Raw genomic sequence first — 72,089 nt, 5'->3', positions numbered from 1 at the left:
TTTGGGGGGGGGGGGGTCAGGAGGGTGGAGGAAGCAAAGGGATTAGTTTTAAAGGGTCGGGTGGGTTTTTTGTTTATCGGCTCGGGCGCAGCCAATAAACAAAACCACAATCGGGCCCGATGAAAAACCTCCCACATGTGAATCGGAACCGGAATCCAAACCGATTCCGGTTCCGATTCACATCTCTAGCAAGCATATGTCCACATTTGTTATTTTCCGCATAATATAATGCTTTGGAATGATGAAGGCCAAGATGAACCTGAGCGCTCAGGTGTTGATTATATTGGTATCGTGCCTTTAAGAGCGACGTGAGAGATGCAGGAGTGGGAGACGCAATATGCTGTTGTTCTAATATCTCTTTCGTCCGCTGTAAACAAGAAAGAGTAGCTGCCTGGATCTTCTTGGATTTGATAGTGAAACTGATGATTTCTCCCCGGATTGTGGCTTTGAAGGCATTCTATAGGGTGGAGGAAGAAACCTCTGGCGAGGAATTGAACTTAAAGAATTCCAATATCTTGGGTTGGATGGTTTCAGTAAAGGAGGGATCAGATAATAATGAAGAAATAAAACGCCAATTATGATCAATCTGGAGGGGAGAGAGCAGGCGAATAGACAGTTCCACTGCAGCATGATCTGATATCAGGATAGGAAGGATAGACGCTGACTTGATGGACGATACCAGGGAACTGGAGATAAGAAAAAAGTCAATACGTGAGTAGGAGGAGTGTGGGAACGAGTAAAAAGTGTAGTCCTTGGTGGTGGGATGAAGTAATCTCCACGGATCAGCAAGACCAAAGGATTTCTTGAGATGTTGAATAGCTTTACATGCCTTGGATATATGAGGGCATAAGGTAATTGTTTTATCTAGAAAAGGATCCAGGGGCTGATTGAAATCTCCACCTGCAATAATGGGATGGTCTTCCAAAGTCAGTAGATTAGCAAACACAGAGTGAAAAAATTCAGGAGTGTCCATATTGGGAGCATATATGTTAAGAAGGGAATAGGAGTGGTTAGCAATTCGGATTTGAGCCAATATCCACCTACTGTCAGTATCCGCTGCTTGATGAAGAATTTCGGCATCCAGTCTTTTATGAAGAAGAATTGCTACCCCTCTTTTTTTTATGAACCGCTGGGCTAAAGAGGACTGAGCCAACGCATTGTTGCTTCAGCTTAAGGGACTCAGTTGGAGAGAGATGAGTCTCTTGAAGGAATGCAATGTCCGTATGTAGAGATTGTAAATAGGTCAAAATCTTCCTTCGTTTGATCTGGTGTGAAAAACCATTGACGTTTAGAGAAATAAAGGTAATATGAGTAATTGCAGTCGCCATGAGACGTGGAGATATAGTCGTAATGGGTGATATGGCTTGTAGGTATTGCTAATAACAGCTGCAGCAAGGTAAGGTTCAATAAAGAAATAAATCCAAAACATATGCATGTCACAGTCCAGATAAGAAAAAAAAGAAAAAGCAAAGAGGAAAAAACAGCGAAAAAATAGCATCGTGAAAAAGATCAAAAAAGCCATTAGGCTATGCTTAACAAAATGAGCCTCTTGACAAGCCAGAGGTCACAACTAACCTAGCACTCCAGCCAGGTCGCTTATAATATAAAATCTATAGCCAGACATAATGAACTGGGAACCATTGCAGAATGAAGGGGCATTCCCCAAAAACAGATTTGACATCAAAAGAGAAAAAGAGAGAGGTGCAAACCTCCATTTAACGTATCTAAGAAGAGTAGCAAATCTCAGTGAGATCTATATTTAAAATTTCAAGTAATCAGTTCTGAGGTAGACTGGGACTGTAGGAATTCTTCCAGGGCCGCTGGCTGTTGAAAAATCTGTGTGCGATTATGAAGGTGACCTTCACCTGTGCTGGATATAGGAGGCCGTATTGGGCCCCGAGAGAGCGCAGCTGCGGGCGCAAGGCAAGAAATTGTTTACGCCTTGTCGCTGTAGCTTTGGCAAAATCTGGGACCAAAATAAGATTGTTTCCTTGATATTGAGAGGGAGCCTGATTCTTGGCAGCCGCCAAAATGAGAAGGACTTGGGGGTAGCGTAACACTTTGAAAATAATGGGTCGCGGGTGTTGGGCATCTCGTAGCGGTCTAGCAGGGATCCTGTGGGCCCGCTCAACTTCAAAAGGCTGGTCAAATTTAATTTTAAAGAAGGATGGGATGAAATTGGAAATAAAGGCAACAGCGTCCGTACCTTCTGCGCCCTCAGGAACTCCCAGCAATCGGATATTATTCCGGCGGTTCCTATTAGACAAATCTTCAATATCCTGGTGCAACTATTCCATCTCGGTGGATATACGAGGTATGGTCGCTGTAGAAATCAATAAGGAAGAAGCCTGTGCTTCAACATCATCCAAACATACCTGAAACACAGCCAACTGCTGTGTCACCGTGTGTAATTTGCCCCGGATTGCCGTGGGTGCGTCAATATTAAGTTGCAGCATGTCCTTAAGTTGCTTGAGTTCTAGCAGAACTAAATCTGCTGACGCAATGTTTTTTGGTGTTGCAGCTTTGTCTGAAGAAGGCGGATCTTGCTTCACTCATTTTGAGCCGGTTGCCAACGCAAAAGCTGCCTCAATTTTTCCCGATTTGGTAGAAGACATCTTTAAGAATGCCAAAAAGTTATAACCAAGTGAATCTGCTGGTTCCAACTTCCCAGTAATAATGAGCGACGTTGGCAGAGCTCTTAAGTTAGGCGGCCATCTTGGTTGCTGCTCAAGAGCGCCCCCCTCCCCCATTGAAACATCTTGATTCTTTCCCAGAAAAACAAAAAAGGAACATTTTAAAAAAGGAACTTTTTACCACAGTGTGGTGGCTCGAGTGGTAAACAGCTTGAGGAAACAAGAGGTAGACTCTGGCTGTTGCTCAAGTGCACTTTATTTACAATGAAAACTACTTCAACACAAAATGTGGCAGCACATCTTCACTTCCGGAGTATTATAAACAATACATCTCACCTTACTTCAGGTATGGCACAGTTCTTTGATATGGGAGGTCTTTACAGACGGTAGCTCTGTCTCTCTGCTTACCCAGACCTCTCTATGCTCCCTAGGCCCTGCCAACTTAATCCAGGCCAAAGAAAACTCCCTGGACCAGAATCCCTTGCGGTGCTTATCCTTAAGGAGGACCAAGCCAGATACCTGTGGCCAGACCTTTAAGGTGGCTTGGAGTTTCTTATGGACTCCCTCACACACAGGATGAAACTCATGATTTCTCCAACACAACAAAAATTCAGTCTTCCATTTTATGTAACACCTCAATTCAACGCACCACTCGAAATGCACAGTTCCACCACCGGGCATCCAATTTAAATGTTCTTAAATCCAAGTCCTGATCCTCATGAGCCTTTCCTGGTTTAATAGAGCTTTAACTGATCAGCAGTTGTATAAAGACAAAAAAATACCTTCCAAATTACACATTAATTATTCAATACCTCAAGAAAACACAGACACCTCAAACCTCATGGTGCCATGGTATTCCATTTAAAAATATTTTTTTGTTCTTTCTGAAAAAGCAAAAGTGACATTTTTGGAACAAAACTGCAGCCTGGAACCTTGGCAGTTTCTTCTCCCACATGGCACAGTATTCAAAATCTGGGAGAACAGGATGCTGTGCAAGATGGCCGAGGTATGGAGCTTCTTTTGTTTTATCCTGCACTTCATAGACCTTCAGTTATTACTATGGATTCACTTTGGTCTGCTCTCATGGTCCTGGAGAAACCTATTACTTCTACTTTTGCTGGCCGAGTTCAAGTTCTTGAAGCTGAATCTGTTTCTCATTCTCAGAAAATTTCTACTTTGGAACAGCAAGTTTCTTTTCTACAGCAAGTTCAAGATATGCTGGTTAAATCAGATTTCTCTAATTCCAGGAAATTGGAAAATATTGAAAATTCTATCCGCTATTTAATTTTGCAGATTTTGAATTTTCTTCAGTCTAATCTAATTTCACCTACCGATATGTTAAAATTTTTTATTTATTTATTTATTTATTTATTTACCTCTTTTATATACCAACATTCATGAAACATATCATATCATATCGGTTTACAAGGAACAGGGGTATTATAACATTAACAATAATGAGAAGAAAAAGTTACAAAAAACAAGGTGTTATGGGAAACTGAGAGAGCAGATGACAGAGGTTTAACACTATAAGCTTAACAAGTAAAGTACTGGAGGTGCCATGGATCACATATAGCGCACTCTATAAAATAATTATAGAATAATATATTACTGAGGTTCTTAAAATTCCCATTGATGTAATGCCTACTTTTGCCAAGGTTTATATGACAAAATCTTTGGATTCAAATGCATCTGAGTCTATTCGTGAGCCAGACCTGGATTTGTCCCAATTCCTGAAATCTTCCATGGACTGTTATGAACTGAGTCAATAAGTGGACCCTTGGGCCGGCTGATTGGGGGCAGGCCCCAGTAGATGGTAATGAGCTGGGAGGTGGAGTTAAGCTGGAGCGAACTGGCGAAGACTTCACCCTGGAAACCCGAGACCCCCCAGGAGAAGCCCGTAGGGGTCCGGGTCGCTGGGACTTAGGAGATCCGGTGAAGTCTGAGGGTCGTGGCTGGCTGAAGACAGGAGAAGCGTGAAGAAGTCCGAAGGTCGTGGCTGGCTGAAGACAGGAGAATCGTGAAGAAGTCCGAAGGTCGTGGCTGGCTGAAGGCAGGAGAATCGTGAAGAAGACCAAGGGTCGTGGCTGGCTTCAGGTGTGCTTGCCGGAACCGAAGCTGGAGGCGGAGCACGGCTGGGCCAAGCTGGAACCTGAGCTGGAAGCAAGGCACAGCTGGAGCAAGCGGGAACCGGAGCTGGTAGCAAGGCACGGCTGGAACAAGCAGGAACCAGAGCTGGAAGCAAGGCACGGCTGGAACAAGCAGGAACCAGAGCTGGAAGCAAGGCACGGCTGGAACAAGCAGGAACCAGGGCTGGAAGCAAGGCACGGCTGGAACAAGCAGGAACCAGAGCTGGAAGCAAGGCACGGCTGGAACAAGCAGGAACCAGAGCTGGAAGCAACTAAGTACTCGGAGAGCGACCTCGTTGCAAAGGCAAAGTAAGCATGACAGACGCTGGTTTAAATAGGGAGCCGGCATCTGACGTCAGAAACGGGGCAGTTCAGCACTTCTGGGTGTTGGACCTTCAAATAGCGCCTCCTCGCGCGTGCGCGTTCCCCGGCGAGGGGAGGAGTCAGGCACGGGTCTCAGCGGCGTCTCCACGTGGAGAGAGCCGCTGCCACGCGGTCGGGAAGGACCCTGGAGCGACGAATCGCGGCGGGCATGGGGGCACCGGAGGCAAGGTAAGGACCCGGTCGCTAGCCCAGCGACCGGGACCGCAACATGGACGTCGAGATTTCTAGACATGGAACTCTTTTTCTTTCTTTTGCCTTTTACAAGATCGTGATTTGGTTTTAAGATTTTTCTTCCGATATCGTCAGTCCCCTTTTTTGGACAACGATTATGGGTTTTTCCTGATATTACTAGATCTATTCAGGTGTTATGAAGGGCGAAATCCGGAAGTGGATCCTTAGGCCGACTGACCCGAGGGGACAGTCGGGAGGCAGAACTCCCACTGGGCAAATGGAGCTTCACCTGGAAACCCGTGGCTCCTCCAGAGGAGCTGTGGGAGCCCGGGTCGCTAGGACTTAGGAGTCTTCGCCCTGGAAGCCCGAGGTCCCCCCGGGAGGAGCCCGTAGGGACCCGGACCCTGGGACTTAGGCGAGGACGGAGAAACCCAGGAGTGGAATACGAACCGGAGTCTAGGCAGGCTGAAGACAAGCAGGAATCGGAGTCACGGACCGGAGTCAAGGCAGGCTGGAGACAAGCAGGAATCGGAGTCACGGACCGGAGTCAAGGCAGGCTGAAGACAAGCAGGAATCGAAGTCACAGACCGGAGTCAAGGCAGGCTGAAGTCAAGCAGGAATCGGAGTCACGGACCGGAGTCAAGGCAGGCTGAAGACAAGCAGGAATCGAAGTCACAGACCGGAGTCAAGGCAGGCTGAAGTCAAGCAGGAATTGGAGTCACGGACCGGAGTCAAGCAGGCTGAAGACAAGCAGGAATCCAGGAATCAGGCAGGCAAACAGTGGGGAACAGGAACCACGGCAACTAGCACTTCAGAAGAAGGAACCTCATTGCAAGGCACTTTGGCGAAGAAAGAGCCTGGTTTAAATCCCCCGGTCGGCGTCTGACGTCAAGGGGGGCGTGTCAGCACATCCGGGTGCTGACAGTACAAAACGCTGCCCTTCGCGCGCGCGCGTTCCCTTGCCGAGGGGAGGAGTCTCCGGCGACGTCTCCCTCGTGGAGACGCCGCTGCCAAGCCGCGTGGAGGGCCCCGAACCCGGCGGTTTGCAGCGCGGGTTGAGAGGTAGGCTCCCGGTCACTAGCCTAGTGACCGGGATCGTAACATCAGGAACGTCGGAAAAAAACTTCTTCTTATGCGATCTGAAGTTTTGGCTCTAGGTGCTAAATTTAATTTACCTTACGATTTCCTTGTCAATGTCTTATTATTCACTTGGGAGCCAAACATATTTTTTTTGATCCTGTGCACCTATGTTCGTATTTAGATGCTCATCCCTCAGCTACCTCTGCTTGACGTCTGATTAATGGCTGACTTTGTTCCATTAAACCATGTCTTTCTAGGCGTCATAGTGGATAACACATTGAAATCGTCAGTTCAGTGTGCTGTGGCAGTCAAAAAAGCAAACAGAATGTTGGGAATTATTAGAAAGGGAATGGTGAATAAAACGGAAAATGTCATAATGCTTCTATATCGCTCCATAGTGAGACCTCACCTTGAATACTGTGTACAATTCTGGTCGCCGCATCTCAAAAAAGATATAATTGCAATGGAGAAGGTACAGAGAAGGGTGACCAAAATGATAAAGGGAATGGAACAGCTCCCCTATAAGGAAAGATTAAAGAGGTTTAGACTTTTCAGCTTGGAGAAGAGACGGCTGAGGGGGATATGATAGAGGTGTTTAAAATTATGAGAGTTCTAGAATAGGTAGATGTGAATCGGTTATTTACTCTTTCAGATAATATAAAAGTTAGGGGGCACTCCATGAAGTTAGCATGTGGCATGTTTAAAACTAATCGGAGAAAGTTCTTTTTCACTCAACGCACAATTAAACTCAAATTTGTTGCCAGAGGATATGGTTAGTGCATTTAGTATAGCTGTGTTTAAAAAAGGATTGGATAAGTTCTTGGAGGAGAAGTCCATTACCTGCTATTAATTAAATTGACTTAGAAAATAGCCACTGCTATTACTAGCAACAGTAACATGGAATAGCCTTAGTCTTTGGGTACTTGCCAGGTCCTTATGGCCTGGATTGCCCACTGTTGGAAACAGGATGCTGGGCTTGATGGACCCTTGGTCTGACCCAGCATGGCATGTTCCTATGTTCTTATGTTCTTAATGTGTGGAATACATCTGGACTGTGCTTCTAGGATGGTATTTTTTAACAATGACTCCGCCTGTTGCACACTTTTTACCTTTGTAGCTGCTCCTTTCAATTATTTTCTAACAATTTTTCTCATTTTATCAAAATTTCCCTTTTGAAAGTTTAGCACGAGAGTCGTGGATTTGCTTACTGTCCCCCTTCCATTCATTAATTCAAATTTGATCATATTATGATCACTATTGCCAAGCGGCCCCACCACTGTTAACTCTCTCACCAAATCCTGTGCTCCACTGAGAATTAGATCTAAAATTGCTCCCTCTCTTGTCGGTTCCTGAACCAACCATTGAAATGTCATTTATTCTGTCCAGGAACTTTATATCTCTAGTATGTACCGATGATACATTTACCCAGTCAATACTGGGGTAATTGAAGTCTCCTATTATTACCGCACTACCAATTTGGTTAGCTTCCCTAATTTCTCTTAGCATTTCACTGTCAGTCTCACCATCTTGACCAGGTGGATGGTAGTATACTCCTATCACTATAGTCTTCCTGACACACAAGGGATTTCTACCCATAAAGATTCAATTGTGCATTTAGTCTCATGCAGGTTGTTTATTCTGTTGGACTCTATGCCATCCCAGACATAAAGCGCCACACCGCCTCCAGGGTGCTCCTCTCTGTCATTGCGATATAATTTGTACCTCGGTATAGCACTGACCCATTGGTTGTTCTCCTTCCACCATGTCTCTGAGATGCCAATTAACTCTATGTCATCATTCACTGCTATACATTCTAATTCTCCCATCTTACTTCTTAGACTTCTGGCATTAGCATACAAACAGTTCAGTTTGTTTTTTGTTTGTATTTTCATTCTGCTTTTTAATTGATAGGGATAAGTTAGAATTTTTTTTAGCTCAGGTGAGTTTTTAGTTACAGGCACTTGGACTACTTTTCTTATTATTGGAACCTCACTATTGGGATGCCCTAACTCTAATGCATCATTAGTATCCTATGAAGATACCTCTCTCCGAACCATGCGCTGCTGAGCGACTGTCGGCTTTCCCCTTTGTTCTAGTTTAAAAGCTGCTCTATCTCCTTTTTAAAGCTTAGCACTAGCAGTCTGGTTCCATCCTAGTTAAGATAGAGCCCATCCCTTCGAAAGAGACTCCTCCTTCCCCAAAAGGTTCCCCAGTTCCTAAAAAAAACTGAATCCCTCTTCCTTGCACCATCGTCTCATCCACGCATTGAGACTCCGGAGCTCTGCCTGCCTCTGGTGACCTGCGCGTGGAACAGGGAGCATTTCAGAGAATGCTACCCTGGAGGTTCTGGATTTAAGCTTTCTACCTAAGAGCCTAAATTTGGCTTCCAGAACCTGCCTCCCACATTTTCCTATGTCGTTGGTGCCCACATGTATGATGGCAGCTGGCTCCTCCCCAGCACTGTCTAAAATCCTATCTAGGTGACGCGTGAGGTGAGCCACCTTCGCACCAGGTTGGCATGTTACCAGGCGATCCTCATGCCCACCAGCCACCCAGCTGTCTACATTCCTAATAATTGAATCACCAACTATGATGGCTGACCATCCCTTCCCTCCTGGGCAATAGGCCTTGGGGTGATATCCTCAGAGCGAAAGGTCAATGCATCACCTGGAGAGCAGGTCCTTGCTACAGGATCCTTTCCTGCTGCACCAGTTTGATGCTCTCCAATCATGAGATCTTCTTCCTCCAAGGCAGCACCAGGGCTGCCAGTCTGAAGTTGGGACTTGGCTACAATGTCCCTGAAGGTCTCATGTATATACCTCTCTGTCTGCCTCAGCTCCTCCAGGTCTGCCACTCTGGCCTCCAGAGATTGGACTCATTCTCTGAGAGCCAGGAGCTCTTTGCATCGCATGCACATGTACAATTTCTCACTGGCGGTTAAAGAATCATACATGTGACACTCATTGCAAAAGATTGGGAAGCCCCCCTCTTGCTGCTGGACTGCTGCCTTCATCTCAAATTTGTTCAGTTCCTACTTAAGTTTTAGGTTGCTTTGGAAGTAGGAATGTGTCTTGTTAATGTCCTTTAAATGTATTAGGTCCCAAAAAGCACAAAGGTAGGCGATCTATGAAAGCCATTAGGAAATACAAAAGAGATAGATGCCTTTAGTTTTTTTCAATTCCTTTATTGAAGTGGAGACGTAAAAGAATGATATAGCCCGACTCTGGCCGAGTTTCGCCGTTTATGACGGCTGCCTCAAGGGCTAAAATATCAAATCATATAAAGCATTGTTACAATAAATAAAATTTTAAAAACAATAAATACAAAGTTGAGAAATTAATAAATACAAAAATTAAAAATGTGTATAAAAACTTTTCTGACAATATTCTGAAATGGTGACATATGGAATAAAACAATCTTAAAAAATCTTGAAAAATCTTCACAGTTGATAGAAATATATTGTATTAAATTAATAAAACAATATCAGTTTTGTACAAAAATACAAGTTACAATATACTGAAAGGCTCTATTACCTTAAATGTATAATCATGGACTTGATTTTGGAACAAGTCGTGTACTTGTTTATTAATTGTGTTTGTGTCTGTCTGATTCGCAACAATATTAGATCTGTGAAAGTGTGTGCAAACAAAAAATTAAAATTAAAAAATCAATATTGTGATGATATCAATATAAACCCAATATATATTGTAATAAAAACTGTGTATACAAATCAATTAAGTTGTGTGTATATATAAAGACTGTTAAGCTCAGGCGTGTGGACCCTTGGGCTGATGAGAGGATGGAATACCTTGCGGAGGTCCTGTAGGTTCTCTCGTCAGGTGGCGAGGTAGAACAGAAGAGGAGCGCAGTTGACCCTCGGCTCTGGAGGCAGAGACGACTGCAGACAGATGAAGAGCCTAGAAGAGGAGCTGAATCTTCACCCCTGGAAGTCTGCGGGCCTCCCAGGAGGAGCCCGTAGGAACCCAGACCGCTGGGACTTAGGTGGACCCTGAGGAGTCGCAGTATCGGTGCAAGGGCTGACTGGAGCTTCACCCTGGAAGTCTGCAGTCCCCCAGGAGGAGCCCATAGGGACCCAGACCGCTGGGACTTAGGCGGCCCTTGGAGACGGAGTCCAGGATGGGTCCAAGATCAGGTGCCAGAGAGTCGTCGCTTACCAGGCCGAGGTCACACACCGAGGGATCAACGCTTGCCAGTCCGAGGTCCCACCAGAGAAAACTGCTATCCAATCCGAGTCACACACCAGAGAAGTACCGAAGCCAATCCAAAGTCAGGAACCGGGAAGAGCAAGCCGAAACAGGAACAGGGATCCAAGCTCAAGAACTCACCGAGGTAAGCAGACAAGACAACACTGGAGGATGTTGCCAAGTCAGAGAATGAGCAGAGAAAGCTCCCTTAAATACTTCCTCTGCTCAGGCTGATCCAGGACAGGTGAGGTTGTTAAAGGGATCAGGTCCCTTTAAATAGGTGAAGGGGGCGCGACCTCGCGCCTAAGATGGTGGTGGCCATCTTTGATTTCCTCTGCGGAGGAAATGACTGCAGAACGGCGCAGGGCAGAGCAGGGACGGCTCTCTCCGCGATGGTCAGGCCGGGGACCCGCGCCGAGGCACCGCGCACCCAGTCAGGGGTTTCCCCGGAGGCTGCCGCGGCCAAGGTAGGGGACCGCGGTCTTGGCCTGCCACGGCTGCGGGACACAACAAAGACTAACCTTATCGTTCGTTCAGTCAATCATATTCTTGTGAATACGATGTATCTAATCGCTCCTGTATTCAACAATTACACTGGTCATATAATGCAGCAAATATCATTAATACTCCTGATACAAAAGCAAATAAATTGGTTATTAATTAAATCTATATTTGAGTCTCATTTGCTTTTGCATCGGGCTATATCATTCTTTTACGTCTCCACTTCAATAAAGGAATTGAAAAAGACTAAAGGCATCTATCTCTTTAAATGTATTAGTGAATTCACTATGGGGCAGATTTTTAAAAAGTACGCGAGCGCATACTTTTGTTTGTGCACCCAGCGCAAACAAGAGTACGCTGGATTTTAATGGATACATGCGTAGCCACACATATCTTTTAAAATCCGGGGTCGGCGCATGCAAGGCTGCGCAAAATCGGCAGCCTGCGCATGCCGAGCCGCGGAGCCTGCCTCCGTTTCGTCCAAGGCCACTCCGAAATCGGAGCGGCCTTGGAGGGAACTTTCTTTCCGGCGCCCCCCACCTTCCCTTTCCTTCCCCTAACTAAACCGCCCCCCAGCCCTAACTAATTCTCCCCCCCTACCTTTATTGCAAAAGTTAAGCCTGCCCAAGGCAGGCGTAACTTGCTTGCGACGGGCCGGCTGCCAGTGTGCCATGTTCCGGTCTGGGGGCTGGTCCGGAGGCTGTGGCCATGCCCCAGAACGCCACTGGGCTGGAACCACGGCCGCAGCCCTGCCCCCTGAACACCCCCGATGACGCACTGGGCGCGATAAGCCCCCGATACGCCCCCCCCCCAGGAAAGCCCCGGGACTGACATGCGTCCCGGGGCTTTGCGCGCGCCGGCAGCCTATGCAACATAGGCTCGGTGCATGCAGGGGGAGCTTGGGGCAGGTTTTCGGGGGGTACATGTGTATCTTATGTGCGTACCCCTTTGAAAATCTGCCCCTATATGTCTAGTAGTGGCCCACAGGGGAATGATCAAACTCTCAATAAGGTTTTTTTTTTTGTTTTGTTTTTAAAGTGGCATCTGTCTATACATTAAAGGATGAGCTAGGGGTGGGTGGGTTGGAAAATACGAACAGTCTAAGTTCAGTTAGTCAGCCAGAATGACTCACTGCTCTCCTGATTAACCTATAGGGCTGTGATTCAAAGGCTGAATGCATAATGTGATCTTTAATATTCTGTGCAAGCTTCAAAGCAAAAGTTTGGCTATACCTTTTTTTGTTTTTTTGGGGAAGTAGGACTTGGGCTTCATTGGATGTTTAGTTGTTTTATTATGACATGAGAAGGGCAGTGAAATATGGGGGGCTATGAAGGGATTTGATTTTTTGCACACTTGCACTCCTGACAATGAAGGATGCTCTGGGATTGGGGACAAGGAATGTGAAAGCTTAGTATTGAAGGAATTGATAGAGATGCACAGGAAAATAGTGGGGCATTGAACGTGAGGGGTGGTCAGCAGCTCTGTGAGAAGCAGAAAGCAGTGGAATTCTACTTATCTGATACTGATAATGGAGCAACAGACAGCTCTTCATGAGTTGTTTCTGGAAACCGAGAAAGGTATGGATCAATTCTGAAGTGTCAGGATTGGTTACATATAACTCAGATACTACAAGTTCTGAGGTCCTTCAAAGATGTCATGTAAGATCCAAATTCACAAAGACCCATACCTATTTTCAATATCCTGGAGATGCAGGGTGTTTTCTGGCAGAAACAGGAACTGAAATCAGAGATGTTTCTGCTTGTGGACTCTTTACAGCTGCAATTGGAAAATATGATCAAACACCTCAACATCTGGATCCTTACATATTAGCCATGCTGTGTGATCCACGGGAGAAAGGGAGTATTGCCCTTTGGTCTAAATATCTAGGGGAAAGAGATTCTGGTGTCTAATCTGCAGAAATGGTAGTGCTGGAGGCAGATGAGCAGTGGTGGCACAGTAGAGAAAAAATTGGGCACCCAATATAATACTGTTAGCATGAACAGCATCTTATCAGCTACTACTTTCACCTTCATCTTAAATTGTATCTCCCTCCTCCCCACTTGGCATCTCCAGATACAAACTACAGCTATAGCAGTTGACAGCAGAGATAAGCATTCACCTAGCACAAGAGATACCTGAACTAATTTCAGTAAGATGCTTCCTCACAGATCCTATTGGGGACATGGTCACAGACCCAGTGGCATACTAGGTACATAAAGCCGTGGTCTGGTCAGTTCTAGGGAAGGTGGCCCAGCATTTCCTTTTCTACCCACCAACTAATCTGCCTAATGAATGAGTATTCTTAATGGCAAGGAACATCATGAGTTTATATCGTTCACAGCTGCAACAGTTTGTGGAAAGGTTGGTATTCATTTAAATAAATAAAAACAAGAGGAAAGAAACCAATTCAAAGTAATATTACTCATAACAATGCACACACAGTTGAAACAAAACTTTTTTTCTTAAAATGTGTGTGCATTGTTGTGAATAATATTTCTTTGTATTGGTCTCTCTCCATGTGTGTTTTCTATTTTTGTAAACTATGGCAGAGTGGATGTCTTGTTTTTTTGTGCTTCATTTAAATAAATCTCCCTTTGCCTGGTGTCCCTGAATTTCCATGAGAAAGAAAGAAAGACTGAGTTCACTGCTACAGTGAACTAATAGCCACACTTGGGGCCTCATTTTCTAAAGTATCGCAGGCTTGCGATACTTTAGAAAATTGCGCTAATGGGGGGCAGGGGGTCGAAACGGGGTGGGGGGGGGGCAGTCCTGCACTAGCCGGCAGCGATCGCACCGCCGCCGTGTGATCGTTGCTGGTTTCGCACTCAATAGTGCCACCGTGAAAGGTGGCGCTATTGGGTTGGAAAATAAGGCCCTTGGTGCCCTCAACGCCATACTATGTTGTTGCCAATTGCCACTTTTACTGCTTGTTACCCAGCCTGCTTCTCCTGCTCTGCCTCTCTCTTATTTATTTACTTTAAAATGCTTATTTTCCACCTAACAAAGCCAGCTCTTCTAGGCAGATTACAATACAGCAACAAAAATCAAAATCATAAATTTCACAAATAAAATCAAATAAAAAGAAAAAGAAATAATAATAATAATAATATGTACAATACATAAAATCAAATAAAAATAAAAAGAAATAATAATAATAATAATATGTACAATTCATAAATTAATACATGATGAAAAGGCAGACTGGCTGAACACAGCACTTCGGGTACATGTACCACACAGAAACCTTAGATCAGCTAACAAAGCACTCCTAACCATTCCTTCAGTCAGGACAGCAAGACTAACCCAAGTTAGAGAAAGGGCTTTATCCTTAGCAGGTCCTATACTGTGGAACACAATGACACTAGAGATCAGATTATAAAGAGACCTCAAAACCTTAAAAAAAAAGTTTTAAAACCTGGCTTTTTAAACAAGCCTTTTACAAAGAGAACAGAGAATAGAAAATATACAGGAATAGGCAGAAGTTCACCAGCACACAACACTGTTCTCAAAATGTACATTGTAATAGTTTATTAGTTTATCTCACAGCTAACTTAATAGAAATACACAGAACATGAGAATTATACCTGTAATTAAGAAACCTGCATGTATACATGGTCAAGACCTACCTCACTCAACAAATAAGATTTTTTTATGACATGATGTAACCGAACCTTTTTGGCACTTGTTAGAATGTACTACCATACACATTCACCTACTTTAATTTATGTGCCTGCATGTAAACCGTTGTGATGGTATAAAACTTAACGACAGTATAGAAAATATTTTAAATAAATAAATAAATAAATAATAAAGGACACAAACATCAATACATGAACATTCTACAAAACTACTAAGTACAAGGCTTCAATAATACCTAACAAGTAAAAACTTCTTGGAGCATCATTGCTTTAGCTTTTTACATAAACAATAGTAAAATCTTCTCTCATGCACATGGCCTCAGGAAGAGAGTTCTACAAGATAGGACCTAGCACTGATAATGCTCGGGAATGTGCCAGGGACAAGGGAGCACACTTAACAGATGGTACAATAAGCAAACACTTGTCAACTGACTTCAACTGAAAAGTAAGAGTATAAAGCTGAAACATTTTAAGTAAATAGCAAGGGCCAGGAATCTTGATGGAAGTGATAAATGAGGTTTGTTATTCATGCCAGTTATACTTTTTAGAAGGTATAATTTCCATTATAATGCTGTTATCTATATAAATAAAAATGTTAAATAGTTTGTACGTCGTCGCTAATCTCGCCAACCGCTTAACTGAATGCGTTCAAATTTGCACACAACATTCACTTCCCATACGGGAAGGATCTTATACACTTACATTACATATAGGTCACACCTGTGACAGTAAATACAAGTTTAAAAATTGCTTACACAAAACAGCGACATCTGGTGGCCGTCGGCGCAAGCGCAACCTCTTACACCTTTCACACACACTCACAGACCACACCCCACCTGTTGCGATCCCCCCTGTTGCTGCGCTACAGGAGGTATCTTACCTTCCTCCAGAGGCCGCTTTGAAGCCAGGGCCTCGCCTGTGTTCCATCCGGGACTTGCTCCAGGGCCTGAGAGGCCTAGCTGTTCCTGTGGCGTCGTGCCTGTGTTTGGACTTCCTGCTTCCAGCCACGCCCATTTCTCTAGGGGCTGGCCTGCAGCTCTCTTCCCCAGTTATAGGGCGAGCAAGGGGCGGTCCTGTCTAACTCCTCCCAGGGAGTTGCCTACAACCTCCAGTATATAAGGACTTGCTTGTTAGTTCCTGTTTGCCTTCGGATTGGGTTACACAGTTGTCTGTGGCCTCTTCTGATCATCCGTGGTCTGCTGTGTCTAGATGGTACCTTGTCTCGATGTCTGTTTCTGACCGTGCCTAGATGTCTGTTCCTGCCAGCCGTAAGGACTTCGGATGTCAGTATCCCAGCATCGGAGTTCCTGTTCGCCTGGAGTTTCCCTGCACCCTCCTTTCCTCAGCGTGGTCCGCGACCAGCCTTCCTGGGCTGTGTAGGGCGCGTCTGGGACGGGGTGGTCCGTGACCAGTCTAGCTGTGTTGGCTGAGTAGGGCGCCCTGTTGGACAGTGCCATGTTTCCGTCCTGCCTTGTCTACAATGTCTTGCTTCAGCCCTTGCCCTGATGTCTTCGTGTCTCTGCCTTGACCTACGTCCTCGTCTGGTTCCTGAGCCTTCTGTCCTGTTGGGCCCTGGAGTGGCCAACAGGAGGGATTCGTCCCACGGGCTCTTGAGCTTCTGTTCCTGCCAGCTGAGGGGCTTCGGATGTCAGTATCCCAGCATCGGAGTTCCTGCTCGCCTGGATCTTTTCCTATGTCTCGCTTCAGCCCTTGCCCTGATGCCTCCAACGTCTTGCTTCAGCCTGTCTTGGATGTCTGCTTCAGCCCCGTCTCACGTCCTCAGTGTAAGGACTCTGTCTGCCCTCGCCTCTGTTCGGCCTGCTGCCCATTGCCGTTCCCAGCGGCAGGTCCGAAAGGGCCGGGAACAGTCGGAGGACCGTTCATTAGTCAACTTCCCCATGTTGGCTACCATGGGCATGCAGGTCCGGCTGAGGGTCGGACTCCCTGCTTCTGTTCCTGCCTGCCTGGCTCACCATGCCTGCTCAGCTCACCTCCCACGGTGTGGCTTGGGGCTCCTCCTTGAGTCCTGCCGTGGGTCAAGGGCTCACCACCCGCTTACGACGACCGTGCCCGCGCGCGCTCGTAACACCACCCCCACACAGGGCTATTGTCTTTCATTCACACTCCCTCATAACACACAGAAATCCACACTCATCACACCACACACCCCCACCCACACGCCTGCCAATGTCACTTACTTCACCCACTATCCCAAAACACACCAAAACACGAATTCCTGGCTGCTACATTGCGAAGCCACGCATTTCACACACCCTCCGATTTTAAATTAAAGTACCCTCTTCCACCCACCCACGCACTGCACTCCGATCACACACGTGCTTCTCCGCCGGCACCACAGGAACGGTCTGGGACACATCGCATTCAGTAGGGCCGTCAGATGCCAGCAACTAAAATGGCGCTGGTGAACCTTGCCCTTACTATGCTATACGGAGACAACAATGACTTCGGTACACCATGTGACATAGTAAGGGCAAGAGCCTGTCGGCGCCATATCCTCAGCGGACATTTGCCCTTACTAGGTCAGGAATCCTGACGCACCACTTTCACCGGTGAAGTTTTGTGACATAGCAGCCGGCGGAACAAACCCTAGCACATACCCTCGCCACCGCTGGCAGTTTACACAGGTAGCCGGGGAGGAGCACGGTGGGGGACCGTTCTCATTTTCCGCTGTGCGTTTTTCACAGGGGGGGTGGCACTCATTCTCCACATCTCCCGAGAGGGGGGCTGTAGCGTAGGTTTCTCTATTTCGCAGGGTTGGGGGGGGGGGGGCCAGGAAGATGTGCTTGCATATTTAAACTATTCTTTGCTGGTGCTGTTCATTTGGGGTAAAAAAAAAACAAAACACACACACACACAAACTATAACCTTTACTGATCTCTGAAAGCTAGCGATTTAGCCCTCCAAAACAAACTTCTCTACAGACACATTACTATGTGGATTAGGCACTCCCCTATTTTTATCCCTAAGGATCACAACCTCCCACTGACTGACCACGTTTATACACACAATTCATTTCTTATCTATCAGCGTCGTAACTGCTTTTTAAGGTCTGGATCCTCTTACCTAAGAAGGCATTAATTTTGGGTCTGTGCATTTCTCTTGCTCTTCGGACATTACTGTCCCATTTCCCTTGATCCTTTTACACACCATTCATACATCTCTTGCAATTCACCAAATTTATGCCTCACAGAAAATCTAACTTACGTCGGCGTACTCGTGCTGTGCTAGCGGCACAACGCCTTAGAACTAGGTGCACGGAGGAGGAACGGGCAGCAAAAAAAAAGCACAACAAGGAAAGAATAGCTGTAGGAAGACAGCAGGAAGCGGCCGAGCAACGTGCATCCAGACTGCTAGAGGCATGCTTGCGATCACGGCAAGCACGTTCCGCTGCTCACAATCTCCTTCGTTCACACCATGCCCATGAAACTCTGACAGTGGCTGAAATCCCTCTAACACCGACAGCACCTCAACGTCAGCCATGGATCCCACATCAACTGCCCAAACATTATAATCGTCTTGCTTTCCAATACAACCCACATCAGGATTATACTTTAATACGGCATGTTCTCATTGGCTCTATGACACACGTGTGTCCATACTGCAAGGCTATGAAATTTCTGGGAGAAACAAAGGGGATGTGTTGTGCCAATTACTACACATTGGGAATGGAACCATGCCAGTCGATCTTGCCTCGGGACGAATTTCATTACCTCCTAACTTCTATAATTTAGTCACAACAAAAAAAGATTTGGTGGAAAAGGTTTTCCCCAATATTCAACACAATTACAAGAATCACGCTTGGCTTAGTCAACGAGCTATTCTAGCAGCAAAGAACAAAGATGTTTACGAACTAAACAATATTATTCAAGCTAACATTCAAACCCAGGCAATCACATACAAATCCACTGTTGTGGAATCAGATGAATCAGTTAATTATCCCACAGAATTTTTAAATTCCCTCGACCTCCCAGGCATGCCACCTCACATACTAGAATTGAAAATCGGCGTACCAATAATAATGCTATGAAATATCAACCCACCAAAGCTTTGCAACGGCACATGACTTGCTATGAAAAATTTAAGGACCAATATCATAGAAGCTACAATCTTGACAGGACCTTTCAAAGGTGAAGATGTACTCATTCCTCGCATCCCTATCATTCCAACAGATATGACATTTCTATTTAAAAGATTGCAATTCCCAATTAGATTGGCATTTGCAATAACCATCAACAAAGCTCAAGGACAATCTTTACACCTCTGCGATTTACATCTACAAACCGATTGCTTCTCACATGGACAATTGTATGTTGCATGTTCACGAGTAGGCAAACCTGACAATTTGTATATCTGCACTAACGATGGAACAATAAAAAATGTATACCCACAAGAATTGCAAAATTAAACATATTACAGATATCCCCTGGCTCTGTTCTGTTTTTTCAACTTAACCAGGCTCAGCCACAGCAACGCGTGGCAGGGTACAGCTAGTTGTGAATAAAATGTTTATGTTATAATGATGCAATAAAAAATAAATTAAAAAAAACCTAAAACTAGGATCTTAAGTTTGATCCTTTGACATACTGTAAGCCTCTGCAAACTGTACAGCATGGAATTAACATGTTCCCAAGGTAAACCTCCAAGTATCAGTCGAACCATCAGAGTTTTGTTAATAATTGTAGAGCCTTGAGACAGAAAGAAGGAAGCCTCATATACAAGGAATTACAGTAATCTATAGTTGTTTACACAAAGGCTTGAACTATGATGTGAAAATCTTTGTGGTTTAGAATGAATTAAAATGTCTTAACAACTTCAACTTAAAATAACCAGCATATACCACTGCCAGAATTTGAGGTTTAAAAGATAAACCAGAATCAAATTGGGTGGCTAGATTTCAAACACATTCCTTGAAAACTATGGGGTTCCCTGCAAAGATTAAGATAGATTGCCTGAATAATTCAATAGCCTAGATTTTCATGCTATCAATAATGCTTCAGTTTTAGAAAGATTTAGAATATAATTATTCTCTGCCATCCAACAGTTAATCTGCGATAGACAATCCTAGAGGAAAAATCCATAAACTGCTTTAATTAATAAGCAATAGTAGTTTGAGGTTTATTTAATGTTTGGGTACTTGCCAAGTACTTGTGACTTGGGGTCTTATTTACCAATTTCGCATGGGTAACACATGGCTAACACATGCGTTAGTAAAAGGGGCGTTCCCATGCAAATGAAGCACTTTCTGCATAGCTGCGAATTTTTCGTGCTCTGCGAAGTTTTCGCGAATCGTGAATATGGTTTCGCGATTCGTGCTGAAATCGCACTTTGTGAAAATAAAACACCGCGCTGCGCGATGTTTTCACGGTCAGCGAAAAAAAATTGTAAACAAATTCCGCGTACCGTGATAATGTAACATCTATAAAAGTTCACTTCCTGCCCCTCCTCCTTTGAGGGTTTGGAAGGAGTTTTGTAGTGGAGGTAGGTGGTTGGATTAGAGTAGGATTTGGAGATAGTTATATTGATTACTGAGGGCGGTGTCTAGTTTTCTTCTGTGTTTTCATCTGTTTCCCTTAACCTGTGTCTTTTGTCATATCTGTTGGAGTAAAAGCTGGTCTGTTACTTGTTTGTCCTTATCTGTGTGGAGGAGGAGGAGGAGGACTGTGGTGGTGGTGGTGGGAAGGAGGAGGAGGAGTGTGGTGATGAGGAAGAGGAGGAGGAGTGCGGTGGTGGTGGTGGTGATGGTGTGGAGTGTGGTGGTGGTGGTGATGAGGAGTGTGGTGGTGGTGATGGTGAGGAGGAGTGTGGTGGAAGATGAAGCATGACAGGAGTGGGAGGAGAGGACAGAAGAGGGGAGTTGAGAGTAGAGGGAGGAGGGAGAGGGGGAGGGAGGAAGAGGGACCTAGTAGTAGGAGTATGAGGAGTAGGAGCAGGGACAGGGGTAGTGGGAGAGATAGGCTGGATGGGAGGGTGGGGGTGGGGGAAAGGGTGAGGCAGGAAAGAATGGTGGAAGGAGCTAGGGCTAGGCAGCCATGCCAGAGGGGAAGGGAGCTGGAAGCACAAGGTCAGGTGGTGGGGGGAGGAAGGGAGTGGGGAATCAGGTGGGTTGGAGAGTGAGGATAGGGAGGAGACCCCTCCAGAAGTGGCACCCCATTCAGGCAGCCAGGCAAGGGTGAGGCAGCGTGCTATCCGCTTCAGCCAGGAGGACAACGATCAGCTCATTAAAGGTGTCCTCCGCCATTATGCACATCTGTTTGGCAACCTCTCAGTGAAGACTTCTAAGGCAGCCAAGGCACAGCTATGGGCCAGCATTGCAGCAGACATCAGGCGTCAGAGTGGGATACCTCGCACCGGGGAGCAACTGGCCCACCGTTATCGGGACATCAAGGCCCAGCTGAAGGTCAAGATAGCCGAGAGGAATGAGTACCTGCGTGAGACGGGAGGAATGGCCCCTTGCCCAATCCACTTCACTGACATGGAGAGGCGTCTAATGCAGTGGCTGAGACCAGACGTGTTCGAGGGGTTGGATCCACATCTTGATACATCCCACCTCGAAGATGGTAAGTTGGCCTGTACCCCCTACCAAGTCCTTTGCTGTCCTGTTCAAGGTTCATACACAATGCTTAGAACTATTTTGTGTTTAAGTTCCCCATGTGCTCTCCTGAACAGTCTTGACCCTCCCCCCCATCCCCCAGGCCACAGACTGAGACTAGCAGGTGTAACTGAAATGTTTAGAACTGTTACTTTTTCACTTCCCCCATGTGCTCTCCAGACCCCAGTTTTGGGCCTACCCCCCCCCCCCCCCCCCCCCCCCATCCCCCAGGCCACAGACTGAGACTAGCAGTGTGAGGTGTAACTGAAATGTTTAGAACTGTTTACTTTTTCACTTCCCCCATGTGTTCTCCAGACCCCAGTTTTGGGCCTCTCCCCATCCCCCATCCCCCAGGCCACAGGCCATTAGGTACAGAGAAACAACATTACTTTATAAGCAGCCTGACATGTTGGTCAATGGAAATGTGTCCCTGTTTCATGCTACTGTAATGCAACAAAATGCTGTGGTACTGATGCTGTCTATCCTTTTGTCCCCCATTTTCTACAGAGCACTCTGGTCCCAGGCAGCAGAGTACAGAAGCCAGCTGGGAAGGCCCAAGCACCAGTCCTGATCCACCTGGGACAAGGCGGCCACCAATGTTCACTAGGCCCTTCTATATGGATGCCATGACGCAGTGGTCAGATGAGGAGGAGGAGAAAAAGCTGGGCCCCATAACAGCAGCCGAAGGCAGCCCCCTCAACCTGTCAGTTGCCCTTGGCGGTCTAGAGTGGGAGGGCTCCCCCACTGCTCTGCATGCAAGCAGCCCACTCATAGTGGAAATAAGTCCTTCCATTCTGCCTACCCCTGTAATGTCACCACACAGCTTTGAACCAGCACCTGTGGCACCAATACCACATCCACCAGCACCAGAAGCCCTACCACCAGCACCAGAACCAGCTACAACAGCCCCACCCTTCCTGCCACCCCAGGACCCTGTGACTGGCACACAGGCAGAGCAAATCTGGATGGAACTGCACGGCCTAAGGAGAGCCCTCATACGGCACAACCAGCTCATACAGATCCACACAGCATCATCGACACAGACAGCCACCAGCATCAGTGCAGGAATTGGCACAATAAACACCATACTATTACAAATCCTGCAGAGGATGCCAGACCAGCAGTCGTCATCCTCCATGACATCTACACCCCAAACCAGTCCCTCAGGGTCCTGAGACTGCAGGGGACATCCCCCCAAGAAGATGCCACCTCCCACAGGACCTGCACGACGTGGCAAAGGGCCCTGAGTGGAAGACAAGACAGCTGAAACTGGCAAGGTCAGAATCTCCCACCCACCACTGGAATGGCCATCCCGCAGAGTTGCTGTGCCATTGAGATGGAAGTAACAGCATCATTGCCTGCTCCATGCAGAGTTGCAGTGCCATCGAGATGGAAGTAACAGCATCATTGCCTGCTCCACACAGAGTTGCAGTTCCGTCGAGATGGAAGTAACAGCATCATTGCCTGCTCCACGCAGAGTTGCATTGCTGTCGAGATGGAAGTAACAGCTTCATTGCCTGCTCCACGCAGAGTTGCAGTGCTGTCGAGATGGAAGTAACAGCATCATTGCCTGCTCCACGCAGAGTTGCTGTGCTGTCGAGATGGAAGAAGATGCATGATCCAAAGCAGATGAGGCACCACCTCCCACCCTCCTGGTCAGCTGGGCCATCTGTATCTGCTGCACCACTCTGCTGTGTGCCATGTGCATCCGCTGTGCCACTCTGCTGTTTGCCATCTGTATCCGCTGTGCTACTCTGCTGTGTGCTGTGGGGTGCTTTCTGTTCTCAAGTGCTGCAAATTCTGCCTGTGTGCTGTGGGATGCCTTGTGTGCTCAAGGGCTGCTAATGCTGGTTGTGGGGTGCCTTCTGTGCCTCATGGCTCCAAATGCCACTTGGGATGTCTCATCCTGGGTCTCCTCCTGCCGCCATGCCACTGCTGTCTTGTCCTGGACCTCCTCCTGCTGCCATGCCGCTGCTATCTCGTCCTGGGCCTTCACTGCTGCTGCCATGCCACTGCTGTCTCGTCCTGGGCCTTCACTGCTGCTGCCATGCTGCTGCTGTCTCGTCCTGGGCCTTCACCGCTGTTGCCACACCCTTGATGTGTTCCCCTGCTGCCTACATGCTGAACTGTGGGCTACCTTGTCTGCTGCCTGGACTTTCACTCTGCTGGCAGGCCTCTCGGGCACTCCCCTTTCAGTGCACTCTTTCAAATGGACTGCCTGGGCCCTATGCCTGTCTACACATTGTATACTGTCCAGCAGTAATCATTGTATTGCAGTATCCGAGCTATTGGGATGCCACTTCCTGTTTCTCTGTTCCTAGCTAATCATGCTTTGCCAGTACAGATAACGCCCACTACCTGCATATGTGTGTGCGGTATACTCTTTATGTTGGAGTGATGTAGCATGGATTTAGACCATTTGGGAGCAATTAGTTATCCAGTACCTGCAGATAATGACTACCTATGAACGTCTAATGTATGGTTAAACTGCTGATCTAATAAATCACAATACCCTGCACAATGTTGTCAGGAATAAATATCCGGTTTAACCTACCACCTTTTGTGTCCTCTTTATGTTCCTAATGTGCCCTTGGTTTACACCCACCACACCTAGCATGTTGCATCACACGTTGGACCAATGCAGAGCTTCCTAAATGCCCCCTGTCTGAGATTCAGTATAGCAACATCTGCACCTGCCATTGACATACCTTACAGTTAGGTTCATGTACAAGGAGGGTGCTAAGGGGGACCCTGCAGAGTAAACATAATGGGAGTACATGACATGTTCCTCACAGTAGAAAAGGTACTGTCCCTCAGTACAATCAATGCACAGCAAGGGAGCGTTGTGATGTATGCATGTTCTTATGATCTGTGAGGAAAGGGGAAGGGGTGGGCAGCAGTCTATTCAAATTGCAGTGCTCATTTCAGCCACTGTTGGTGGTGAGGACTCAAAACACGTATTTCTTAGCAGTGTTAGCTATCTCAGCCTGACAAACGCCACGTATGTGAGCCAGACCTATGCTAGGGTACAAACCGAGATTGCTTCCTATATTGGTCTCTCACATGTGCTGGTAAACGGAAGATGCCTTCCACCAACTCTGGGTGACTGACAGGCAGATTACCAACTTCTGGTGCCATGCAGGACATCCATTATAGTGGTGGATCATGCATACGCTAAATTATCTGGTGCTATAGGTATACAATAGTGTGTAGCTATTCTGATCTGCACAAGCTAAGCATGTATCCTGTGCATACTGATATATCAGTGTACATACACCACATGGTAGCTTGTACATGGATTCCTTGTGTGGCAGGGAAGGATTCCTATAGTTACAGTCTTAGCCTTAAGATTGTGGACCACTGAAAGGTGATGCATGGGAAGGGTTATGTAGCTATCTGCATGCCGTTTATTAACACAGTTGCACAGACTGTCAGTGGACAGGTTACAAGGCTGTTGCTAGTCGTAAGGAGAGGTTAATATATTAATGCTAATGTGTCATACCCGTTTACATGGTGCAACCTGTGTAAGGAATGTTCAACAGGACTTAAGAGTGTCTATCTGGTGTCCATGTGCACACAGAAGTGGTGACTGCTGGTATGCAGTCAGTGTTAACTACCAGTATATTGGATGGGCAGAAAAGGCCAAAGGTTGCAAGATGTGGTCACCATCCGTTGTGACATGCATCATTCCTGTGGCGTCTCCCAGCTGTGGTGTGTGCATGCACCCTTTATAATGTGGGCCACGTCAAACATGTGAACACTGTCTGACGGGCAACACTGTGTAGTATACAGTCCTACATTCTCTTCACAAATATTACATCGCCAGACACTGATAAATGAGCCACTCTCCAATGTTTAATGACATTGTTGATAGTGCATGTTGTTTGGAAAACCAGTACAGTTCACTGACAAGTACCTGTCAGTGTTGTTAAATATTAGGTATACATTAATTACTGTTAACACAACAACAAACAGTTACATGCTGCAGAACCCCAGTGGACTTTCCTCCCTACAGGTGTGTTGTTCAAAAGGTTACAGGTAACGAATGTTGCTCACACATCATTATCAGCAGAATATTAGTGTTTGCACATACTGTATGACCTGTGACACCATCACATAATATACCCACTTCACCCCTGTTCTTCTACATACTCCGTCTTGAAGCTCCTGCCACCTGCAAGCCTTTCTTGAGGGACATCATATGAATGGGACGCATACCCTCCCAACGGAGAGATATGGGTGCATCTATCTCAATTGGATGGACATGTAGGGCCATATCTGGCCCATATTCCCTCTATTGTTGCACACAGCTCAGTTAGCACTGACTGGGATAACCACTGTCCAGCAGCTCCTGTGGAATACATAGTTGGGCAACGAGCTAAAGGGGTCATGGCCACATATAGGCTCTCACGCATTGCCATAGTCCCAACGTGTGAAGCTATATGTATCACCGTGTTTCCCACACTTCTGTACTCCTTTATGAGTAGGTTTGTGCGGCTGTGGAGGACACAATCCTTGACAGATGGTCTGCTACTGTAATTGGACATCGGAATCTCAGAGCCTTCTACCTCTTGCCATACATGCTGTAAGGTGGTTGCCTAGATGTCTAGCCCACTGTGTGGCCTGTGTATGTAGTACTTCACAGTCCAGGTGCAACACTGAACACTGCAATGCTGTTTGTCGGCACCCTTAGGCACAGCTTGCTTCCCTGACACATTCCACCTCAGGAAGGATAGGTTGCCATGTCCAAGAATACAGCATGTATCGTTCTGCCTGTTTAACGTATGCACATCCAGCTAATGGAGCTCCTGGACCACATAACTGTATCACTGCATGGAGCACAATTGCTAAGGATGCACATGTGCTTGGCCAAGTGGCAGGTATTATCACACTGTAGCCTAGAATGCCAGGGGCTCATGGCTAGTTTGGCCCTCCTGATATCCCCTTGTGGAGGCCATCTCCGGGTGCAGGCATGTGGCCTGCTGCCAGAAGGGTGCACCCTTATATGGTACAGTATATGAAGGCTCTATGTGTAAATCAGCATGGTATCATGGTTGTGGAGCTAACCTGAGAGCGGTTGGTGCAGAGGAAGGGTATGTTACGCAGAGGCTAGGTACCACCTGTACCCCGATATGCCATCTTGGTATTGGCTGGTGCTGTGGCCAGCAACATAGTTGTCATAATGCGAGAGACACATACCGACCTGTGGCATTTACAGAAGCTGGGTGGGATGGCCTTCGATATATTGTGGGCCGACTGGGTGGAGATAGGGGTCTGGTTAGAGTCCAGAGTTAACATCATCCCAACTGTTCACCTTCCAGGCCAGCCTACCATTGTACTGTACAGTATGAGGGTGACAGTGCAGTTAATACAACATACCTTTTCACCCACAAATGGGTCCAATATTGTGATAGTGGAAGACATTAGTTTGGCACCCTTTCTGAACCCCTGTCGTCCTCATCACTGCAAGTAGCAAGCGTGGAAGCAGCTGTTGCTGTACAGTTGTGTGTCAGCTAATGGATTGTCACTGACACCCATCCACGTGCAGCTGTTCCAAAGAGCTCTGGAATATGTTGTCCATATGTTGTGTGCTGAAAGGCTGGTACCCTCTATCCAGACACCTAGCACACATTCATTGTTCCCACTCATTGATCACCTATTCTTCCCATACCACCCCTTGCTTGATGCCGCACAGGAGTACTAGACATTAGGGATGTGAATCGTTTTTTGACGATTTAAAAAAATCGTCAGATATTTTTTAAATCGTCAAAAATCATTAGAGTCACAATACAATAGAAATTCCCCCGATTTATCGTGAAAAATCGTAAATCGGGGGAGGGAGAGGGCGGGAAAACTGGCACACCAAAAGAACCCTTAAACCCACCCCAACCCTTTAAAACAAATCCCCCACCCTCCCGAACCCCCCCAAAATGTTTTAAATTACCTGGTGGTCCAGTGGGGGGGTCCCGGCGCGATCTCCCGCTCTCGGGCCATCCGCGCCATTTTGGCTGCCACTAATATAAATGGCGCCGATGGACCGATAAAAAAAACCCCCACCCGACCCTTTAAAATTACCCCTTAGCCTCCCCCACTCTCCCGACCCCCCCAAAAAACTTTTTACACATACTTGGTGGTCCAGGGGGACCGCGGGGAGCGATCTCCCGTTCCCACGCTATCAGCTGCGCTAAAAAAAAATGGCGCCAATGGCCCTTTGCCCTTACCATGTGACAGGGCAAAGGTAGCGCCGGTGCCATTTCGAATATTGGCAATATGGCCCGCGTGCAGGAGATCGCTCCCGGGCCCCCGCTGGACCCCAGGGACTTTTGGTCAGCTTGGGGGGGCCTCCTGACCCCCACAAGACTTGCCAAAAGTCCAGCGGGGATCCGGGAGCGACCTCCTGCACTCCGGCCGTATTGCCAGTATTCAAAATGGCGCCAGCGCTACCTTTGCCCTCACAATGTCACAGGGGCCGACCGTCGGCATTTGTACCCCTACAGCACGCTTCCGGTGAGCCGACACACAGTCATTCACGCTCCTCCAAACAGAGCCCATCATAACCGTGTTGGCTCTACCAACGCCATCATCATAGCTGCCTTACTGCAGAGTATGATGGCAAACTAATGTCCATGGGTAATCCATCAATAATGACAGATGATCACACAGCCTTCCAGCACAGGTCCTGACATCCAAATAAAGGACTTCCATACTCATATGTGAATGTGTCCCTGGAGCATAGGCCTTTGGCTGATCCCACATTACCCATGTGTCGTCCATATGGAGGTGGCAGAACACATTGATGGGGACTGCATCACTGTCACATCCACCTGTCAGTCCACTTGTGAGGGCTCACTCCTCAGTAATGGCCATCTATCACTCAATAGAGCACTGTACACATGCATGTATCCTCCCTTTGGCAGCCTGGCTGATCAGTTGTGCTGCTGGTGAAAGCCTTTCTGCGAGGTGGCTGCCAACATTCAGCCCATCACCTTTTGGGCGGAAAAAGTGACATGTGGGTGTGTACTCCCACATGGCAGCTCAGTGCAGACAGCACTGCTAATAGTTTCTACAAGTGACATGTTAGGACAGGAGCGTTTAAGGCCTCCATTAAATGGTGGCTGGGTGTCCCACAGGGGACATCTATATAATGAACAGTCAGACGGCCTATGTGTGTGCTCGTACCATGAGTGTGCATGGCCAGGTGGCTATTTTCTTGCTTCACATGCGCACTGTGTTGTTCACTAACTCCATCAGATAATGTGTCCCATATCTGGCATGAAACAGGTGTCTGGTACGCCTTGGATGCAAGGTATGAAGTAGACACCAAGGCTGAGCTCTGCTGCTGTTCCATCAGTGTTTGTACTGTCACTAAACAGTTCGTACTGTTAGTGGGGACATGATGGCCAAGGCGTAACATACTGTACTAATATTCACATATCATGTACATGTACCATATCACAATGTGGACATGAGCACCTCAGGATTGGCATTCATACACAAGATAAATGGTGGCTGCAGCCTTTGAAGCCCCAACTGCCCTGATGTGACAGCTATGCAAGGCTGCCCATTGACCTCCACATCACTGGTTTCACAGTCACAGCCAAATACATGATGTGAGCAGCGATTATTGTCAAGTGGTAATGCATGGATATGTAGGCCTGAACGCATGTACATGCATATTCAGTTAGAGGGAGGCCACTGAAGGGTGTGTGTGAAACACAACCACCGAGTCATGGGAGCAGGCACTGTACAAACTGTGACCGATGTTTCATGTCTGTACTACATGTGGTTATGGAGGCTGATACACAGTATTATTGTCCCCTTGACAGCACAGTAGACTACTTTTTTACTCAACGCACAATAAAGCTCTGGAATTTGTTGCCAGAGGATGTGGTTAGTGAAGTTAGTGTAGCTGGGTTCAAAAAAGGTTTGGATAAGTTCTTGGAGGAGAAGTCCATTAATGGCTATTAATCAATTTTACTTAGGGAATAGCCACTGCTATTAATTGCATCAGTAGCATGGGATCTTCTTAGTGTTTGGGTAATTGCCAGGTTCTTGTGGCCTGGTTTTAGCCTCTGTTGGAAACAGGATGCTGGGCTTGATGGACCCTTGGTCTGACCCAGCATGGCAATTTCTTATGTTCTTATGTTCTTACATACTGCCATAGCAGTGTGGGAGAGCTAACTGTACATGCATCTCCTTCTCTTCACAACGATTCCTTTTAGCAGCATACAGCCGGCACAACCATGTGCATACAACAACATTTATGGCTCTCCTTTCGGCCAGCTGCAATGACCCCAGAGGTGTGTGGATGTGGGATGCTACAGTGATAAGGGACCTTCAGATACGTCTGTGCAGTGCCAGATGCTTTTTCTTCTCACGCACCCATTCATGAGGCATCAGGATGTTGTAGGGCTGGTATGTGTTCCCTGCTGTATATTGAGGCTGTGCTGCCTAGGCCCTCACTGATACCACTTCAGATTGAAGGGTCGTTAGTGTTGCTGCAAGACGCACATTTATTTATTTATTTATTTTTAATTTTTATATACCGACATTCTTGTATAATATACAAATCATACCGGTTTACATTAATACAGAAGATGCAGGCAAAATGTTTCCTTTGTCTAATACATTGAACATTTATAAAAAGGAAATTATTAACAAGGGATAAAAACTAAGAAAAACATGGAGAAAGATAAAACAAAAGAGGAAGAAACAAAGAAGTTTAAAAATGAAAAGGAGGCACAATGGGTTGCTCGAAGGGGTGCACAAAGGGGAGTGCCCCTTTGTTGCACCCCTTTGGTGTGCGACGCCCGGCGCGCGACACCTGGTGGAATGGCGCCGTTTACCAGCTCGACGCTAGGCGGGATGACGTCAGAGGGGGGCGGGTCTCTTGCTCACTGTTTTCCTCTCAGCGTTCTCTTTTCAGATTTCAAAGCGGATTTTTTTCTTTTTTTTTGTCTTTTTTTCTTCAGTGATTGATTATAAATGTGCCCGGTGCTGGTGGGCTGCCCCCTCCACATAGGTACCTGGTGGAATGGCATTGTTTACTGGCTCGACACTAGGTGGGAAGACGTCAGAGGGGGGCGGGTCTCTTGCTCATTGTTTTCCTCTCAGCGTTCTCTTTTCAGATTTCAAAGCGGATTTTTTCTTTTTTTTTTTTGTCTTTTTTCTTCAGTGATTGATTATAAACGTGCCCGGTACTGGTGGGCTGCCCCCTCCACACATGACAATAATATTGAGAGTTCACAAATAAGGAATAAGTGATGTATGTAGGATTCATTAGTCCTAATGGCCGTAAATGAAGCACCTATATGCATGTCACAGTGATGGCATTAGGGACTGACAGAGGTAAGAGTCATTACAGGTACAAATGCTGTAAGGTGTTAGCAAATTTGGTGAGGCCTGTGAGTGTGTACAGTACTTTCATCCTTGGTGGCACGTCAGTATGTAGCAAGTGCTTAATCCAATGCCCCTGAATAAGTAACACACATAAAGCACCTCAGCAGTGCCTCGAGCCAGCCCTTAGGCACCCTGTTATGGGCTATACCCTCAGATGTAGAGCACCACCCCCAAACAGTTGTTGGGTGGACAGACTTAGCAAGTCAGGCAAGTAGCAGACTCAAAAATAGGTCTGCAAATTAAACTATGTCCTAACCCATCAGTGGCCGAACTGCCCTGCTGGGGCATGGTTCTGTCCCATGCCTTCCTTAAAAGTGTGTCTGTATAATAGGGATGTGAATCGTTTTCCATATCGTCTTAACGATAGAAATCGTGTGGCAGGGCAAGAAAATCGTCTTAGGCACGATTTTTTAGTTAAAAAATCGTTAAAAATCGTTTTTTCCAATTAGTGCGCACTAACTCGAGTTAGTGCGCACTAACGGGAGTTAGTGCGCACTAACTGGGAGTTAGTGCGCACTAACTGAAAATGATACAATTTGACACTTTTCAGGTCAGTTAAGGTCAGTTTAGGAATGAATATGTATTCCTATTGGCTGCCCTCTTATTTATTCATGTTACCAAGTTTCCTACTGACAGTATATGGGGGATGGGAAATGGAAACAGTTGGTAGCTTGACAAAACAAGTAATGTGATCAGTCAATGTGACTAGAACTTGTGCCCTAACCCTGATACCAGGGGTATTGTGATCTTCCTGCACACAGTGCCCTATCCCTATTAATACCAGGAGTGTTGTGATCTTCCTGCACACAGTGCCCTATCCCTAATACCAGGGGTGTTGTGATCTTCCTGCACACAGTGCCCTATTCCTGATACTGGGGGTGTTGTGATCTTCCTGCACACAGTGCCCTATTCCTGATACCGGGGGTGTTGTGATCTTCTTGCACACATCCCGATATCAGGGATAGGGCACTGCATGCAGGAAGATCACAACACTCCTGGTATTAATAGGGATAGGGCACTGCATGCAGGAAGATCACAACACTCCTGGTATTAATAGGGATAGGGCACTGCATGCAGGAAGATCACAACACCCCTGGTATCAGGGATAGGGCACTGTGTGCAGGAAGATCACAATACCCCGGAGGAGTGAGGGTCAGGCAGCTCCCCCCTGTCTGTGAAGCCAGCCTCTCACTAGTAATGCAGGGAGGGAGCTGTCTCAGACTTCACCATCCTGCCCCCCCCCCTTACCCACACACCATTCACTAGCTGGGACATGGGGGAAGTCAGGAGTGAGGGTCAGGCAGCTCCCCCCTGTCTGTGAAGCCAGCCTCTCACTAGTAATGCAGGGAGGGAGCTGTCTCAGACTTCACCATCCACCCCCCCCCCTCACCCACACACCATTCACTAGCTGGGACATGGGGGAAGTCAGGAGTGAGGGACAGGCAGCTCCCCCCTGTCTGTGAAGCCAGCCTCTCACTAGTAATGCAGGGAGGGAGCTGTCTCAGACTTCACCATCCTCCCCCCAACCCCTCACCCACACACCATTCACTAGCTGGGACATGGGGGAAGTCAGGAGTGAGGGTCAGGCAGCTCCCCCCTGTCTGTGAAGCCAGCCTCTCACTAGTAATGCAGGGAGGGAGCTGTCTCAGACTTCACCATCCTCCCCCCCCCCCCTCACCCACACACCATTCACTAGCTGGGACATGGGGGAAGTCAGGAGTGAGGGTCAGGCAGCTCCCCCCTGTCTGTGAAGCCAGCCTCTCACTAGTAATGCAGGGAGGGAGCTGTCTCAGACTTCACCATCCACCCCCCCCCCTCACCCACACACCATTCACTAGCTGGGACATGGGGGAAGTCAGGAGTGAGGGTCAGGCAGCTCCCCCCTGTCTGTGAAGCCAGCCTCTCACTAGTAATGCAGGGAGGGAGCTGTCTCAGACTTCACCATCCTCCCCCCCCCCCTCACCCACACACCATTCACTAGCTGGGACATGGGGGAAGTCAGGAGTGAGGGTCAGGCAGCTCCCCCCTGTCTGTGAAGCCAGCCTCTCACTAGTAATGCAGGGAGGGAGCTGTCTCAGACTTCACCATCCTCCCCCCCACCCTCACCCACACACCATTCACTAGCTGGGACATGGGGGAAGTCAGGAGTGAGGGTCAGGCAGCTCCCCCCTGTCTGTGAAGCCAGCCTCTCACTAGTAATGCAGGGAGGGAGCTGTCTCAGACTTCACCATCCTCCCCCCCCCCCTCACCCACACACCATTCACTAGCTGGGACATGGGGGAAGTCAGGAGTGAGGGTCAGGCAGCTCCCCCTGTCTGTGAAGCCAGCCTCTCACTAGTAATGCAGGGAGGGAGCTGTCTCAGACTGGTATCAGGGTTAGGGCACTGTGTGCAGGAAGATCACAACACTCCTGGTATTAATAGGGATAGGGCACTGTAAGAGATGACTGTAGTAGATTGAATAAAGATCTGATGTTTCTGCTCTCCTCACACCAAACAAAAACAACACACAAGCAGAGAAGCCCTTCTTACAAAGCTGAGCTAGTGAGTTAAGTAGGAGGAAAAGTAAACATACTGGTGCCATTGTGGCTACTTAAAAAATACACTTACCAACAATCAATTACATATATTTGAACTGTGTACAGTTCCAGCCAGGACCACCTTTCTAAAATGCACAGTGATTGGCAAATTCAACATGCACTAGCATTTCAGGTGCCTGCTAACAAAAATAATAAACAAACAAGTTCTAGTCACGTGAGTGCTGATCATTACATTACTTTTTTTGTCAAGCTTCCAACTGTTTCCATTTCACATCCCCCCAACCATATTGGTAACATCAATAGATAAGAGCACAGCCAGCCAATAGGAATACATACATACATATTCATTCCTAAGTGACCTTTACTGACCTGGGAAGTGTGAACACTTTGTTTCATTTTCTGTTGGTGTTCGTTAGTTTCCAGTTCCATTTCCCATCCCCCCAACCATCACCTCAGTGGTAACCTTGGTAACATCAATAGATAAGAGGGCAGCCAGCCAATAGGAACACATATTCATTCCTAACTGACCTTCAGTGACCTGGAAAGTGTTTATTTGTATCATTTTCAGTTAGTGCGCACTAACGGGGAGTTAGTGCGCACTAACTCGAGTTAGTGCGCACTAACACGATTTAACGATTTTTAACGATAAATCGTTAGAATTTCTATTGTATCGTGTTCTATAACGATTTAAGACGATATAAACATTATCGGACGATAATTTTAATCGTTGAAAAACGATTCACATCCCTACTGTATAAGGTGTTGGCGAAGCTGGCTGCCACTGACTGTGTTCTCATGCAGTCGTGCATGCACACATGGGGGATCAGGTCTGAGATCTGGACGAATAGCCATAGGTATTCCATGCTGAAGAGCCACATTATGGAAAACACAGCAAAGCAGGAGTATCCTAGCAACTTTGGGGGGAGCATACAGTAACGCTCCCCCAGTCTTGTCCAAACATCGGAAGTGGCTCTTCAGAAGGCCGAAGGTACGTTCGATGACTGAGCGTATGGCACGTAAGGCCTCATTATAGGCTATCTGTTGCGCCGTGGCAGGCCGGAGGATTGGGGGTCATAAGCCAGGGCCTGCATTCATACCCTGAGTCTCCTGTAGCAATGAAATAGGCAAGCCATTACAAATAATGATGTTTGTGTCACATGGGTGTATGTACTCAATACATGCAGTAGAACCGGATGGGACGAGGCAGGCCATTCTTGTTTCCTAACACCCTATTTGTGGGGCTCCATGCTTGCTTTGTCCCACAGCAGGTGTGCTGCTATTAGGATGTATAGCATGTGAAGGGCCCCTAAACAGTGACATTTATGTCAGCAGTGTGTATGTGGTAGGTCCGTAACATCACGGTCCTTAAAGATAATATCCCTGTGTTCGGATCGTATGCATCATGCACTCTAGTCATTGTGTACGGACATATCTGCTCAACCTGACCTTTTATGTAGGTACGCATTCCCAATAACAGACAAGGTGTAATCTGCCTGCCCCTGAATGTGCACAACTGACTAGAAGTGATCATGAGAAGTATCATGAACGTCAGGACCTCAGGAACACTTGTGGAAGTGAGCTGCCCTTACATCAAAGTTGTAGAATCACCTTTGACAATGCCATTAACCATGGCTATACCTAATATGTGTAGGCTGTCCATTAGTGAAGTGAAGTGAGCAAGCCATGCCACATACAGGCCATACTGGGGCTGGTGTGTACCTCGTGCTTGGTAGCCCATAGCAATTGGTTGGGTGCAAGAGCCATTCCACCACTTAAGGTTACACTATGAGCCACTGAGGCCTGTTGTGATGGGGACATATCACTCCATCCAGACAGGCATATACATCACATTTGTGTGCCATTACTGAGATAAACATTGCAAATATGGACGATGTATGGAAACGTATTTCTTACCTACAAGCCAACCATCACCGTACAGGCCAGCTTCGAATTTGTGACACAGAGATGATTGCCTGAGTATGAAGGAATCGTGCATTGATCCCGGAAAGCTGGACATCACTGAGAGGATCCGCATTCCAGCATCACACACCACTTGCACGTTGAGGGAGTGGAACTGCTTTCTGTTGCGGTAGGCTGCCTCTATCTGACAGGGTGGAATGATGGCCACATGAGTGCAGTCAATAGCTCCAATGACATTCGGAAAGCGGACAATGGCATAGAAACCACGCTTGAGGTCCATCAGGTCCTGTCTGTTGCGTGGGAAAGCTAAGTATCGAATCATGTGGGCTATAACTGCTTCAATGACCTGGTCCAGACACCGTGAAAAGGTGCTCTGTGACATCCCACCCACAACAGCTACTGTGGATTGGAAGGAGCCACTTGCTATGAAGTGCAGGGTGGTCAAGAGTTTGGTGAGGCCGGGGACAGCACGGCTCTTTTGGGTTCGAGGCTCAAGGGCACCTCGTATGTCTTCATATATTTGCAGGATGGCACAAGAGCTGAGGCGATACCTGGTGATCACAATGTCCTCTGGCATACCCAGCAATGAGGTTCGTGGAAGATAGATCCGCTGCCTGTATCTGCAGCGATGTCGACTAATGTCCTGGCATCTGCGTTTGGCCTGCTCAGCCATGGAGTGAGCCTGCCCCATACACTGGGAATGTGTAGATTTATTTATTTATTTAAGGGTTTTTATATACCGCGGCACGTTTGGAACATCACCTCGGTTTACAATGGAATGTAATGCAGCAACAGGCTTTACATGTAACACAGAACACTAATGGATAATTCATACATGGTAACTGGGTAGAACTAACAATTGGTATAAACTTAAACGTCATAAATATAACACTTTATAATTAATCAACATCAGAAAATGAGGGCATAATTACAGCACATCGGGTTACAGTCCATTATGGTCATGAGGCGGAGGGGGAAAGAATGGGATTCTGAATAGTAGGGTCAAAGGAAGTTGGCAAGGTTTAGGTAATGTTGGGAGATGGTCAGGAATATGCTTGTTTGAAAAGCCAGGTTTTGTTTAAATTTCTTGGGGCATTGTTCCTGGCGTAGACTAATTGGCATGTTGTTCCAAAGGGTTGTGCCTGCGATGATAAATGATTGTTCTCTGGTGGATACATGTTTAGTTAGTTTGGATGATGGTGTCTGTAGTTTTGCCTGGTGTTGTGTTCTGGTTGGTCTGTTTGGCTTACGGAAAATGAGTTGCTCAGAGAACCATTGCATGTTTTGGTTGTGTATAGACTTATGTATGAGAGTGAGTGATTTATATATTATCCTGGAGGTGACAGGAAGCCAGTGTAGGAACTGGAGGACAGGAGTAATGTGGTTGTGATGGTGCATGTTGGTGAGTATGCGAGCAGCAGCGTTTTGTAACATCTGCAGTGGTTGTATTGAGTTTTTTGGTAGGCCTAGAAGAATGGAGTTGCAGTAATCAAGTTTGGCAAGGATCGTGGCTTATAGTACTGTGCGGAAGTCGTTAGGGTATAGGAGGGGCTTAATTCTTTTTAGTATGTGCAATTTGAAGAAGCCATTTTTTATGGTGGTGGAGATTAATTATTTTAGATTAAGGTGGTTATCAATCATAACACCGAGGCTGCGGACATGTTGTGAGTCGGTGGAAGTGTTTGTGAAGAGTTGGGGGGTTGTGAGGTGTTGTGAGGTGATGGAGGGTTTCTTATGAGGCGATATAATGAGGAGCTCAGTTTTACTGGTGTTAAGAGCCAGGAAGTTGTCTGAGAGGAGCTTGTTTATGTCGGTGAGGGCTGAGTTCCAAATTTTTAATGCATTTGGAAGTGAATTATGGGAATGAGGATCTGCACATCATCCGCGTAGATGAAGTGTGAGAGACCAAGTTTAGATAGGAGTTGACAGAGTGGGAGGAGGTAAATGTTGAATAGTGTGGATGAAAGAGAGGAGCCTTGAGGTACTCCTTGTGATAGTTTGATCGGTTTTGATTCGCTGTGTCCGATTTTTACACTGTATTGCCTGTCTATAAGGTATGATTGAAACCAGAGTAGGGGAGTGCCAGAAATGTCAATTTCTTTGTGGCGCATTAGGAGTTTGTTGTGATTGACCGTGTCGAAAGCGGATGAGATATCCAGGAGTGCAAGTATGTAGGATTGCCCTTTGTCCAGAGTTTTTAGTATGTGTTCGGAGAGGGAGATGAGAAGGGTTTTGGTGCTGTGAAGTCTACAAAATCCATATTGAGATGGGAAGAGTATGTGATGTTCATTGAGGTATTCAGTGAGCTGCCGGTTGATGATTTTTTCCAGGATTTTGGAGAGGAAGGGGAGGTTCGAGACTGGGCGATGGTGTTGGGAACATAGACCTACTAAGAACAAGCCTTTTTATTGGGTAGCAATAGCTTTGTAGGTGTGTGGGGATTGGTTTTATTCATTTTCGCTCACCGCGATAATATTGCAGTGCACGCTACACGCAGCGATACATTCTATCGTAATTGAAAGAGGTGTAGTTATTGGCCGCATTAGGAGCCGCGCTAAAAGCACAGCCATTTTGTGGTTTGCGGTAGGAGCTCCCTACTTTACATTTGTCCTGCCCCAACTCCACCCCTGAATACTAAATTTAAAATTTGCATTCGCAAACCGCGATAACAGCTTTTAGTCCTTAGAAAATAAGGCCCTTGGATTGGCCACTGTTGGAAACCAGGATACTGGGCTTGATGGACCCTTGGTCTGACCCAGTATGGCATATCTTATGTTCTTAATCTTGAATATTTATTTTATTTATTTTTGGTTTTTATATACCGGAAGTTCCTGTATACAATACATATCACTCCGGTTCACATTTAACAGAAATAACTATCGCCGGGGAGGCGGTTTACATGGAATATTATTCAAGGTAGCTAAAAGATTAGCTTTAAATGGAATAATATTCCATTTTATTCCATTTAAATGGAATAAAAGCTTATTCCATTTAAATGGAATAAGCTTTAAATAGAATAATATTCCATGTAAACCGCCGGGGAGGCGGTTTACATGGAATATTATTCAAGGTAGCTAAAAGATTAGCTTTAAATGGAAAAACAGCTGGATGCCATCTGCACAGATTTTAAACTTTATAGCTAGTGAATTCAGCAAAAAACACAGAGGACACAAGTACATATTAAAAGAAGTGGCAACTAGAATAGACCCTTGTGGTACACCAGCCCTGATGGAAGACCAGGTGGATTGTGAATCTTGAAATCTAATCTACTGTTTCCATTCCATCAGATATGATGTAAACCAACAGCAAACTGTTCCCCCTTCACCAAAAGATTGCAAGTGGTTTTGTAGAAATAAATAACCAACACTGTCGAAAGCAGCCAATACATCTAGAAAGATCACTATACAAACACATCCAGAGTCAAGCTCACACAAAAAGAATCACACAAAAAGAATCAGTATTATGTTTGCCATTACACCCATTATTAGGGTGTAATATATTGTGTTTCCAAGAAGGTGAGAATAAGTCTAAGAAGGACCTGCTTCAGATCCTTGGGTACTATGCCTTCCTATAAGGATAAATTAACCAACTTTGAGATCAGAAGTAAAAATCTTTCTTTCAACAAATAAATTATGTAAAATGGTACAGGATCCAGGGGACAGGAGAAGTTTTTTAAGCTTGCAAAAATGTCTTCCAATTCTGTAAAACCAGACACACTAGAATGATGAGATGTCACATCAGAGGATTGTATAAACATACAAGGCCCAATATTCAAAGCACATTCAGTGCTATTTAGCCAGATAAGCAGGACGTATGGGGCTAAGTACTGGCCATTGAATATGCTCCTACATTCAGCAGCCACCGCTCAGACATATAAGTTCCTTATATGGCTGAAAGTTACACATACCAAAAGTAGGCATGCAATGGGTGGATTGGGGGCAGAGTGAGTTAGCTGTATTTATTTATATACCATCATTCAATTCTGCCATCACAACAGTTTAAAAGTTTATTATATACCAACATTTGATCTGTGATATCACATCAGTTTACATTTAGGTACTATAGGTATTTCCCTATCCCCAGAGGGCTTACAATCTAAGTTTGCACCTGAGGCAATAGAGGGTAAAGTGACTTGCGGAAGGTCACAAGGAGTGACAGTGGGACTTGAACACTGGTCTCCTGGTTTATAGCCCACTGCTCTAACCACTAGGCTATTCCTCCTCAATGGGTAAGATGTTAAGAGGTTAGGATGGGGATTAATATTGTTTTCATATTGGTTAAGTTTTCGATGGATAAAGTGTTAGAATGTTAGTAGATGCATTGACTTACATAGAGCGTTCATTTATACATACAGCATTCATTTATACATACAGCGTTCATTTAAAGCATTATTAAGATTGAGGGGGATATTCTTAACGTAGCAAGGGAAACATGGTGGGGTTCTGAATGAAGGTTAATAGGGCAGGGGCGAGGAGTTTTCAATCCAGATTTGTGTTATATTTTGGGGAGGGTGTGTATGAGTAATTGGGTGTTTTGGTAGGCTTTGGTGAACATCCAGGTGTTAAGTTCCTTTTTGAAGGTTTTTAGGTTGGTTGAGTTCTTAGTTCCGTTGGGAGGGTGTTCCAGAGTTTGGGGCTGCCGAGGGATATGGCTCTTTCACCGGTTGAGATTAGTTGTTTGGAGCGCATAGGTGGGATTTTCAGAAGGCCTTTGTTGGTGGAGCGGAAGTTTCGTTGAGGTGTGTGTATTTTTATTGTTTTACTTAACCAGTTGGTTTGATCTTCATATATTGCATAACCTATATGCTAACTACCGATATTCAGACCTAGCTGTAAAAGTTTACATCTAAGTTTAGATGCCCCATAGAGTAGGTCTAAACTTAGCTGGGTAGACTTATCTGACGAAGTGTGCACATATACATGTATACTCAGCTGCTTTGCCGTGCTGCTGAATTTACATTGTAACAGTCAAAGTAGTTCTAACTGGCTATGTTACGTATATAGCCAGCTTTGAATATCTAACCCATGATTACCAGAAACTTGCTGTTCCTTGGTTATCAATGCAAGAGAAGCAGATTTATGTGAAATAAAATCAGCAAAGTCCTAAAAGCTAGACTTCAGCTCAGAATCAGACCCATTAGGCCCCTCTGTCATCCTACTTATAATACTAAATATTATAATTTGTGGAAGCATTTCACAGAAGACTACAGGTGGGCTATATAGAAATCCTTCCACCTAGATTCAAGAAGGAATGTTTTGACCACAAAAGAAAAACATAAAAAAGAAAAGAAAAATCTTATCCTCCCCTGCCCCTCTGTGGATGCCTTGGGGTCCTAGAGCCCTGTTATTGCTACTGCCCTGTCTGCTTCTCATGTCCTGATTGGACATGAGAAGCCTTGCTGTGTTGTTCTACCACTGTTGCAGTCTGGCCTACTTCTCCTACACTGCTTCTCTCTGGGTTTTGACTTAGAAAAGAAAAAGTTAATCTGAATTAAAAAAAAAAAAGAATAACCTTCCACTCTTCAGGTTCAGTGTCTGCTATATTACTCTAATATTATTACTGCCCAACCTGGTCCTGCTCCTCTCATGGTGCATTGAGGAACTTCTTCCACTGTTGATACTACTTTCTCCCTCTCAGGGTGCCTTGGTGGGTTTATGCCACTGTTGACTCTGACTTGCCATCTCACAGTACCTTGGACTGTTCATGCCACTGCTTGTCCCCTTTGCCTCTCTTTTAGGGCTTTGGGCTGTTCATGCCATACTTGGTACTGTCTTGTCCCTCTTTTTGTGCCTTTGTGGTCTTCATCGCACTGGTTTTTGGGCATTTTGCCCACTCATGATGCCTTGAGGGGTTCATGACAATGTTGCTGATGTCCTTTCCCCCTATTTTATTTATTTATGTCACATACTTAGATTCCACAAATTACTATATTATGTCTAATGCAGATTACATACAATAAAACATACATTCCATCAAATACATAAAATACATTATCACAGCATAGATATAATCAACTTAAAACATAAAAAGTAAAATATATATAAAAAAAATCAGCAAATCACAATATTACACTTGTGCCTTTAAAAAGAACCAAGCCTTCAATCTCTTCCTAAACACTTTGATGTCACAATCTGTGCATAAATCTTACAGAAGGGCACGCCACAGCCTACGATCTACCCAAGAAAATGCCCTCTCTCAAGTGCTTTGCAATCTGTCATCATGGGCAGAAGGTACAGTTAATAGAAAACCCCCTGAAAATCTCAAAGCATGAGATGGCTCATGCTAGGTCAAACTGTTTGATACCTTGGTGTGTTCTTGCCATTATAAGAGCTTATTTTTCCCTCTCATGGTGCCTTGGGGTGTTCCTGCCTTTGCGGCTCTTTGGGTGCCACGGACTGTTCACCCTACTTGTGTTGCTGCCCTTTGACTATCCTTTGGTGCCATGTTGCTGCCATTTACCTTTTCTTGAAGCCTTGGGGTGTTTCTGTCAGTGTTGGTGCTGTTTTGCCTCTCTCATGGTGCCTGGAGGTGTTCCTACCTCTGTTAGTACCACTTTGCCCCTTCTTACGATGGTGCAGGGTATTTATGCCACTCTTGTTGTCCTTTGCCCCCTTTCTGTGACTTGCAATTTACATATGCCACTTTTGCCCCTCTCTTGGTGCCTTAGGATGTTCCTGCCATTTTTGTTGCTCTTTTGCCCCCTCATGGTGCTTTAAGTTGTTCATGCCACTCTTTTGGTGCTCTATGCCTCTCATTGCCTTGGGTTGTTCATATCATTGCTGATACTGCTTTGCCCCTCTCACAGTGCCTTGGAGGTTCTCTCGGGGGAGCACAGCTACTTATATACTCTTGAATGAGGTTTGGCAATTCTTCTATTGAGGAACGTTATCCTTTTTGACCAAGAGCACAGATTTGGGAGGAACAAACATGGCATGGTAAAGGAGAAAGGGGACAGCTGCCTACCCAGCTAGATCAGCTGAATCAATCTTAGCGATCAATGAGGTGACAGATGTCAGAGCCAGATTGCCCTCATATTCCCTCTCGTGATGGACTGGGGTTTTCATAACACTGTTGCTGGTGCTATTTGCCTCTTATTTGGTGCCTTGGGGTCTTCATACCAATTTTGTTGTTGTCCCTTGCCCCTTGTTTAGTGTTTTGAATGTTCATATGGTTGTTTACTCCCTTTGTCCCTCTATTGGAGTCTTGGGGAAATGCATGCCACTGTTGGTGCTGTGGTAGCTCCTCTTTTGGTGCTTTGGATGGTTCAAACCACTGTTATTGTTGTCTTTTGCCCCTCTTAGGCTGTTCATTCCACTTTTGCTGGTGCTTTTTGCCCCTCTCATGTTTCATTTTTGTGTTCTTGCCACTGTTGCTGGTGCCTTTTGCTCCTCTTTTGGTGCCCTGTGGTGTTCTCACCACAGTTTGTGATGACTTGCTTCTTTCATGGAGCCTTGTGCTATTCATGACACTATTCATTCTACTTTGCCCCTGTCATGGTGCTTTGGGCTATTAATGGCACTCTTGGTTCCACTTTGCCCTTGTCTTGGCCTGGATGGAGTGCTCTTCCCTTTGCTGCTGATGCCTGCCTGACAGTTTCATTAAATTTGGATAGAAAATCCCAATGACAGAGTCCAAAATAGGATGCATTCTTCCCCATGGAAATTAAAGGAAAATGATTGAACAAAATAAGCAAATGAGATTTTGCTGACGGAACCAAATGAAATGACTCACTGAGCCATATAAACCATCATTTGTTTCCCATGCACATCCTTATTATTCTTAGCAAGATACCACAGTGGTCTGAGTTTGACTTCTGTAACCAAGGCACAAAAAGAGGGACAAAGGTCACTGACACCAATGACTTGATTTCTGTTGCCTATAATTCTTATCTTCCCAGGTATTTTCCCACCATGTAATAGCCAGACCTAACCTTATTTAGCTTCCATGGTCTGATAGGATTGGGCTCAATTAGGGTGGTATAGTTGAGGTTAAGGTACTATGTAAATGCTGACATATTCATGGTCACCATCATCCATTCATTCTTCTGAACTGAATTGGGTATCACACAATATCCAGCATATTCTCTATAGACCTTAAAATTCTAATCAGTGAACTTCTGGAAAGAGTTCAAGCTGTGGAGGTTTTTCTGATTGGCAAGTGTCTTAAAATCATTGTGGTTGTGGGGAATAGATATAATAAACGTGAAAAGGGGGCATCTTCAGAGTACATAGTTGTCCAGAAGTTTCCTGACCCACAGACACCACTGAATGTGCACACTTTTCCCAGAGGAGGATGCTACAATATTACAATCACAAAGGTTTAATTTTAGCTACTACAACTCAAACTGGGATGAAGAGCAGCAGGATAGTATAAGCTTTATTGAGGCATACTGGCCCCTATGGTTTCCTTGCATATATCCATGTTCTCTATATTGTATTTTATCACCAGCCAATAAGGAAATTGATTTCAACCAGTTTGTGAGCTTGTCTGCTTGTTTAAAATTCAAACTGGTGATAACCCTTGAGGATCTTGAGATTCTTCTTCACTCTCCAGTACTTGGAAACAATGCCTTCAAAGGGCAACTCAAATTATAGGTATCCTTTTACATTTTAGCTTCCCAGTTGTAGGAAGATGTGGCAAAAGTTCTTCAATGTAACCGCTGATAGGTATCTTTTAAAATTCTCTGTCATGCGAAACAGCTCCTGGAAATTAACATTCTCTGTATATACCTATTTGCTGGCTGAATGCTCCCTATCTCTAGATTTTGAAGTAAAATTCAACAGAGAATGATATTTCATTCATATCAATATTATCTGTGCTTTCAGTGCTGGGGTAATATGACAGTGAAGTCAAGTTTGAGAAGATAAGCAAGACAGTAAGTAATGATCTCAGCTTTGGGGAAATGTAGGCCAGAGTATTTCTGCTTTTGATTCATCATTGCCATTTATTAGTGCTGATGCATACTGATGAGACAAAGAAGTAAATGGCACCAATGTGACTCATGCCCATTTTACCCTGTATACAGGAGCTGAGGCATTTATTAACATGCAGCAAGTATTCTTTCTCAGACAAAGCATGAAATATGAATTGCTTCTGCCACTAGAATCCTTTTTATAAAACAATGGCCCACAATTGTATATAACATTTCAGTAAAATTTCCAGTGAACAGAAACATTTTTAAAGTAAAAGTAAAACTGTTGTACTTATCAATTAGTTTTTAACTTCTTAAAATTATAGTGCCACTATCTGCATTTGAGCACTGGTTTGCTTGTGACAATGGTATAACTGAAAGTGGCTCTTCTTTAAAACTTTTCTCTAATTGCTAAAATGCACATATTCCAAAAATATTCACTAAAATTCTTCATATTCTGAAAGGTTGCCATAGGTGCTTTCAAATTAAAAGATGTGTTCTTAAAACAACTATGTCTTGCTGCTGTGATTCTGGACAAAAAATGAATGTCTTATAAAATAAAGGCTTATTTTTATCTCTTGATAAGCTACAGTTACTGTCCTCATTTAATAAAATGTTGCAATTAAGTATCCACAACCTCTCAGTAAAATCCTGGTCTTAATTTCTTAAAATACTTCTCCCAACCCCTATCAATCTCCTGGATCTGTTTGAAAGAACTGATGGACAAAATCTGGCAATCGAGCCTTTTCCCATAAGGAAGCCATGCAGTCCTCTGAAGCATATTTATTTATTTATTTATTTATCTATCTATCTATCTATCTATCTATCTATCTATCTATCTATCCAGCCTTTTTATATATTGTAATTTATTTATTTATTTATTTAATTGCTTTTATATACCGACATTCGATCGAGATATCACATCAGTTTACATGAAACAAGAAACCAATAAGGCAGGGACTGCTTATTTTACATTGTAACAAGATAACTTACATTGTAACATGGTAACTTACATAATGGTTAAAGCGATACATTTGTTAACTGAATAATATTGAAGAAAGCATAACAACATTGTAACTTGAGAGGATACATGAGCTATAGAGGATAATGTTTAGAAAGAAGATTGAGAGGAATAAATGTAGTTAATAACCTGTTAGTGATCCCTGTATAGGGATGCGGGGGAGGGAGGGTGGTGTAGGAGGGGGGTGAGGGGAGAGGGGTGGGGGATTTTTAAATAATTATGTAGGGGGGTTACAATGATCACAATGGTTGACAGTAATAGCATCATATACATGGCCTTCGATCATATACTTTGTTTCTACATTCCATATGTCGTTCAACACCATCAGTAAGAGCTGCTCATTTAGAATCAACCACTGTAGGCCCAAAACTTTGGAACTCCCTGCCAGATTCCCTTCATTCTATCACCTTCCAAAAAACTTTTAAAAAAGCAATGAACCCTCATCTTTTTAAAAGTGCCTTTACATCATGAAAACATCTCTCTTCCCAACTATACTTGGCAGACTTAGGGGTAGATTTTCAAAGCAGCGCGCAGGCATACATGTGCGTGCGCTACCTGGTGCACGCACATGTAAGTCCGATTTTATAACTTGTGTGCGCAGGCGTGTGCAAGTTATAAAATCAGGGGTCGGCGTGCGCAATGGGGTACACAATTGTGCACCTTGCACAAGCCGAGCCGCGCTGCCTTCCCCCTTTTCCTCCCCTAACCTAACCTTCCCACCCCTTCCCCTAACCTTTCCCCCCCTAGCCCTACTCTAACCTCCCAAAAATTTTTATCTAACATTTTGCGCCTGCCTGGAGGCAGGCGCAGGTTGCACACACTGGCAGCCTGCCGGCACGCGATCCTCCGATACAGCAGCAAATGGCCGCTATGTTGGAGGCCTTTGGCCCCACCCCCACCCAGACCACCCAGCTCCACCCACACCCCGCCATGGACCACCCCTTTTTGCAAGCCCCGGGACTTACACGTGTCCTGGGGCTTTACGCACGTCACCGGGCCTTTTTAAAAAATAGGCCCTACACGCATAGGGCTTTTAAAATCTAGCCCTTATAGTTTATTACATAGTATGTTTCTAAGTTTCTTATACCTCATACAAGGTTCATTGCAAACTTATTCATAAAGAAAAAAGTTAGACGCCATAACTTGTGTGAGACATCAATGAAGTCCAGCTACACACATCATCAGATCGGTGCGGTTACTTTGCAATCAGCATAATTGGTCCTCTGAAGCAGTCTACGAACGAAACATTAGATAATGTCAGGTTTTTCTAATGGGACTGTATACATCCTAGTTTTGGGAATTTGTGGCCATTACTTTGAAGTTGTTTTTGCAAAATTATGATCGAACTCTAAGCATTTTAGTATTTTTTAGATGCAAATTAAAATTTTCCAAAAAATATACTACTACATTGAGACACTTAGATTTGGGTGGATGATTGAGAGGTCCAGTAGTGGTCAGGGACGTGAACCTATATCTGGCTGCTGACACCTGTTAACATACCATTTTTTTCCTTATGAATAAGATTGCATTTTACCACATATGAGGCATTGGTGTGTTAAGACTTTTTGAGTATAAATTGTTCCTATCTCTTTAGAATATCTTCTGTCCTTCTTGATGAGTTTTTCTTTTATTTTTGTTTTTATGTGACATTTAATTTTCTTATAACATTTTATTGCTTTTGTTTTATAGTTTTATCAATTAATGTATTGTTTTATTATTAATTTATATTGCACTAGGGATGTGAATCGTTTTAGGACGATTAAAATTATCGTCTGATAATTTTAATATCGTCTTAGACCGTTATGGAACACAATACAATAGAGATTCTAACGATTTATCGTTATAAATCGTTAGAATCGTGAGCCGGCACACTAAAACCCCCTAAAACCCACCCCCGACCCTTTAAATTAAATCCCCCACCCTCCCGAACCCCCCCCCAAATGAGTTAAATAACCTGCGGGTCCAGCGGCGGTCCGGAACGGCAGCGGTCCGGAACGGGCTCCTGCTCCTGAATCTTGTTGTCTTCAGCCGGCGCCATTTTCCAAAATGGCGCCGAAAAATGGCGGCGGCCATAGACGAACACGATTGGACAGCAGGAGGTCCTTCCGGACCCCCGCTGGACTTTTGGCAAGTCTCGTGGGGGTCAGGAGGCCCCCCACAAGCTGGCCAAAAGTTCCTGGAGGTCCAGCGGGGGTCAGGGAGCGATTTCCCACCGCAAATCGTTTTCGTACGGAAAATGGCGCCGGCAGGAGATCGACTGCAGGAGGTCGTTCAGCGAGGCGCCGGAACCCTCGCTGAACGACCTCCTGCAGTCGATCTCCTGCCGGCGCCATTTTCCGTACGAAAATGATTCGCGGCGGGAAATCGCTCCCTGACCCCCGCTGGACCTCCAGGAACTTTTGGCCAGCTTGTGGGGGGCCTCCTGACCCCCACGAGACTTGCCAAAAGTCCAGCGGGGGTCCGGAAGGACCTCCTTCCGTCCAATCGTGTTCGTCTATGGCCGCCGCCATTTTTCGGCGCCATTTTGGAAAATGGCGCCGGCTGAAGACAACAAGATTCAGGAGCAGGAGCCCGTTCCTGACCGCTGCCGTTCCGGACCGCCGCTGGACCCGCAGGTTATTTAACTCATTTGGGGGGGGGGGTTCGGGAGGGGGGGGGATTTAATTTAAAGGGTCGGGGGTGGGTTTTAGGGGGTTTTAATGTGCCGGTTTTGCGATTTTTTAGATTTTTCACGATTTTTCACGATTTTTCACGATATTTTACCCCCCCAAACGGCAACAATACGATTCCCTCCCCCTCCCAGCCGAAATCGATCGTTAAGACGATTGAGGACACGATTCACATCCCTATATTGCACCATTCATTTTATATGTGTTAATCCTGTACTCCGCCCAGAACAATTTGTATGTGTGCAGAATTTAAGCACTTTTAATAAATAAATAGTACTGATATTAAAGAGGAAAGGAACAATTAATTAACTGCTTATCGTAAATGTTCACTCGCTGTGCAGCTACATTGTGTCTGTCTCTAAACTTCTGTGCAAGTACCATCTGAAAGACTACAAAGCAAAACCAAAAAATAAAAATAAACCAGAGCTTTTTTATTCACCAACCAATACAAAATATCCTTCTTTCATTATTATCTTTGCCAGTAAACTAAAAAACAAACCAACCTCCAATACCTAAAATCAGAAACATCATTAGGATAACTCTACCTGTGTTTCATTTGCCAACCAAAATGTAATGTCTTAAAACCAACAAACCTGATTTAATTGCTTCAACATAATAAAGACATTACAGAAAACCCTTGTTTGAGTACAGCTGTAAACAAACTGTAATATTGTGAATAGCAGTGCAATCACCTTACAAATTAGTTACCAAATGCTTTAAAGTGTTAGTGTGTAAGGACTCACTGCATTTAAATGCCATGTGAAGAAAAACTGCTGGGAGAGCCTGACATATTTGAATATCAGCTGACTGACTGGCAGGGTCCTGAGTGGTGAAGCTACTGCAGATTTAGAGCTATGCTGTTTCTAAATAGTTCGGCTATAAGAACAGCAATATTACTATTTAAAAAGAAAAAAAAGCACTGCAGAATAAGATGTGAAAACAATGAATGGAATGAAATGCAATTGGTGCCCTTGCTGTATGAAAGGAGGAGGGAAAGGAAAAGGGAAGAAGGGGGAAAGAGGGAAGTGGGATAGAGAGGGGAAAGGCAGGAGGGAGAAAAGGAAGCGGGGAGAAAAAGGGAGTGGGAAACCGAGAAAAATGAAAAGGGAAAAGGGAAAAGGGAAAAAAGGAAAGGAGAAGGAAGAGAAGAGAAAGATTGATGAGGCAGAAGGAAGGGGAAGGAAGGAACACGGGAAAGAAGGGTCAAAGAAAACAGGAGGAGGGGAAGGGAGGAGAGGGGAAAAGGAGTTGAAAAAAGAAGAAAAAGGTGAAAGGAAAATGAAAATGGAAAGGAAGAAAAGGAAAAAGGAATATTACAAAATATATAGAATATTATGTACAGAAAAATAGTCAAAAATCATTGTACAAATATTTTAAAACAAATGAAAGAAAAAAGTAATAAATATACATATAAAAAACAATGCATATTAAAACCAAAATTAATAATACCAATACAAATAAATAAAAATAAAATCATGGAGGATAACCTTAAAACAAATGAGAATGTGCTCATATTCACATGCATATGGGCTTGTGTGCTCATGTGTATGTATTTTACATCAGAGATAATTTTCAGAAGGATTTACATGTTTAAAACCGGGTATTACTTATGTCAATGCATTTAACGCGTGTAAGTGGGCTTTTGAAAATTGCTGTAATTGAATTGTCAATAAGTTTTACATGCGAGAGTGCACTTTATGCATGTAAATGCCTATTGAAAATTGCAGCGATAATATGTAGCATTTACTCATGTAACTCATCATATGCATGCATTTGTATGCACAATTTAAAATACAAGTAATTTTACTGTGCATGTTGCACATGACCATTTGCTTACATTTGTATACTTTTGCTACTTTCAACACAATGTTGCATGCAAACCATGCCCATGTATGCTTATGTGACATACAACTTCTGGTTCTTCTGGCTTATTCTATGAAGCTGCCACAAGCCAGGCAGCCAAACTTCACCTCTAGGGATGTCGAGCACTTGGTGTCCCTCCTGGTGGAACATAAATAGGAGCTATTCCCCATTCCGGAAAAGAGAACAAACCTGTGTGTAATGAGGCAGGTCTGGAAGGGCTTGCAGTGAAATTTTAATTATCGGGCATCATACCCACATGGAGTAAGTAAATAGTGGATAGTTGAGGTGGGGAAAGCTTAGGATGTGCATGGGGGAATCAATAGAGGAGAGCTCTAGGGGTGTGGGATAGGTGTGGGGGCATGTTAGGTTGTATATGAGTGGTCCCTAGAGGGGCCCATATGTGGCCTTCAAACAGGGCAAGAGTCAACAGGTGTATCTAGATAAAGTAACAGATTTACTTTTCATTCTTGGCATGATGTATGTACATGTGTTACCAGTATCATATAGTGCAAGAATGAAATTGTAAGCAAGGATGAAAAGAGATGACTCAAACTAATAGTCACAAGTATAATAAAGGTATAATTATAAGCTACAAATTTTTCTGGGACATGACAGGGCTGATATTCAGCTGAGGATTAGTTAGTTAAGATAGCTGGATGCATCTGCTAACTTAGGCCAGTGGTAAAGAGGGGCGGGGGGTGATGAAGGGGGCAGTGGGGTGATAACCTGCAGCCGTCCACACCACAGTGGTGCGATTTCGCCTGCCGCGGTACGGCCTTGCTGCACACTATCGTGGGCATAGCGCCACCGTAAAAGGTGGTGCTATTTCCCGTGCTACTACCGGCGATAATGTTCTAAACATTATTGCTGGCAGCGTTGCCGCTGGCCTATTTCCCTAATCCCCTCCCTAACTCCTCCCCTCCACCTAATTTGAATGTTACCGCCATGATAATAGCCTTTCGTGGGTTGGAAAATAACCCCCTTAACCAGGATAATCAGTTAGAATGTAGCTGTATATGGCAATGAATACTGCCTTTTTCCCATTTGCAGGGTCATTCATCAAAATGTGTTATGGTGTTAATGCCAGCAATAATAACACCAGCATACATGCAAATTTTGGGAAGGGGTGGGATTTATGGAAATGAGGGGCCATATCCCACCATGTGTTACGCTATTACATGGTTTTAACACTGGAAATAGCTACACCTTTTTTTTTTTCCTGGTGTGAAGCTGTGTGATATGACCAAAATGGCTATAACACAATTCTTGATAAATGGGGCAGGGAGACTGAGAGAGAGAAACTATCTATAAGGTCCTCATAGTAGTCAAGTATTTATATCTCTATAGGAGGGTCATCTAATAGCTCGAGGTGAGGTGTTGGTGGTGGTTTAGGGTCCAGGTTTTCATGTAGAGTGAGATGTACAAACAGCACAGTACACCTTGGTGAAGATTTGACCAGTTGGAGCGAGGAAAGTCTCACAAAGATGACATTTCTACTATGTCCTCTACCCTAGCTTGATGGACTATAACAGGGTACCATCAAGCTAGGCCGAGATAACGTATAAAATGCATATAGGGAAAAATAACCCTTGCTTAGTTACACATTGTTAGGTTCTATCTTAGGAGTTACCACCCAGGAAAGAGACTTAGGCATCATAGTGGATAATACATTGAAATTGTCGGCCCAGTGTGCTGTGGCAATCAAAAAAGCAAAAGGAATGTTAGGAATTATTAAGAAGGGAATGGAATATAAAATGGAGGATGTCATAATGCCTCTGTGTACAGTTCAGTTCACCACTTCTCAAAAAGGATATAGCTACACTGGAGAAAGTGCAGAGAAGGGCGACCAAAATGATAAGGGGCATGGAAAGGCTGCCCTATGAGGAAAGGCTAAAGAAGTTAGGGCTGTTCAATTTGGAGAAGAGATGACTGAGGGGGGATATGATAGAAGTCTACAAAATCATGAAAGGACTTGAACATGTTAATGTATATCGGTAATTTATTTTCTCCGATAATAGAATGACCAGGGTGCACTCCATCAAGTTAGCAAATAGCTCATTTAAAACAAATCAAAGAAAATTCTTTTTCACTCAGTGCATATCTGGAATTCATTGCAAGAGGATGTGGTTATGGCAGTTAGTGTAACTGAATTTAAAAAAGGTTTGGATAAGTTCCTAAAGGATAAATCCATAAACTGCTCTGACGGTAATTAATAAGCAATAGTAGCTTGTGATCTATCTAATGTTTGAGGAATACAAAACAAAGAAGCCGAAGTCCTCAGAAATATTTTATTGAAGAGGCAATATTCCAGTGAATGCTAGGAATATTGCCACTTTGGGCATTCACTGGAATATTGCCTCTTCAATAAAATATTTCTGAGACTTCGGCTTCTTTGTTTTGTATTCCTCACGGCTTTACTAGACCGACTCCCTTCCTGTTTTTTGGGCCTATCTAATGTTTGGGTATTTGCCAGCTACTTGTGACTTCAATTTCCAATCTTTGAAACAGGATACTGGGCTTGATGGACTCCATGGTGAGATTGCACCTTGAATACTGTCTACAATTCTGGTCGCCACAACTCAAAAAAGATATAGTTGTGATGGAGAAGGTACAGAGAAGGGCAACCAAAATGATAAAGAGGATGGAACATCTCCCCTATGAAGAAAAACTGAAGAGGAGAAAAGACGGCTGAGGGGGGATATGATAGAGGTCTTTAAGATCATTTAAGATCATTGTTTCATCCATCAGTGGTAGACGGCTGCGACCGCTCTGCCTTACCTCTTTTTCTCCCCTTTCACTCTCTTTGGGCAAGATGGCTGCCTCCGGTGCCGAGTGCCTCAGTGTTCTCAAACCAGCATGGGTGTCCCCATCTGCCATGCTCACTCCTGTGGCCTCCTAGGGCGTGAGCACATACATCTCTAACGCTCAAATACATGTCATGGCAGGAACCTCGGGGGCGGCCCCACCGCATGACGTCAGTACCTCCGGGTATATCTAGCCTCCGCCTCCACTACCACCTTGAATTAGCAAAGACTTCACTTCGCTACTCTGACTACTCTAAGGGCCTTGCTCCAGTAAGAATCTCTAGACACCCGTTCCTCGGGTGTCTTCCGCTTCCAATTTCCCTTCGGAGTTCCTCACGAACTAAGACACCCGCTCCTCAGGAGTCTTTTCTCTATTCTAATTTTCAGGATATTGGACCATTGGGTACTCGTTCCTCCAGGGCCTATCTCCCTTCATATCCTGCACCACGGACCTTCGGTCCCACCATTCTACCACCAGGAAGACGCCTTCATTCTGTGAGTACCTCTACAATCCTGCACTCCAACTCCACCCACCAGCCGTGGTGTTACCTGCACTGTGGGCTCCCGCCTATCATGAACATCTGGGTGAGACTATACTGAGCCTGTTGAACGTACTGGCACTTCGTGGACCAGTGCCTTACATAAGAACATAAGAACATGCCATACTGGGTCAGACCAAGGGTCCATCAAGCCCAGCATCCTGTTTCCAACAGTGGCCAATCCAGGCCAACCTGGCAAGTACCCAAAAACTAAGTCTATTCCATGTTACCATTGCTAGTAATAGCAGTGGTTATTTTCTAAGTCAACTCAATTAATAGCAGGTAATGGACTTGTCCTCCAAGAACTTATCCAATCCTTTTTTAAACACAGCTATACTAACAGCACTAACCACATCTTCTGGCAACAAATTCAAGAGTTTAATTGTGCGTTGAGTGAAAAAGAACTTTCTCCAATTAGTTTTAAATGTGCCACATGCTAACTTCATGGAGTGCCCCCTAATCTTTCTATTATCTGAAAGGGTAAATAACCAATTCACATCTACCCGTTCTAGACCTCTCATGATTTTAAAAACCTCTATCATATCCCCCCTTAGCCGTCTCTTTTCCAAGTTGAAAAGTCCTAACTTCTTTAGTCTTTCCTCATAGGGGAGCTGTTCCATTTCCCTTACCATTTTGGTTGCCCTTCTCTGTACCTTCTCCATCACAATTATATCTTTTTTGAGATGTGGCGACCAGAATTGTACACAGTATTCAAGGTGGGTTCTCACCATGGAGCGATACAGAGGCATTATGACATTTTCCGTTTTATTCTCCATTCCCTTCCTAATAATTCCCAACATTCTGTTTGCTTTTTTGACTGCCTCAGCACACTGAACCGACAATTTCACTATGACGCCTAGATCTCTTTCTTGGGTGGTAGCACCTAATATGGAACCTAACATTGTGTAACTATAGCATGGGTTATTTTTCCCTATATGCATCACCTTGCACTTATCCACATTAAATTTCATCTGCCATTTCGATGCCCAATTTTCCAGTCTCACAAGGTCTTCCTGCAATTTATCACAATCTGCTTGTGATTTAACTACTCTGAACAATTTTGTATCATCTGCAAATTTGATTACCTCACTCGTCGTATTTCTTTCCAGATCATTTATAAATATATTGAAAAGTAAGGGTCCCAATACAGGTCCCTGAGGCACTCCACTGCCCACTCCCTTCCACTGAGAAAATTGTGCATTTAATCCTATTCTCTGTTTCCTGTCTTTTAGCCAGTTGTAATCCACGAAAGGACATTGCCACCTATCCCATGACTTTTTACTTTTCCTAGAAGCCTCTCATGAGGAACTTTGTCAAAGCCTTCTGAAAAGCCAAGTACACTTCATCTACCGGTTCACCTTTATCCACATGTTTATTAACTCCTTCAAAAGAGTGAAGCAGATTTGTGAGGCAAGACTTGCCTTGGGTAAAGTCATGCTGACATTGTTCCATTAAACCGTTACCTTCCTGCTTTCACCATCGATCTACAGCAGTACAATAAAGACTCTATCCATACTGTGTCTGCTATCTGTGCCAGCCTATCGCAGTGGTTCCCCACAGGGCTCCTCACCATAGGAAACCACTGCAGTGGTCAGGAGTCCCTCCCTAAGACTTGCCAAAAGTCCCTTGTGGTCCAGCAGGGGTCCTGGAGCCATCTCCTGCACTCGGCCATTGGCTGCCGGTATTCAAAATGGCGCCGATAGACTTTGCCCTTACTATGTCACAGGGGCTACCAGTGCCTTTGGTCGGCCCCTGTCACATGGTAGGAGCACAAGATGGCGCCGGCCATCCATTGCTCCTACCATGTGACAGGGGCCGACCAATGGCACCGGTAGCTCCTGTGACATAGTAAGGTCAAAGGCTATCGACGCCATTTTGAATACTGGCAGCCGACGGCGTGTGTGCAGTAGATGGCTCCTAGACCCCCGCTGGACCACCAGGGAGTTTTGGTAAGTCTTGGGGGGGGGGGGGGGTCAGTAGTGTGGGGGGTTGTAGTTAATTAAATTTTATCCGGGAAACAAAAAAGAATGGAACGCATGAACGGATCGGGCCCCCCCCCTTGCCGAATGCAATGTATCTGCCCTCCCCCACGAATACAAATACCGAATGTAATGTATGTGGTCCCTCTGCACATCCCTAATGGACCCTTGGTCTGACCCAGCATGGCAATTTCTTATGTTCTTTAATTCTTAGATCTGCCAAAAATTCCAGGACCAGATTATGGTCTAACAAAAGTACTGGAAGCTGCAAAGGAGAACAAAGATGTTTAGGATCCTTCAAGAACCGAGACACATTGGTATGGGAAAACAAAGGCCCACGACTGACTCACCCCTATAGCAAGCAAGGGCTGCCACTTGAACCTTCAAGGAGTTAAGGGCCAGTCCATATGCAATTCATCCTGTAAGAAATACAAAATTAAGGGAATATCCTCCTAGAGAGGCTGAAAACCTTGCTCAGTATACCAGGACTCAAAAACTTTCCAAACTCTAACACAGGCTAGAGATGTAGAAAAGTTCCTGGCCTGAAGCAAAATGTAAATTATGGCATGTGAATAGCCACGTTTCAACAACTGTACCCTTTCAATGGCCAAACGATAAGACAAAAGCAACTTGGATCATTATGTAGAATGGGTCCCTGCCACAACAGATCCTTCTGAGGGAGTAGCCTGAGGGGACCACCCACCAGCAGTCTCTGCACATCAACGTACCACGGCTGATGGGCCCAATCCAGAACCAACAAAAGGACGGTGTTGGTTTGACTTGCAATCTTCCGGAAGATCCCTCCTATCAAAGGCCAAGACAGAAATGCATAGAGCAGGCTGTCACGTGGCCACTCCTGAATGAGAGCATTGATGCCCAGAGCTTTCGGGTCCCTTCTGCAACTGAAAAAGCGTGGAACTTTTGCATTATCAGAGGTCGCCATCAAGTCTAGGACAAAGCGGCCTCAGTGCTCCACAAGTAGCTGAAAGGCTGCATTCGCCAGCTCCCATTCTCCTCTATCCTCTGCTGAGGAAGTCAGTTCTGATATTGTCCTTTCCCACAATATGAGAGGCAGATATGCCTAGATGTTGCTCTGCCCATACCATGAACGCATTTTATCTCTTCCAATAGCTGCTGACTCTTGGTTCTTCCCTGATGATTGATAAGAACATAAGAACATGCCATACTGGGTCAGACCAAGGGTCCATCAAGCCCAGCATCCTGTTTCCAACAGTGGCCAATCCAGGCCATAAGAACCTGACAAGAACCCAAAAACTATGTCTATTCCATGTTACCATTGCTAGTAATAGCGGTGGTTATTATCTAAGTCAACTTAATTAATAGCAGGTAATGGACTTCTCCTCCAAGAACTTATCCAATCCTTTTTTAAACACAGCTATACTAACTGCACTAACCACATCTTCTGGCAACAAATTCCAGAGTTTAATTGTGCGTTGAGTGAAAAAGAACTTTCTCCGATTAATTTTAAATGTGCCACAAGTTAACTTCATGGAGTGCCCCCTAGTATTTCCATTATCCAATGTAGGCCACCATTGTCACATTGTCTGAACTTATCCAGACCATCTGAGCCTCTAGATGCTCGGCGAAACGCAAGCTTGCTAGCCGAACTGCCGATGCTTCAAATCAGTTGATGCTTCACTGCTGTGCTTTGGCATTACAGTAACCTTGTACCATCAACTCATGACAGTGAGCCCCCCCAACCTAGAAGGCTTGCAACTGCCATGAGAACCATCCAATCAGGAATATCCAAGGAAACTATCCATCTGCAACCACCACTGCAACTGAGTCTCACTTTCAATGGTAGGAGAAGCCTTACCTTTTAGTCCTGTGACTACGGGCTCCATCGGGAAAGCAAAGTGCACTGAAGAGATTGCATATGTGCCCTTTCCCAGGGAACTACTTCCAATATGGCAAACATCTATCCCGAGACCTGTAGATAAGACCACACTGTCGGGTGAATAGTGTTTGTCAGGGTTTGGACTCAAGCAATCAACCTTTGGAATAAACACTTCAGCAGAAATACTCTGTCCTGCTTTGTATCGAAGCAAACGCTGAGATCCTCCAGAGTCTGAGAAGGCTGCAAACTGTTCTTGGCTTGAATCAACCAGTCGTATGGTTGATATGGGTAAACCAAAATGCTGTCTATCCACAAGGCTGTTGCTACCACCACCATGACCTTGGAAAAGGTCCTGGGTGCAGTGGCCAATCCAAAAAGGCCTAATGGTGATTCAGAATGGCAAACCATAGGAACCATTAATGTTTCCAGCAAATTGTGATATGCAGATATGTCTCCATCAGATGCAGAGATGAAGGAATTCCCCTGACTACTGCCATTGACTGAGTGCACACTTTCCATTCAGAAATGAGTGTCCCACAAATGATGATTGACTCCCTTTAGATCCAGCATGGGCCAAAATTACCCTTCTTTCTTGAGTATGACAAAATACATGGAATAGCAGCTTGTATTTGGATGTGATTTTGTAATGGGGATCATGGCTTTCAGGTCCAACAGTCTTTGCAATGTAGTTTTCACTGCTACTCACTTCTGAAGGGAGTTACATGGAGATATCATAAAGGCATCTGGAGAGATGCGAAGAAATTCCAGAGCATAGCCATCCTGAACTACTTCAAGGACCTATTGATCTGATGCAATCTGGACTCACTTGTGATAAAAGCAAGATAGGCAGCAACTTATCTCCTACACCAACAGGTGAGCCTGCAAATCTTCATTGAAAAGATCAAGGTGCTCCACTTCTGGAGACCATATCATTCTGAGGCCACCTGGGGTGAAATGACTGAGCTACTGAAGGAATGGGATCTCTGGGAAGAAACACCTCTATAAGGATAAAATTGCCGATAATCTTGAGAGTGGCCACTTGCTTGAAAAATCTGAGAAATTGGCTTCTTATCCTCTGATAAGCAAGTGACTTGGGCTCCCCCCCCCCCCCTCCATCTATTTGCATTTTTTCCAACTCACAGCCAAACAAAAGTGAACCGTAGAGGGTGGCTTGATGAGACTGGACTTAGGAATAGTGTCTGCAGATAGAGATGTGCATTTGTTTTCAATGCATGGGCAATTCACAATGCATAAGTCCCTATTTGATGTATTTGTGGGTTCGCGAAATGCATCGCGATCCCCCATGAATACAACATATCATATTGGTTTCATTCTTTTGGCTCACAGTGATTTCTTAGTGGCCATTTGAAATAGGAGATAGCAAAAACTAGCCCTTTCCTGAGTGTCATAAGTGACCTCAGCCCTGTAGAAGAGTGGGTCAGACAGGTTGGCAAGGAGACCAGAATGCAACCTATCAGAGTTAAGCATTTTTCTAATGCAGCCAATCGCCGCTCTGACTCAGTGCTCTGTGACTCCTGATCACACAGCAATATTTATACCTTAAGCACGCGGCGTGCCATGTACTTTCTTTGCGGGGATGGTCTGGGGAGGTGATCCGGGGAGGTGGCTGCACTCAGAGCTAGTCTGAGTGTCTAAAATCTGTATTCAATTGCTAGCTACTTTGATAGAAATTTCCATTGAAAAAGATATTTCTTCAATTTGGCTGCAGTGCCGCAGCTAGCCATGCTTTATTTGACCACACTTTTTTTTTTAATTGATCTGAGATGGTCTCTCTGTCTGTGCCACTGAGACAAACTGATAGCAGTGGCATGTTGCTGGTTATTTTTATATTTTACCCCCTGGGGTAGGTTGCAAGCAGGATTTGGGTGTTGTGGGTGGGAGATATATTTAATTTCTAGCTAGTTTGATAGAATTTTCCATTGAAAATGATATTTCTTCCTTTTTGCTACTATGCCAAGCAAGCCATGCTTTTTATTTAACTGCAGTTTTTTTAAATTGAACTCAGGCTGTTTTTTTGTGCTCTTTTAAGCCAAGAAGTCAGTGCACTGGGCAGTTTTGCAGACTCACATATATTGGGACAGGGGTGCTCTCTGAAGCCAAATCCCCAGTGGGCTTCTTTTGTACTTACAAGCTTGGTGCCTGCCTGCACAAGCACATACAGCAGTCTGTGTAAGTGTTGCAGACTCACATATATAGGGACAGGGGTGCTCTCTGAAGCCAAATCCCCAGTGGGCCTCTTTTGGAAATAATTCTTTTAATTGAAATCCCTAGTAGGCAGTGACATTAAATCCATAATGTCAGGGAAAGCTAGACGTGGTTGAGTGATTGGGACTGGCAGTGGAGGCACTTCAAAAGGTAGTGCCAGTCCCCCATTAAAGTTAAAAAGGGGCCTGTTCCAATCTAAAATCTCTGGAGGGGCAGGCAGTTCCATCCGGGAAAAAATGAAATTTAAAGATGATGCATCGCCACCACCTGTTTCTGACCCTGTAGTTTTGGAGGTGAGGGAAGGGGAGGCTGAGCCATGCAAGACTAAAGGGTGACACCCAAAAGCAGCAGTGTGACAGCAGACTCGACTTAGCGTTGACAATGTAGTGCAGGCACTGTTTGCTTCTGATTCCGATGAAGACTCATCTTGTGTGGGATTCTTATCATCAGAAATGGAAGAAGTAATAGCTGAAGAAGGTTTAGGAGGATTAGTTAGTCCTATCTTAGCCTCCACTTCAGTGCTGCAGGGAAGAGATGAAACTAATGATGATGAGGAGGAAGAGCAGTCAGCGCAGGCACAGGGTGTGACTGATGCCCCTGGCATTGCTTCTCAGAGTGCACCCACTACTTCAGCTCCAGTGCCAGCATCCACCCCGAAGGCTATAGAGAAAGGATCACGAAAGAAATCTGTGATCTGGAGCCACTTTAAAGTGATGGAGGACCCACATTTTTCTCAGTGCAATTACTGTGCCAGGGCTATTAGCAGAGGCAAGCAAATGGGACATCTAACTAATTTTGGCATGATGCATCTTATGAAGAGGCAACACCCAACAACAGTACTGCCATCTGGGGATGGTGGCAGTACCAGTCAGGGGATCCCTTTTTCCAGGCAGTGTAAAGTGGTTGAAAAGAAGCAGAGTCACCCCATGCCCTCAGCCCCTTCTAGCAATCAGGTGGCAGGGCAGCAGACCCCTGCCATGTGGCAGAAGCAACAACCCATCATGGAGGAAATGGGGTGGTGTTCGGTAACACTATTCCAGGGAAGGAGGCAGGCAGCCTTAAAGGTTATAACCAGGAGCAATGGGGAAATGATTGCCCTTGATGACCAGCCCATGCAGATAGTGGAGAATGAGGGTTTGAAGCATTTGCTGAAGGTCTTAGTTCCAAATTACAAAGTCCCATCCATAACTACATTTAGCAGAAAGATCATCCCCAACCTGTACAACCAGTGTCACAGTTGTATCCAAGCGCTGCTAGCTAAGGCACAGGGGAGTGCGCATTTCACTTGCGATATCTGGACTGCCATGAATGCTGCACACTCTTACCTCTCCCTGGCAGCACATTGGTGGGACCTGGCTGAGGCAGGGGCAGACAGCAGCTCTATTATTGAACAAATATCAGGGTGGAGGTGGGCTTTACTGCACACCCACCTGTCGGATGACGCCCATACCTCAGCCAGCATGATCAGAAATAAGCAAACCACCCTGATGAGCTATCCCCTATATATTTTAGTTTAATTTTATCTTAGTGTTTTATGATTATGCTATTTATTTAATCTATGATTTTATCTTTCTTAACAGCTAATTTATTCTTTTACCTTATATAGGTTTTAGCTGTTACTATTTATGATTATTGTATTTCTAATCTTTTTTATCATGTGTGAACCGATGTGAAGGCTTGTCTGATGTGTCGGTATATAAAAAACCAATAAACTAAACTAAAAAAAACAACAAAAAAAAACTAAACTATTCTAGCATGCGTCAGATGCTGGCGGGCTTGCAACTACACCAGCGAGACAGGAATCCTCAGGCAGGGTTCTTTGTCACAGACAATGGTGCAAACATGGTAAAGGCAATATATGACAGGTGCTTTCAGAACATCCAATGTTTTGCACACACTCTGCACCTGGTACTGAAGTCAGCTCTGGGGTTGGAGTTCAATCACCAAGAGAATGAATACCTGCATACATTAATACACAAGTGCAGGAACATAGCAGCGCACTTCCACAGAAGTGTGAAGGCGGGGCAGATTCTCTGACAAAAGCAGACTGATTTGGAGATGCCTCACAAGCATCTCATTCAAGACATTGCCACCTGGTGGAATTCCACCTTTATGATGCTGGAGAGGTTACTGGAGCTGCAGACACCCCTTCATGAACTTTTTGTGGCAATGGACATAGGTGTGCAGAATCCCCTAGGGCATCATGATTGGTTAGTCATGAGTCAGCTGGTAAAAATCCTGCAGCCCTTCAAGGATGTCACGGAGGAGCTGAGTTCCAGAAGTGCCACCTTGGCTGACATCATCCCTATAGTTAATTTTCTGGAGGAAAATTTGAAGAGCTTTAAACAGGAAGAGGGAATGACAGCTGAGGTGCTGCATTGTCTGGACTTTTTGCAGAAGCCAGTGCAAGAGAGATTAAGGCCTTTTAACAGAAGACGAGACATACATGCTCGCCACAGTCTGTGATCCCCCTGTGAAAGGGAAACTCGTCCTACAGTCCAATTGTCTCTCATTTGTGAAGGACCTGCTGCTGTTAGCAAAAGTCTGTGAACAGGAACACCATAGGCAGAGACAGATTAGGCATGAAGCATAGGAGGAAACAGCGGGCACTTCAGAAAGTTGTGCTAGCCCAAGCAGGAGCAGCACTCTGTCTGCAACAGCTAGTACCTCCTCCTCCTCCTCTACTTCAGTATGCCAAAGGCATGTTGCCCATAAAGATTCATCTGTTCTGCTACAGTCTAGAGAGAAAGCAGCTGGCATGAGTGACTCTCAGCCCACCCAAGCAAAGGAGACACCAGCACAAATGTCAATGACACGGTATCTCTCAGAGCCCACAGAGGACATGCAGACAGATTCGTTGGCATATTGGGCACACAAGTCTACTGTCCGTCTAGGCCTGAGCACCTAGCCAAAGTGTCTCAGCGATATCTTCATGTCCACCAACCAGTGTGCCCAGTGAACGTGTATTTTCAATGACAGGGGATATCATGAGCCCTCACTGCTCAAGGCTAGCACCAGAGTTGATGGAAATGCTAGTGTTTTTGAAGATAAACATGCCTTTGCTTGGGTTTCCAAATTTTCCCTGTGAATGGCAAGATGAATAAAAGCAATTGAAAGCCTTGCAGCAGCTCCAACTGCCTCATATGTTCCACATAATATCAGAATCCACAAAAGACGGAGCAAAGAAAGCACTCCAAATATGACAATATCAAATACAAGGAATTTGAAGGTCCAAATTTTAATTCATTCAAGAAAATTATTTAATTTATTTTCAAAGCGGCAACTCCATTGCTCACAAGTCAAACTGAGCAAGTTCTCTTTCCTGTTTTGCAACATTTGGAATGTAAGAATATAAGAAGCTGACTTAAGATGTTTGGAGCTTGCATATTTTATATGCTCAATAGTTGTCATGACCTTTATAATATGGGCCATTTTCCCTAAATCTTTCTTAGGTGCCAACATTATTGTTTCTAGTACTACAGAAAACTGGTGGTAGTTGCACTCTAGTTCATCCTCTGTGTTCCCATAGTTTACAGAGGCACTGTGTAAACTGCAAAGTCAACATATGTTGATTTGGACTTGAGTAGAAGTGTTCTTATTTCTTAGTTGCCACTTTGAAAATAAATTAAATTATTTTCTTGAATGAATTTAAAATTTGGACCTTCAAATTCCTTGCATTCCTTTGGTGTTTGATATTGCCAGATAATATCAGCACATGCACCTGACCTCAAATGCTGTCCCACTCTGTCCACTGTCCAGGCCGTACATCCCTACAAGGGCCTGACCTCAAACGCTGTGCCTGTCTGAGTTTAGTTCTAGTATTTCCAATTTTAGTTTCATGTATTTGTACATCACTTCTTTCCAGAATATTCTTTTTCCTGTTTTGCAACATTTGGAATGTAAGAGCATAAAAAGCTGACTTAAGATGTTTGAAGCTTGCATATTTCATATGCTCAATAGTTTTCATGACCTTTATAATATGGGCCATTTTCCCTAAATCTTTCTTAGGTGCCAACATTAATGTTTCTAGTACTACTGGTGGTATTTGCACTCTAGTTCATCCTCTGTGTTCCCATAGTTTACAGAAGTGCTGTGTAAACTACAAAGTCAACATATGTTGATTTGGACTTGAATAGCAGTTTTCTTATTTCTGAGAGCTCTTCAAGTTCTTTTGTCATCAGCTGAAGTGCATAAGTATTAAGTACAGTTAATAGCTTCTGGGTATTTACAAGGGCATGACCTCAAACGCTGTGCCTGTCTGCAGTGTCCACTGTCCAGCCCTTATGACCTACAAGGGCCTGACCTCAAACGCTGTGTCTTTCCATCCAGGCTTTACGTCCCTACAAGGGCTTGACCTCTATCCTCGAATACTGTGCCTCTCCGTCCAGGCCTAAAGTCCCTACAAGGGCTTGACCTCTATCCTCGAATGCTGTATCTGTCTGTCCAGGATTTACTTCCCTACAAGGGCTTGACCTCTAATGCTGTGCCTGTCCGTCCAGGCCTTAAGTCCCTACGAGGGCTTGACCTCTATCCTCGAATGCTGTGCCTGTCCATCCAGGCCTTAAGTCCCTATGAGGGCTTGACCTCTTTCCTCGAATGCTGTGCCTGTCCGTCCAGACCTTAAGTCCCTACGAGAGCTGACCTCTATCCTCAAATGCTATGCCTGTCCGTCCAGGCCTTAAGTCCCTAAGAGGGCTTGACCTCTATCCTCGAATGCTGTGCCTGTCCATCCAGGATTTACGTCCCTACAAGGGCTTGACCTCTAATGCTGTGCCTGTCCATCCAGGCTTTATGTCCCTACAAGGGCTTGACCGCTAATGCTGTGCCTGTCTGTCAAGGCTTTATGTACCTATGAGGGCCTGACCTCTAATACTGTACCTGTCTGTCCAGGCCTTACATCCCTACAAGGGCTTGACCTCTAATGCTGTGCCTGTCCGTCCAGACCTTATGTCCCTATAAGGGCTTGACCTCTATCCTTTAATGCTTTGTCTGTCTGTCCAGGCCTTATATCCCTACAAGGGCTTGACCTCTAATGCTGTGCCTGTCTGTCCAGGTCTTATGTCTCTATAAGGGCTTGTCCTCTATCCTCTAGTGCTGTGTCTGTCCATCCAGGCCTTATGTCCCTACAAGGACCTGACCTCAAATGCTGTACCTGTCTGTCCAGGCCTTATGTCCCTATAAGGGCTTGACCTCTATCTTCTAATGCTGTGTCTGTCCATCCAGACCTTATATCCCTATAAGGGCTTGACCTCTAATGCTGTGCCTGTCCGTCCAGGTCTTATGTCTCTATAAGGGCTTGTCCTCTATCCTCTAGTGCTGTGTCTGTCCATCCAGGCCTTATGTCCCTACAAGGGCTTGACCTCTAATGCTGTGCCTGTCCATCCAGGCCTTATGTCCCTATAAGGGCTTGTCCTCTATCCTCTAATGTTGTGTCTGTCCATCCAGGCCTTATGTCCCTACAAGGACCTGACCTCTAATGCTGTACCTGTCTGTCCAGCTTGTAGCTTGGATATTTCATATGCTCAATAGTTTTCATGACCTTCATAATACGGGCCATTTTCCCTAGATGTTTCTTAGGTGCCAACATTAATGTTTCTAGTGCTATAGAAAAATGGTGGTATTGCTCTTTAGTTCATCCTCTGTGTTCCCATAGTTTACAGAGGCACTGTGTAAACTACAAAGTCAACATAGGTTTATATTGCAGATTTGGACTTGAATAGCAGTTTTCTTATTTCTGAGAGCTCTTCACATTCGTTTGTCATCAGCTGAATGGCATAAGTACAGTTAATAGCTTCTGGGTATTCACTAGACACCAACAGAACCACCACACGCTAGGGACCAACCCATTTCAGGGAGCCCTTTCCTGCGCAAAGGAAAGGGAACTCTCCCTGGGTGCAGCCAGCCTATCTCTTAGCACCCTCTGACCCATGTTGAACTGCTGTTATTTATTATTTATTTATTTATTTATTTATTTATTTATTGGTTTTATATACCGACATTCATCAATGATATCACATCGGTTAATAGTAAACAATAAACTTCACTTAAGATGCATTTGACAAGAAACAGGAGAACAAATATATGCAGTGCCATGAACAATGTATATGACATAGTGATTAACTATAAAAGGATATATGAAGGTTCAAGTTAACTATATATGGAAATATAAGGGTACAGGGAAACCTTCAGTCGGGAGGATTAGTTCACATGGAAACCTCCTCCACGTTGACTCGCCACGCTTGAAGGATCGTGCTCCACTCTAGGGGCCAACCCATTCCAGGGAGCCCTTTCCTGCACAAAGAAAAGGGAACTCTCCTCAGGTGCAGCCAGCCTATCTCTTAACACCCGCTGACCCATGTTGAACTGCTGTTCACATGGAAACCTCCTCCGCCTCTTCCTTGAATATTCTCGTTTGTATATCTGCTACATCCACCAGATTTTAAAAGACCAGCGAGAGCTCACTAGATGCCAATGGAAACTCCCCACTCTAGGGGTGAACCCATTATAGGGAGCCCTTTCCTGTGCAAAGGAAAGGGAACTCTCTCTAGCGCAAGCCTGTCTTGACCCTATCAAAACCACAGGGACCTGACTACCTCAGCTCTGCCAGCCTGTCTTGCCCCTATCAAAACCACAGGGACCAGACTACCTCTGCTCTGCCAGCCTGTCTTGCCCCTATCAGCTTTCTGCCACTCTGCCTTGCTGCCATACACCAGATGACTCATGCAACTCCTTGTGGTGTTCTTGCCACTAGGGATGTGCAGAGCAAAATTTTATGTTCATATTTTTTATGTCCGAAAGGGGGTCCCACTTGCGGCCAATATGGACATAAAAAAAATCCAATGAGTTGGGTATATGTACATATGTGCAAAAAAAAAAATTAAACCCCCTCACCCTCCTTAATCCCCCCCCCAGACTTACCACAACTCCCTGGTGATCGAGCGAGGAGTGAGGACGTCATTTCTGCAATCCTTGGCGAGAAGCATGTGACATCGGTGGCACGTCGAGTGACGCGGCGTCACGTGATTCCCGGCTCGTTCGCGCCGGACGGCTCGTTCGGCCCAAAAAGAACTTTTGGCCAGCTTGGGGGGGCCTCCTGACCCCCCCAAGCTGGCCAAAAGTTCTTTTTGGGCCGAACGAGCCGTCCGGCGCGAACTCGCCGGGAATCACGTGGCGCCGCGTCACTCAGACGCGACGTCACGTGATTCCCGGCAAGTTCGCGCCGGACGGCTCGTTCGGCCCAAAAAGAACTTTTGGCCAGCTTGGGGGGGCCTCCTGACCCCCTCAAGCTGGCCAAAATTCTTTTTGGGCCGAACGAGCCGTCCGGCGCGAACTTGCCGGGAATCACGTGACGTCGGCGTCACGTGATTCCCGGCTTGTTCGCGCCGAACGAGCCGTCCGGCGCGAACTTGCCGGGAATCACGTGACGTCGCGTCTGAGTGACGCGGCGCCACGTGATTCCCGGCTCGTTCGCGCCGGACGGCTCGTTCGGCCCAAAAAGAACTTTTGGCCAGCTTGGGGGGGTCAGGAGGCCCCCCCAAGCTGGCCAAAAGTTCTTTTTGGGCCGAACGAGCCGTCCGGCGCGAACGAGCCGGGAATCACGTGACGCCGGCGTCACTCGACGTGCCGCCGACGTCACATGCTTCTCGCCAAGGATTGCAGAAATGGCGTCCTCACTCCTCGCTCCATCACCAGGGAGTTGTGGTAAGTCGGGGGGGGGGGGGATTAAGGAGGGTGAGGGGGTTTATATTTTTATTTTGGCTCAACAATCGCGATTTCCCACATATCGAACATATCTATGTTCGATATGTGGGAAATCCGATCGTTTATGTCGAATCAATTTTTTAAGTAAAAAAAAAATATGAGTTGCGTTTTACTAATGCGGTCAATCCGAATGCACACCCCTACTTGCCACTATCATGGTTCCTCAGTGTGTTGGTACTAGTCTTTCTGCTTGCTATGTTCCCTCTTCATTGTGCTGTAGGAGGTTGATGCCACTTGTCTTGCCACTTTGCTTGTCGTGCTGCCTTTGAGGGTTCATGCATCTGCTATCGGTGCTCTCTTTTGAAGTTGTGGTGTGTTTTTGACACTCTCGCTGCTGCTTTGCACCTCTGTTAAATCACTCTTGCCACTCCTGGTATCCCTTTGTCCCTTTAAGGTGCCTTAGGCTATTCATGCCACTTTGGTGCCACTTTCTGTTATGGTTGAGTGGTGTTTGGGTGGATCCTTGGGTACTGTGGCAGATGACCATGCCCACAGGGAAGAGCCTCGTGAGGAGCCACAGTACTAGGCTAGACTCAGAATGCACAAACGCAGTTAGTTCTTTATTATACAGCTTGAAGAGTACCACCAGAGGTGGCAGTAGTGAGGCAGTCTGGTAGTTGCAGTCTCAGGGAGCTCATCAGAGGGATCCCTTCTAACCCCATTGGTCTCCGTAGCAGATTGCCCAGCAAGGTAGTACTGTGGATGAGATAGACTGAGAATACTCACTAGGTATTTGCTGTAAGTATGCAATACCACCAGGTTTAAGAAAAAGGTACAGACACCGAGGCAGGGAGAGCAAGCCCTTAAGGAGTGAGTACCTGTTCCCTGTAAGGCACCTGAAATAAAGCAGAGGGCCCCCGAGGATCGGGTACCCAGGTTAGCAGTTACCCGATAAGGCAAGGAGAGAGCTTCCAGCGAAAGCACAGAAGCGGCATAGCATAGACAGGAACGGATTCGAGTCCTTGCTAACTCAATGAGCTAGCAAATTAGAATAGGTTATATACCCGGATGGCATGATGTCAGCAAGGGGGGACACCCCTGAGGTTCGCGCCAAGGTTGGAATAAAGACGTGGGTGACGCGCATGCACCCTAGTAGGTACCTGGGAGGAGCATGGCGGGAGGCTGCACCATAGCCATTCCGGGGATGCCGGAGAGGTTGGCTTGCAGATGTGGCAGTAGCTATCTTTCCTAGGTAAGCGGGAGGAGCCGTGAATAAGGGAGGCAAATAGGGCGAAGCCGTCTAGCACCGATGGACGCCACAGTCTAAGTACCTTGGAGCTCTTTTCTCATTCTGATGATTGCTCCCCAGAAGTTTCATCAGAATTTATAAGAAAACTCCAATTCTGCAGCCAAAAATAGGCTGCAAATACTTCCCCCATTGACTCTAATGGGAAAACAGACAACGACAAACTAATGCAACGAATTTGGGTACCGGCGAAATGAAAGTCGAATCGAAACACATTTTTTCCTTCTGCACATCCCTATCTGCTGACCAATTGTGCAGCCACTGCTGCCATCTAGCCGCTATAATAGAAGCCACTCCTCTGGCAACTGTGTAAACCAAGTCACAGCGGTATCAGCTAAGAAGGCAGCCCCTGGGGTACCAAATCTCCGCTATCCAAAATGGTGCTGCCAGAGTCTTCAGAAAGACACAAGGTAGCTCGAGCTACTAGGGCACTGTTGTGTTTCACACCCGCGGCTGTCCGTGGGCGTGCACCCCTACCTGACTGCGATGGCGACAGGCCGTGGCAAGCATCAGGAGGAGAACCGTGGTCTGGTGCCGCTGTCCCTGTGCGTTGGCGCGGGTCCCTGGGGTGACTGCCGGGCTGGAAGCTGTCCCTGCTCCTCCTGCGTGGCATCTAACAGCTTCTCCCCCGTGGCCAGAATCCAAGATGGCTGCCACCATCTTAGGCACGAGGCCACACCCCCTCACTAGATTTAAAGGGACCTGATCCCTTTAACTACTTCCAGCTGTCTTCAATGAGCCAGAGCAGAGAAAGTATAAAAGGAGGCTTCCTCTGCTCATTCCTTGACTTGGCAACATCTTCATAAGAACATAAGAAAATGCCATACTGGGTCAGACCAAGGGTCCATCAACCCAGCATCCTGTTTCCAACAGTGGCCAATCCAGGCCATAAGAACCTGGCAAGTACCCAAAAAATTAAGTCTATTCCATGTTACCATTGCTAATGGCAGTGGCTATTCTCTAAGTGAAGTTACTAGCAGGTAATGGACTTCTCCTCCAAGAACTTATCCAATCCTTTTTTAAACACAGCTATACTAACTGCACTAACCACATCCTCTGGCAACAAATTCCAGAGTTTAATTGTGCATTGAGTAAAAAAGGACTTTCTCTGATTAGTTTTAAATGTGCTCCATGCTAACTTCATGGAGTGCCCCCTAGTCTTTCTACTATCTGAAAGAGTAAATAACCTATTCACATCTACCCATTCTAGACCTCTCATGATTTTAAACATCTCTATCATATCCCCCCTCAGCCGTCTCTTCTCCAAGCTGAAAAGTCCTAACCTCTTTAGTCTTTCCTCATAGGGGAGCTGTTCCATTCCCCTTATCATTTTGGTAGCACTTCTCTGTACCTTCTCCATCGCAATTATATCTTTTTTGAGATGCGGCGACCAGAATTGTACACAGCATTCAAGGTGCGGTCTCACCATGGAGCGATACAGAGGCATTATGACATTTTCCGTTTTATTCACCATTCCCTTTCTAATAATTTCCAACATTCTGTTTGCTTTTTTGACTGCTGCAGCACACTGATCCGACGATTTCAATGTGTTATCCACTATGACGCCCAGATCTCTTTCTTGGGTTGTAGCACCTAATATGGAACCCAACATTGTGTAATTATAGCATGGGTTATTTTTCCCTATATGCATCACCTTGCACTTATCCACATTAAATTTCATCTGCCATTTGGATGCCCAATTTTCCAGTCTCACAAGGTCTTCCTGCAATTTATCACAATCTGCTTGTGATTTAACTACTCTGAACAATTTTGTGTCATCTGTAAATTTGATTGTATTTCTTTCCAGATCATTTATAAATATATTGAAAAGTAAGGGTCCCAATACAGATCCCTGAGGCACTCCACTGTCCACTCCCTTCCACTGAGAAAATTGTCTATTTAATCCTACTCTCTGTTTCCTGTCTTTTAACCAGTTTGTGATCCACGAAAGGACATTGCCTCCTATCCCATGACTTTTTAGTTTTCGTAGAAGCCTCTCATGAGGGACTTTGTCATATGCCTTCTGAAACGCCTTCTGAAAATCTCCTTTGCCTGCTGGTGTCATGGTTGGTATGCACTCAATACACACTTATAGAATGCACCCAACTAGATGCACAAAATATGCACCAGAAAAAATGCTCAGCAACATGTACCCAACAGGAGACGTGGATCTAGATGTACCAGGATTTGCTCAGGTGTGCACCAACAACACACACACAAACACGCAAATTAACTGCCGCAGCCTAATACATGATAGGAAGGAGAAGCCTGAGAGCATGTCCTAGCCAAAAGGCTGCTCAACCCGCCATGCCTGAACTGTTCTACCGCTCACTGAGCTCCCTAGAGACATTAGAGGGAGAAGCCGAATGCCGAGGAGAAAGACCCGGTAGGAAGAATCCTCACTAAAACAGTTCTTATCTATTTGTTTTTATATATATATCTAAAGTAAAAACTTTTACCTGAGTTCAGCCCTCCCTGGCTGAAAGTAGGAATGGGTCCCATCTGTGGGGGGAGAGGGTGAAAGCCTTCACCCCCAAGCCTCTCTCGGCCTGCAACTATTAATTTTTTAAGTCCACTCCAACCAAGGCTACAGTACTGAAGGCTCTCTCCTGAGGGAGGGACCGACCGGTATCACCTCAGGAAGCAAGCACTAAGCAGCATCTTGTCTTCTAGTTTTCTTTTCTTTTTTTTTTTTTTTTTTACAGGTAATACCCAATAGGGAAATGCATATCTACCATCTGCTGGAGACTTAGAGAACTGGTGGGCCAATGACAGGGTGAGACTATATATCTGTAATGTCAGCTTCTTACTCTCTCTCCATCTGCTGGCAGAGATGCATAACCCATTGGTGAGGATTGGCCTGCCTGAATACATAGGAAATTAGTGTTTATTCACCTCTGGAAATTCCAAAACATGAATATTTACTCTAGATAGAGGCTGGAGCAGTTTTGGATGAACTGAGCCTCAAAAGGTTTCATTTTATTTGTATATCTATTTGTATGTGATGATAAGATGGGAGGGGAAGGGAGGGATAGGGAAGGAATGTATAGGTTGGACTTTTGATGTAGTTGGAATGTGAGGTTGGATTGGTGGAAGAAAATTAAAAATGAACAACTAGTTGTATTTTAGAATTTGGTATGCATAAGAAATAAAGGTATGCCAAGTAATTGTTTGAAATTGATTTTCATGTGCAATAAAAAGTTTAAACATAAAAAAGATAGTATTCAAATCATAATGGTCTGTTAGATAATTCAGTTTTTATCAGCAACACGTAGACCTATGGTAGCAAACACACTGGTTATCACAGTAAATGTGATAGAAAGAAAAGTTTAAAGTTAGACATTTTATTTCAACTGATTTTCAGGAATACAAGATGCCCATTGGTAGAAATGTGTTATTTACTAGTATGACATTATGAAACTCATATATCAAAGGCTTGATCTACTGATAAATATGAAATGCTTAAGTACTGAGCAAATAATTGTGATGGTACAGATTGAGGCATTATTAAATCCCATTTGTGTTTGCAGTGACAATATAAATTCCACAGCACAGCCTCAAGCACCTCCAACTGTTGCAAAACACATCAACAAAGCTTTTGCCAGGTGCCAAGTCTAGTGACCATGTGAAGTCTATCCTGTATAACCTCCCCTTTGAGAGCAGAATAAAATTTAAAGTACTTTGTATTTCATCCAAATGCCTGAATCAAACAGCACCAGTGTATCTGTCTCATCTCCTTCCCGCATATACCACAACAAGTGAACTTCAGGCCCTTTTATCCAGCAAGATTAGCCTGTATAAGGTTTGGTGCATTCAGTTGCTTCACATCCAACTTATGGAACAATATCCCACAGGGCGTACACAAGAAAATCTGCATTTCTACCAATCTGTGAAGGGATATGCAGAAAAAAACCCCAGAAAACCATAAAGGATCAGCTTTAAAGATATGGACTGGTCCACCTTAAACCCAGTTGTCCTTGGGCAGTGCCCTAGGGAAGAGGAA

This window comes from Rhinatrema bivittatum, chromosome 10 (assembly GCF_901001135.1).
Source record: "Rhinatrema bivittatum chromosome 10, aRhiBiv1.1, whole genome shotgun sequence".
In the NCBI taxonomy this organism is placed as follows: domain Eukaryota; kingdom Metazoa; phylum Chordata; class Amphibia; order Gymnophiona; family Rhinatrematidae; genus Rhinatrema; species Rhinatrema bivittatum.
Note: the sequence above shows the minus strand (reverse complement) of the source record.